Consider the following 64,906-nt stretch of genomic DNA (forward strand, 5'->3'; position numbering starts at 1 on the left):
CCCTTTGTAAGCCCACTGGTGCCCCCATGGTGTGATTGCTGAGCCAAGAGCATGGGGTGCTATAGCAGTTTGGGGCTCAACAGTCTACCATTGATGTAAGCCTAGTAGGGCCTGATAAATCAAGGGGGATGCAATTGCAATTCCACCATTCTTATAGATTATACCCACTGCTGATGGTGGGGGCTCAGATCCTGAGTGATGTACATGTACTGCACGGTGGTTCACTTTAACATTGCCCTTGCCACAACGTCTGGGGCTGGTAGACGTTAAAAGAGTTTACTGCTTTGAAGAGCCTCTTTTTGGTCCAGCGACTAGCTGACCACCGAGTGTTTTGAAGCTGTGATGCTGGAACCACCAAACACACAAAATTTGGCCAGCAGTAAAACCCATTCAATTGAATTGGTGTATGCAAACAGGCTTTTTTTTATTCGGACTGATAGTGTGAGTAAAAAAATTATAGCATGTCCTATTGTCCGATTTTTGGACGTGTTCAACACATCCTATAGAGCATGGACAGAATGTTCGAGCGCTGCCCAATGCAGGTTAGGCCCGAGAATTTCGGCTGCAACTTAAGGGCTCCTTCACATGAGTGTCTTTTTAACACTCAGATAGATGCACTAAAACAGCGCGGCTTTCTGAGCATTAAATTGGGTGAACGAATAGCAGCCGTGACATGCTCCATTTGCGAGTATGCCACTCCCCCTCCCACCCTATCCCTTTGCCAGATGACTCCTATAGGAGTCTATGGGAGCCGCCAGTATTGTGCCACCAAAAGATAAGATGTATCCTATCTTTTGATGGAGAGAAATCTTGACCTCAAATAAATGAGCCTATTGCACTTTTTTCAGCACGTCAAAAAATCATTCATCTGAAAGAGCCCATAGGAAACCATGGATTCTGTTAGACACAATTTTTGATGTGCCTATTCAGCATCAAAATGACGCTCATGTGAAGGAGCCCTTAACAGCTGTGTGCATGTGTCCTTAATCTGTTGAGGAACCTAGTAGCAAGTGCTTAATTCCCTTCTAGCTCCTCCAAAGGGGAAATTAGATATTAGCTAATTTCCATTTAAACCAAGGTGCTGTATATCTTACGGAGGTCTTAGGGCCCATTTACACTGGATGATTATCGCTAAAAATTTGCTAATCGGCGGTCGTTTTAGTGATAATCGGTGCATGTAAATGGGCGTGGGGCACCTGCATTTCGGGCACTTTTTGCTGATCATTAAAATCAAGCTCACTTGATTTTAACGATCACTTTTATCATTCATCTCCAAGTGGGAGTGCTGATAGCATTGTTTCCCCTGTGGAGAACAAAGGATCTAAGCACAGATAATAGCCTAGAGCTATTAGCCTGCCTTCAGGGAAGGCTTTATTTACATACATAATTGGTATTTAAGTAGCTGAGTAGCTACTTGAATACCAATTATTTTTTATGCAAAATAATCGCTTAAAGCTGTCGCTCAAACTGTCGTCTGAGCGGTCTTTGAGTGGTTATCTGCTCGTGTAAATGGGCCTTTACAGAGGTAAGCGTGGCAGGAATGCTGCGGATTCTCCACAGCAAACATTCCATGCATTTTTGCATCAAACACCATGTCAAAAATCGACGACATTGGAGTGTTTTTTGACTTGGAATCAGCTGCACTTACGCAGTTGATTTCAGCCTTCAGAAAAGCGTCCTCTTACCTAGGAACATCCCACGCACTACAAGTCCCAAAGCCCAGTACGCACTTACGCAGCTGATTCTGAGTCAAAACCCGCACCAATTGTGTGGATTTTTAAGTGGTTTTTGATGCAAAAATCCTGTGGATTTTCCTGTGGAATTTTCTTCTGCTTCTGCCTTGTGTGAACTCGCCCTAAGGCCTCCTTCCCACGAACGGGTTTCCGCCGCGTAATTCGCGGCGAAAATCCGCTGCGTTGCCCGCAGCTATTAGGTTCTATTGAACCTAATAGCTCAGGGCACACGGTGCGGAATTCCACCGCGGAATTACGCACCGTGAAATCTCCCGTCCTCACCCACGGCATGCTCTATTTGCCGCGGGTGTACGCGCTGACGGCTTCCATTGCAGTCAATGGAAGCCGTCGGTTCACGCTATCTCCCGCTGTAACACAGCGGAAGATAGCGTGAAAACGTTTTCCCGTCTACCGCCGCCGCGTCATATGACGCGGCCGGCGCGTCACATGACACGGCCGGCCGCGTCATGTGATGCGGTGGGCGTGTCATGTGACGCGGCGGCGGTGGGCGAGGAAGCGTCATGCGGGCGCAAAGAAGCCGGATGCGCTGGTAAGTATAGGGGCTCTGGGGGTGCCATCACGCTCGTGGGCAGCCGGCCTTAGGGTGCGTTTTCACAGGATGACTGTCAGACACTTAAGCTCCCAACAGCAATTCTAACGATTATTGCTCCTATACTTTCTCAGGCTACACACTGGCTGATATCACGCTCGCCATTGTGTGTTTTCATAGCGTTTTTTTGGCTAAAACCACCTCCCATCACTTTGGTGAAGTAGCGATCCTCTGGCATGGCTTTCAGCTGCGTTAGAGGATCGGCAAGTGCTTCCCGTTGTTTTCAATGGGAAACCCTGCATCGCACAGGTTGAAAACAATGGAAGATGCAATCCAAGAAACGCGAAAATATAACTCCATTCAAAAGGATGGGGTTCATATTTGCATGAGACTTGTGTGTGTGTGTCACAACGCGCAAATCTCACACAACTTTCTTGGTTGTGTGAAACTGGCCTCAGAGAAGCAATAATGAGTTCATAAATTAGTGGCTACCTATTTAAATGGGCCAACAGTAGCTTGATTTTTAGGCAAGCTAAAAACCAAGCGACTTTGACAAGTGAGCGATTTTCACTCACTTGACCCATCGGATCCCGTATTCACATGGGACGACAGTCATCCATAATCACTTTTTTGAGTGATTATTCGAATGACTATCGGCCGATATAAGAGTACCTTAACCCCTTGAGTGGCGGGTTTCCTACCACCCTGTCGTGCCCACCAGGGCAGGTTTTTTAAAATGGTCTAATCATTGAATTTCAACTAATTTTGCAGTTGCGTCTCAAGAGCCATAACTTTTTCATTTTTCCATTGACATGGCCATATAAGGGCTTGTTTTTTGCGGGACAAGTTGTGATTTTTTTAAACAGGGGGGAGGAAAAAAAGAAATGGGGAAAAAAGAAAAAAAGGGGCCATGTCATTAAGGGGTTAAATAATGTATTAACTTCCTTCTCTGGGTCATTACGACGCATGGATACCACATGTGTGATTGTATTTTTGATTTTTTACAAAGTAAAGGGAGACAAGTGTTTTTATTATTTTTTTTATAATTTTTTACCTTTGTTTTAAAAAAAAAATTTTTTTTGTCCCTTTAGGGGACTTCCACAGGGACCCATCAGGACCCCTGGTCACATTCCAGGAGTCCGATGGTGACAGCCCTTTACATGCTGTAGTGACAGCCCTTTACATGCTGCAGTCACATAGACTGCAGCATGTAAAGGGTTAACACAGCAGAGATCGGAGGTTTTCTCTGATCTCTGCTGTAAGAGCTAGTACCTAGCTGTCCTCTCACAGCCAAGCACCAAGCTCTCCCTGCCACAGAGACCATCGGCTTGCTTCTGACAAGCCGATGGTCTCTATGGCAACCTGTAAACAAAGCAGGAGGTTGCCGACATGTCGGCAATATCTTCTGCTGGTTTTTCAAAGCCCTTGCTTTGTTCTCTGTGGGTCTGTGCAGGCAGAGCACACTGTCACAGCTTGTGGCATTGTGCTCTGCAGCTCCCATAGTGATACATAGCCCGGAAATCTTCCGGGCTGTATCGCTATGAGCAGTGGAGCTCCTCCCGGAAAATTTCCAGGCCTGCCACTCAAGGGGTTAAAGGTACTTTTACACAGAATGGCTGTCAGACACACAAGTGCCTGTCATTGCAATGACTTTTGCTCCTGTACTTACACACATAAGCGATAGTCGTTCAGTGAATGGAGGTGGAGTGTGAAATCGCTAGTTGCTTTGTTTCAGTGAGCTCAGCGCTAAGCTCAGTTTCTCTCTCAGTACTTCCCGGCTCCACTTTAACACAGGACGACTGTCACTGGAAATTGCTCATTTGAGTGATTTTTTTTGGCCAATAGTCAGTCCGTGTAAAAGTACCATAAGAGACACATTGCAGTATCTGTATGCTCTGGCTAATAAATTCACTAGGCAATGCGATTTTTGTGTGTAAGAAAAGTTTATTTGTTCCTTTTAGCTTATTGTAAAATATAATGGGAAATAACTTTTATTTTGAAAAAGTGTGCTTTTGTGGTCAGGGCATCCATAATCAAAAATATATGATTTGGAATTTCGAATGTTTCAAGGACATACAAGTGAGAAAAGAAATTACTTCCAACCATGAGCCAAAGTCATTAAACAATGCAGAGTATGTCCATGCAGTTCAAAATTAATGAAAATGTCTGGTTCTTTTTGATTAACGATTGTGTACTTGGTCACTTTCACGTACCAGCCCTCAGATGTAGTCACCCATTATATTCTCGTTGTATTGTCCTTGATAGCAACGCTCAAACTGCTGCATATCTTGATGGAACCTTTCTCCTTATTCCTTGGAGTATGCTCCCATGTTCTGCTTGAACTTATGTAGATGAGAATCTAGGATATGAACCTTGAGCGACATCCTGCAGCCCATAGCGTGGTATTTCTTCACCATAATTTCCACCATCTGCACATAGTTGTCTGCTTTGGGACTTCCCAAGAACCCCTGAACCACGGCAACAAAACTGTCCCAAGTTGCCTTCTGTACTTCTGTAAGCATGTCAGGAAATTTTGGACATTCTATGATCCTCTTGATTTGTGGTCCCACAAAGATGCCAGCTTTTACCTTGGCCTCAGTCAGTTTCAGAAAGAAGTTTAGTAGATGTTTCATGGCTGTAGATTCTTTATCTAGAGCTGTGACAAACTGTTTCATAAGCCTGTTTCATAAGCTTCATGTGAAGAGGTGGCATCAGAATCATCTTAGGGTCTACTGGGGTTTCCCACTTGACGTTGCTTCATCCGACAGTGAAGTCAATTCGTTCAGGCCAGTCTCATCGATGGCAGTGTTCAGTTTTGGCTCTGCTATCCCAAAGGCAAAGATAGCAAGGAAAAATTTTGTGAAACCACCTTGAAGACCCAGTAGGAAAGCAACCATCTTGAAGTCTTCAATTACCTCCTGTTACGATAATAGTAGTGGACACAGGAATGCACAGCGCGGGACTTACAATACTAGTAGTGTGCACAGGTACGCACGGCACGGGTATGTTACTATACTGATAGTGTGCAAAGGTACGCACGGCGCGGGACTCCCTGACTCTAACCCATGCCAATGTCCCTTCCTGGAGGTAGCCCCAAAGGTGGACAGGTCCAGGCAACTAACACTGACCCTACGCTGCCTAGTGACAAGACACAAAGGAACCGCCATACCTATGAAGAAAACAATTTACTGGTACCGACAGACTAGGCTGAAAGGATGGACCAATACGACAGGAAAAAATGGTAAACCCGCAGCAGCTACTATCAGCAGTAGCAGAACACCAGGCAAAGACTGGGAACAGGTCAAAGTACCAGAGCCAGAACTCAGTAGGTCTGAACAGCAGGACTGCTCAGAGATCACTGGAGAATAATCGGCCACTCCTGTGGCTGGATCTTATAGGGAGGCGGGAGAAGCTGGTTGGTTGCCAGACAAACAATCACCAGCCACACCTCTCAGACACTAGCAGGATAATTAACCTAGACTAGAGGGCACAGGAGCTGTTAGCCCTGGCAAATCTGGATAGAACCTACAGACACTAGGTGTGCTGGCAAATATTTAAAGGGGTTGTCCTGCGAAAGCAAGTGGGGTTAAGCACTTCTGTATGACCATATTAATGCACTTTGTAATATACATCGTGCATTAAATATTGGCCATACAGAAGTTATACACTTACCCCCTCCGGTGTTGGCGTCCCCGTCTCCATGGCGCCGACCGAAGCCTTCTTCTCCCTCGATTAGACGCGCTTGCGCAGTCTGCTCTTCTGTTCTGTTGAATGGGGCCGCTCCGGCGTGCTCACGCCACACAGGTCTTCTGTGCAAGCCTTCTTCGAGGGAGAAGAAGGCTTCGGTCGGCGCCATGGAGACAGGGACGCCAACACGGGAGGGGGTAAGTGTATAACTTCTGTATGGCCAATATTTAATGCACGATGTATATTACAAAGTGCATTAATCTGGCCATACAGAAGTGCTTAACCCCACTTGCTTTCGCAGAACAACCCCTTTAACCAAGTGCTGACACACGTAACACCTCCCAACCATACTGATCGTACTTCAGAACTTGCAGCAGGAATTTGACATTACTGTACTCCTCCTTGAAGGGATGGAAGTTGATTTCTATTGTGGAGCAGAACTACTTTCAGACTCTTGGAAGAACTGTCGATGAAAAGACGCCAATCCTGTGCATTACAAGGTATCCCAATTTTACAGAATAGACTTGTCACGTCATGGCAGTAACAAAGTCCATCTTGAACAGTCAAGAAGGTGGAAAACATTTGATGATGTTTTCTTTGACTTGTAACTTGCACGCTATCATTCAGCAAGTTCCACTGTTTCAGCCTGAATTTCTGCTTTAGCTTTTGTAAGACTAAGATCTCTTACCAAATCATTAACATCCCTCTGGTTTGGTTAGTATGGTCTTCTGCCATCTTCACCGGCATGGAAAGGATCAGTTGCATCTTCCCTGTCTGAGCTGATGTTTTCTGAACACGTCTGCATGCTATGCATGCTCTGTGGAGGCGTCGGAATGGGGAGATCAGAGCAATATGGTACCAGGACCATAAACGGACGAATGTTTGGATACGTCCTAGCAACTGCATTTTTTCCACTTCGACATTTGGAGGGGTCTACTGAGCAGAAATAGCAGTTGGTGGAATGATCAGTTGGCTCTTGCAAAATTCTTGGTATCGCAAACTTCATGTCTCTATTTTCGCCTCTGAACCAAGTTTTAAGAGTTTTCTTGCAATTATCGCAGCTGAAGTGGGGTGCTCATGACTTATCCTCATCACCCACAGCCATCCCAAAATATACTTTGTAGGCTGCAGTTATTTTTCCGTTGTTGCCAAAGAGTGCTTCTTTGGCCATGTTTTGATGAACTCTCCACATACATAACAGAAAGCATCTTGATGCCATACTTGATTTAAATAATCACCAATTTATCTACAGATGTAAAAAAAATAACAGCATTATATTAGCATACAAAATAATGACTGTACATGTATAATCACGAACCTGCCCTGTACATATATCTCAGTCAGCAATGTGACAATCAAAGTTTTGTCTCAATAACTGTTAATAACCATTTGTTTTTTTATCCAAATAATGGTAAAATACCATTGATTTCCCAGACACAATTTTTTTCGTTGCTTAGTGTAATAGATAAGGCTTTTGTACTGGAGACCCCCCTTTTACTTAAAAATCCTCCAATATTATATTTAACCCCTTAAGGACCAGGGTGTTTCGATCGTAAAGGACCAGACACTTTTTAGGGATTTTAACCATGTTGTGGTTTTCCTTGAGTTACAAAATTTATCTCTGCTGCGTTTTTTTCCTGTGACATATGAGGTTATTTTTTAAATATTTTTTTTCACTGACTTTTTTTCTGTTTTTTTTTTTTGTTTTATTGAAGGTAAAAAGCTAAAATAAGTTTTTAGCTAAAATGTATAGTTTTTTTTTAAAATTAGTATATGTATACTAAAATAAAATATGGGAATGGGTTCCTCATTTTGTTTTGGACATTTTGATATATAATTTGTATAGTATCGGATTACAGGGTGCATACGGTGACGGTTTTGGTTGGCATCAGCTTTAGGTCATTTTCTTTTTTTATGTATGTATTTTTATTTTATTCTGTAATTTTTTTAAACTAATTTTTGTAACTATTTTTTTACCATTTATGTCCCCCATGATGTCATATAAGACCTCTAGGGGTATTTCACATGGTCTTTATTTTTTTCTTTTCATTCTCCTGGCATCAGCACTCACATCCTGGGCGTCTTGATGCTAGGACTTCAGAATGGTGATGTTGCAGCCTCTGATTGGCTGCAGCCATCAAGTTACTTCTGATGACATCCCCATGAACAGCAAACACCAGGACCACTGCGGTACTACAGTTTTGGATCTCGACTGCAGAAAAGATTAAAGTACTGCTCTTTCTGTTATTTTAGGCAGTTGGAACTAGAAAGACAATGTTGTCTGATCACCAGACAACCCCTTTAGGTGCTTTTGCATGGGGATCACGCATGATATATGCCACTGTACTGCATAGAGAAGCATACCTCCACTTTGTACATTCAGCAGATACACCTGGTCATTTTACCGAATGTGCAGCCTAAACATGATGCGGATAAAGGCTTATCATCCCAATGAAGATTCAACTCCTCTCCATGTTCCCTCACCTATAACACTATAGCACGCTCTACGTGCGCATCTTGCGGTTCAGGGGTTTAAGGAACATCTCCTAAAAATTGATTAAAAATCTAATTTTCATTTCAGTAATTAATCAAGTGAAGATGCCGGAGAAGAAGGGTCATTACTGTTTAATTACTTTTAAAAAACAATCAGGCATTTAAGATTACTGGATAGAAAGTGATTTGTTTTTAGCTGTTTATGTGCATCTTAAAAAGGGAATGTTTTATTGTGAACATTTACTTCACAATGCCACTAATAAATACTAAAATGCCAGTATAAGACATTCACTATGTCCGCCATCCATGGCAGACATATAGGGGAGTCACTCCTATAGCAAATCCAGATGTGACCCATAATAGGGATTCACTGTACCCGATAAATGGCTGGCAGCTATGCCGCATGATTGTACGTGTATGTATACATTGCCTATCTTATATTGTTGCCTTATATGATTTACAACCTGTATTGCACTGAAGAGCTGCAATCATAATTCTACTTGTTAATATTGAAAACAGTTGAAAAGTTTGCTGACAGAGATATCCCTAAAGCAGATCTGTTATCTGAAATCTTGCTCTATGTAAGGGCAGCTTAGTATGGGGACAGATCTGCTCTCCTATTAGCTATCTGTTCATGTGATGCCGGTGCCTCTTCCGAGACATGAATTATCAGAGCCAAATAAAAGAGTACAAAGTCAAGTGATGCTTAAACTGGAGGCACACAGTTTTACTCAACTTTGAAAGCTATAACTTTTTTAATGTTTCCATTGACATGGCCGTATGAGGGCTTGTTTTTTCATGGCAAACTGTAGTTTTTGTTGGTATTTTTGGGTATATATAATGTATCATAAAACTTTTAAGAATTTTTTTCTGGAGGGCAGTTTAAGGAACATCAATTCTGTCATTGTTTTTTTTCCCACAGCATTAATCATTCAACATCAATGGCATGATACATTCTTTGTGTGGGCTGGTCCGATTACGATACCAATTTTTTTTTTTAGGTTTTTCCACTTTTGAACAAACCCCCCCTTTTTTGCAAATTTGTATTTTTTTGCATTGCTGCATTCAAAGTCCTATAATTTTTTTTATTGATGAAACTCTCTGAGGGCTTGCTTTTTGCATGACAAGCTGTAGTGTTTATTTGTACCATTTTGGGGTGGATACAACTTTTTAAATCACTTTTATTGCGTTTTTTAGAGTCAGAACAAGCAAAATAAGTATTTTGCCTCCGTTTTCTAGGTGTTTTTGTTTACATTTTTTGCTGCGCATGACAAATAGTTTGTTCAATATATTGAACAGGTTGTTACAGATACAATTATACCAAATATGTGGGATTTTAAATTTTTTTATACAAACTGGAAGGTGCGCAAAAAGTTTTTTAAAATTTGTTTTTCCATTTTTTTTACACTATTTTTATTTATTTTTTTACATTTTTTATGTCCCTGTTGGGAACTTAAAGCATAAAAGTTATGATCCCTATGATAATGCATTGCAGTACTTCTGTACTGCAATGCATTATCGCTTACAATAGCGATCATAGGCCATGGTATGCACTTGCTGGAGCACTGCGGCCTCTTTAATCAGCTAATTGGAGGGGATCACGAGTGACAAACCCCCATGATCAACTATTGATGACCCATCCTGAGGAAGGATCATCAATAGTTTAGTGCCAGAAACCCCCTCTAATGCACAATGAACAGATTATACTTTCCAAAATACCAAACAGACTCTGTGCAGTAGTCTGCAACATTGGTGTGCCACTAGTCAGTCTGAATCCAATTAATTTCAGTGGCAGGTACATGAAACTCTTTTGTTGTGTGACGAGCCCATGTTGCAGATTCTAATGTTTTTGACATGAAAGCTAATGGTCCGTGCTGGTCCTGCTGCAACGCCCGGGATCAGGCCTTTAGTTGGGGAGACAGCAGAGAACAAGATGGTAGGTCACGATGGCTCTACTGTCTCCTCGTGATACATTCAAGCGAGGTCTGGCCTGGCTGCATGCAGGGGTAAAACATTAGCAGATGTGCTAACAAGAATTACAACTTATCTTTTCATGTGATGCCGATGCCTCTTCCGAGATATCAATCATCAGAACCAAATAAAAAAGTCCGAAGTCAAGTGATGTTTGAACCGGAGGCACACGGTTTTACTCAACATTTTCAACTTTGATTTTCCAAGCATAAACTGTGACAGTTCTAGGTAACAATACGTTTCAGTTTCAAATTAACTTGCATTAGACAAACTTACAGGTCCCGAAGTTCAGTCACCATTATTCACAGGTATCTGATGGGGGATTCTTGGTAGAACGTTTCCAATATGGAGGGAAGAACACAGATAGTCCACTAGTCCTTAAACATTTTCCTCACTAAGCTAGTGGCATTTTGTTGGGTAGTCACTCATGCCAGACTTGTCCTCCGACTTGTGGCAGCGAAGTCGGTAATCTCCCACAACTCTATAGTTAAGCATGGGAGTCGGCACCATTCCCAGACCGAAGCGTAAGAGACACAACCTTCACTCGTGCATCCTCCTCCACCCACTACTTTTCTCTCCCCGGCCATGTCCCTAATTTATCTATTTACACATCACACCACACTAATCAGGTTAGGGAGACGGGCACACAGACACCACCAAGTTCGGTGAAACAATCTGTCTGTGAATGGTTATCTTCCCTGATGGAGAAGATTCTAGCTTTGGCTCATAATTCCCAGTCATTGTTATAAAACTTGTTAAAGGTAGCTAGATTGGAGCCCAGGTGTAGTAGCCGAGCTGGTCGCTGGAGAGTAGTTAGAATAGCCAGGAGTCGTTATCAGGAAGTAACGAAATGTGGTACAAATGTATGAGATGGAAGCATAGTCAATAGAAGCTAAAGGTCAGCAGCAGGAGGTACCGATATGCAGTACAAATAGGATGAGATGGAAGTGTAGTCAATGGAAGCCAAAGATCAGCAGCAGGAGGTATTGATATGCAGTAGAGGAGCAGGAGGAACAGGAGCTTGATCACAGTGGTGGAACATAATAATTACGCATTGAGGGAATGGCAAAGCCAGGTTTTTATAGGAAGTGCAATCAGGAACAGGGGTGCGGTCACGACCAGGAGACAGAAACTTGGTAGCTTGTGAAATATGCAACAAGGCTAGGTTTCAGAACTGTCCAAGTTGGCTTAGCTTAGCAGAGAGAGCTGCAGACTGGGACACAAGAGATTGTGGGTTTGAGCCCTGACAGGTATCTACCATTTGCATATTTCTCAGAAGATCGTGGATGGCCTTATTACACCTTCTAGGTGATCTCTCTAAGGAGAAACGATCGCCTGCTTGACCTGCTGCAAAACTCAGCATGCCATTACTACTCAGGCAGATATGCAGTTGTGGTTGAATGGTCTTGCCACCTGAGGCCCTAAAAGTGGCCTACTTGTGTATAGGGATATCTTTGTATGCTTGTGTAGGGCTTACTGACCACCAGATGCATTTATGATGCAGAGAAGAGATTACACCCAGTTAACAGAGTTTGAGAGCATGCGCATTATTGAAACGCGAGAAGCTGGCTGGTCATATTGACAAATTGCTCGCCATCTGGGCCGCTCTGACTAGACTATTTGGAGGTGTTGGGACCAGTGGATGTGTGAGAAAGGATAGCGTTTCTGACCCCCGTCCCAGGCCTCTCACTAGCAAAGCCAGACTCCTACTGTACACTGATGAAGGGCAAAAACCCTGAAACAGCTGTATGTACATGAAGTCTGGCTTTGCTTTTAATTCCCGGTAATTGTAACAAGGCTTGTATAAAAAGTCTGACTTTGGCTTGAAGGAATGCTGCCTTTCAATAGGTGGCACTGTGGAGGATTTATTCCATCTCCCTTATTTGCGTGAGGGCATACATGGCAACTAGACTCTAGTCTACAGACCACCAGTAGAGAGGATCATCTGAGAAGTACGAGCAGCTCCAACTGTTTTGTTGTTTGCCATCCAGAGGCAGGTGGCACCATCGTTACAGGCCACTGTGTCTGTCAGAACCATTTCCTAGGGCTTGGCTGAAGGACACGGTATCCATTACATGTATTGCCATTGACACCCATTAACCATCACCTCCATTTGCAGTGGTGTCATGAACTATGGAACTGGACTGCTATGGAGTGGAACTGAGTTGTTTTCAGCGATGAATCCAGGTTTAGTTTGTGCACTGACAAGGGCCGTGTTCATATCTGGAGACCTAAGGCTGAGCGCCTGAATTTTGTCTTTGCTGTGGAGCGGCACACTGTCCCTACTGCTGGTGTGATGTTCTGGGGGCACTGCATACGAAAATTGGTCACCCCTAGTGCTGTTACAGGGGACAATGACAGCTCAGTGATATGTGCAGGACATCCTACAGCCACATGTGTTCCTCTTATGGCAGCTTCCAAGAGAAAAACTTCTATCAGGATAATGCTCGGCCGCACACAGCAAGGGGTCACAGCACTGGCGTAACTATAGGGGATGTGGTTGCACCCGGGCCCGGGAGACTTAGTGGGCCCATTAGGCCTCTCTTCTCCATAAAGGGAGCCCAGTACTATGAATAAAGCATTATAGTTGGGGGCACTGTTACAGGTTTTGCATTGGGGCCCGAGAGCTTCACATTATGCCTCTGTGTTAAGGGGTTAAGAGAAGTTGGGGTTGCCAAGATAAACTTTTGCACCCGGGCCCATGAGCCTTTAGCTACGCCCCTGGGTCACAGGAATCCCTCCACACCATTGCCACACTTCCATGGACTGTCCGGCCACCATATTTATCAACAATAGAACATATATGGGACCATCTGGGATACCAACTTTGATAGCCTACAAGTGTGCACGATCTAGAGGATCAGTTACAGTAAATATGGACTGACATGCTGCAGGTTACTATGCAAATCTGTTTGCCTCCATGTCTGGCGTGTCACATCTTGTATACAAGCTAGAGGTGGAACAACAGGTTACTAGAGCCTCCAAGCCTGCCCACATTACATCTTGCATGCAAGCTAGAGGAGGCCCAACAGGGTACTAGAGCCTCCATGCCCGCCTGTATCACATCTTACATCCAAGCTAGGGGCTATACAGCAGGATACTAGAGCCTCCATGCCCGCCGTTATTACATCTTGTATCCAAGCTAGAGGCGGTACAATAGTATACTAGAGCCTCCATGCCCACCGTTATTACATCTTGTATCCAAGCTAGAGGCAGTACAACAGGGTACTAGAGCTTCATTTCAGGAGGTTAGTTTTCCGCAATAAAGTATCCTTTTGCTCGGATATTGTAATCACTTACTTATATCAACATTACAATCACACAGAGAAAGTTTCAGTTGATTCTAAAATCTCCTTCTAGGGGATAGATTTTTTTTTTTACAATGAGTTGTATAACCAACTTGCCTACTGCAGGTCACACAGAATGGCATCGCTGGGTACATGTGGCCCCTTGTCTGCACATACTGTATATAATCTATGATACATTATCTAAATAGGGGATACATTTGGCACTTGATTCCACTTGCTATTTCGGAAACATAGAAATGATATTACGATTTCTACTCAACACCCTTAGGAGTGTGCCTTTGTTCCTTCCATTAGGTCACATTGATCCAAGATGGTTTTATCCTTTCTGTTCAGATGCTATTTTTGATGTTCTTATTAGCCTGGCATGAAAGTCATACATATGAGCTGGACCTAAGCCACAGGTAAAAGATCTCCACTAAATCTAATTAGCTCTTCATTTGGAGCTTTTCAAGAGCTTGTGGTATCTGCCATTCTGTTAGAAAAGATTAAATCAGACTTTTAATAGGATTACTCAAAATGAGGAGGGTAGATGGAAAGTTTGTTCATTTACAGGTTATGTAGACATTTCCTACAAGGAGCGCAGGCCTTGGAGTGTTTCTATATGGTTAAGTGTGGCTGCGCCTAAGTACTCAGCAAGACGCTATCCCTTTACTGAAGAAGAATCCAAGTTGGATCCAGGAACTCTATTTCAATGGCTTATTTATCAGTAACAATGATCTTATTATCAGGTAAGGCTGATTCTGTATATATTTTGCCTATTACTCAATGATAGGATATCCTATTACTTACATTTTGCCTCCAGATGTGTAAGATTTTACTAATATCAATACCTCTGTGTAGCAGAACATATTGATCAGTTCTTACGAGAATTTATTTGCTCAGTTTGCATGTGATTCCAAAGTACTGTAAATCCTTTGGCTTACTAAATATTGTTGCGAATACTTGGGCTATTTTGGAGATTATGAAACGTACACATTAATTAATTTGGTCCATACAAGTAAACAATGAACTTTCCCATTAACGGACACATGTATATATTTTTCATTATACAATGATTAAGCTTTATTAGCTAAAAATCATAGAAGACAGCCATATTTACTGGTATACTAATCCAAAATACAAGGACAGGTGTAGAATCACATCCCTCAGCATGCAGACAGCCAAATTACAATATGGAGGAGCATTGCACAGGTGCAGCATACTGATGACCAACCACCCACACACCTTCCTTATATTGGAGGAATGTGACTGCTTAGTATTATACTTGCACATAGATAAGGCATACAAAGGGTGTCAGAACAAATGATACTTATGGTGAGCCATGCAGGCTTACAGCCCATTAATGACATCACATATAATTCAGCCCAGCGGGTTGCCCTGCACATCAGAAGTATACCACACTGGACCTACACCCCAGGCTCCCCCAGCATCTAAAGCCAGACTGCTTGCTGCAAAAAAACCCAAAAACAATAAATACTGATAAACGAGGGGCCAAAATATTCAAGCTCGCAACCCACGCCAAGTGTCCTTGACATAGTTTGTCAGCTTGCATATTTTGGCCAAAATGTTAACCAGTATTTCCCATTTATCATTATTTCAGCAGTCTGACTTTAAATGCTGGGGCAGCCTGGGGTGTCAGTGCCAGTGGGGTTCAATTTTGAGGTGCAGGGCAATCCTCTGTGCTGAATTGTATGTGGCATCATTAGTAGGCTATAAGCCTGCATGGTGCATCACACATGTCAATTGGTCTGGCACCCTTTGTATGCCTTTTCTATGTGTATAATGCTAAGCAGTGATTCCCCTCCAATATGTGATATGTGTGAGGTTGTTCATTAGTATGCTGCACCTGTACAACGCTCCTCCATATTACAATCGGCTGTCTGCATGATGAGGGATGTGATTCTACACCTGCCATTGTATTTTATATCAGTATACCAGTAAATTTGGCCGATGACAGTGATTTGTTTGAATGGGTATGTCCTTTTTCTGTGATTTATTTATTAGCTAAAACCAGAATATACCTTTAATTGCTAGTATATAGAAACATTTGACTTAAATCCCACTACAAAGTTTTGTGACCTACATTGTATTTAGTTGGCAAACCTCTACCCATAATAATATAAATAATGTTTATTTAACTCAAGTTAAAACTAATTCTAATAATATAACAATTACTATCAGAATGTTCAATATTGACGATACTAATATAATACACATTATTGAAAACCTCTAATTGACCTGTCTGTAAATAATATTTGTATAACAGCACATTCTTGTACAGAGATTTTTCAGTAGTTGCAATATGTACTATACAGTACCGTGCCTCAGCTGCTGCAGAACATAAAAATAAAGCTACTTCAGAGCTTCTTTTTAAAAAGGGGTTTCATATCAATCAGTAATCATTGGACAAAAAGCTTTAATTTTTTCCTAGCAAAAAAAGAGGTTCTGCAGCAGTTGAGGTGTGTATTTATTAACTAGTGATCAAAAAGTTAAATGAGCTTCAAAATAGCACTAATAAAATCTACAGAAACACCCTCAAAAAATGAGCCCTCACACAACTATATCAATAGAATAATAAAAAAAATATGGCTGTCTGAAAATTTTAGCAGAAAACAATTTTTTTCTCAAAGATTAGATTTTTTAAACAGTATAGCAAAAAAAAACAACAAAAAAAACGCTATAATTTTGGTATCATTGCACTGAACCATAGAGTAAAGTTATGTTATTTTTGCCGCTGTGTGTACGTCACAAAAACAAGACTCCCCAAACATGGGCGAATTGTATTTTATTTCCACTTCACCCCACTTAGAATTTTTTTCAGCACATTATATAGTAGACTAAATGGTACCATTGAAAAATACAACTTATGCCGCAAAAGCTAAGCCCTCAGATAGCTATGTCAGCAGAAAAATACAACAGTTAGGATTTTTTTTTAAAAGTGGGGAGGATGAAAACAAAAATGTGGAAAAAAAATTGCATCAACACCACTTAAGGAATATTTTACTTTCTTACTATAATTTCTTAAGAATATTAGAAGTGACTAGGGAGATCCTTGGATTTAAATGTATTCAACCTGTACTGGGTACTTATGTCATTATAGTATAAGTACAGTACTTACATATTATCATTTACACTAAGGGCTTTTTCACACCACCATATGCGTCTTTACGGTTGCCGTATGTGCAGTAAAATCGCATGAATGAAGAATTGTTGCAATCAAGTTCCAAACTTTAGTCGCATATTTTCGGACATTCACACGGGCGGCTGCTGCATATTGGCAAAAAGATACGCTGCAACGCGGAAATCCATCGATAGGAAGATATACTCGGAATGACTAATAATGCTTATACAGAGCCAGCTGTCTTTTTTTCCAAGCATTGTGCGCCAAGTAATTCCCTTCCATTCCCTTTTTTTCCCGCTTCCATAGACGTCTATAGGAGCTTCCTGTGTATCTCGTCAAAAGATAGGGCAAGACCTATCTTTTGATGTGGCGTATAAAATCAAAGACCGAAAATGGTCCAAAATTATTATCTGAATGAATATATTGGAATGCAACGCTTCAGATGGTCGCGCTTTTTAGGCAATTTTTTGAAGCTGCTTATATATGGTCATGTGAATAAGGCCTAAGGGTTACATTATCTTGTAGATAACTATCATCATGCTCACCATCCTCTAGAGCTGTGTACACCATCACTTGTCTGGTAATTCTAGGATCTGCTATAATCATTTAGTAGTACCAGATTGTCATTCCTTCTAGCAATGACGATAAGTTTATCCAGGCAGCCCAGTTTTGTGTCACTTAAGAACTATTATTGTTTTTCCAGCTGCCGCACTAGAGACATTTGCTGTTGAAGTTCCGACAATAAAGAATTCGAGTTTACTACATCTGACGGAGAACCTCTTGATCAACTACAGTAAAGGTGTCAGACCTGTGGAGAGCTGGAGCCAATCCACCACAGTGCATATAGACCTCTTTGTTCACGCTGTGTTGGATGTTGTAAGACAGTCTTTTTTTGTTATTTGATTATTACTAATGAGTTACACTAAAGAGTTAAATGACTATGAATACTTCCATTGATACAATGCATTCTTAAAAAAATGAAACAGGTGCATATCAAGGTATTTCATTTTTTTAAGAATGGCTACCAATTAGAGATGAGCGAGCGTACTCGGCCACGCCCCTTTTTCGCCCGAGTACCTCGATTTTCGAGTACTTCCGTACTTGGGCGAAAAGATTCGGTGGGCGCTGTGGGTGAGTGGGGGTTTGCAGCGGGGAGTGGGGGGGGGGAGAGGGAGAGAGAGAGGGCTCCCCCCTGTTCCCTGCTGCTACCCCCAGCGCCGCAACGCCTCCCCCCGCCCCCCGGCGCCCCCCGAATCTTTTCACCCGAGTACTGAAGTACTCGAAAATTGCGGTACTCGATCGAGTAATTACTCGAAACGAGTACGTTCGCTCATCTCTACTACCAATGTTTTTCGGGTGGTCCTAGTTTTCATTAAAGAGAACAGTTGCATATGGAGACTTATTGGCAATGCCTAATGGGAAAATAGTATGCAAATAAGTTCTCCCCCAAGAAGAAAGAAAACTATCTCCCTAGTGTCAGCTATTAGAAGTAGCTCCCCTGTAAGTCAAACTTTTAACAAGCCTTGCAATGTGACTGGCCAAATCTCCATTTGCAGACTGTTCCAGTGTAATTGCTTCTCATCGGTACAGAGCAAAGTTTTGGCTGGCTAAGTTAGATGCTTTGATTACTGTTGAGCAAACTTCGGAAAAGTTTTTGGTTTAGCCAATTCGCCAAACTTTTGGAAAAAGTTTAGTTTGGTCCAAATTATTTTCGAAGTAGAAACAGAAGTTCATCTAAACTCCTAAACCTGGTGTATAACAGTATGTAAGATATATGGCTCTTAGATGGTTTTATACACTGGTGTTTAGGTCTACTGTTGCGCAAACTGAACAATTAGAACCCTGTTTCATGTGGAACTTTGCTAAAAACTTGGTTTGAGTTCGTGCCAAACCAAACTTTTAACAAAGTTTAGCCAAAGCAGGGCTCTATTGATTCAGTTTGCTCAACACTAGCCTTGATGAAGTTTTAGGGGATACTGGTTTTCATTTCAGAGGCCAGTTGTGTATGGCATCTTATTGGCCATGCTCCATCTCACATCCATTTGAAGTCTGCTACCGTGTAAGTCAATGTTGGGCCATATAACAACTAAGGCTCTTTAAAGAGTTGGACATTGAGAGTGCCTAGTTAAAAAGTCAGGCATTGACAGCTGTCTACAGATGGGTGCCTGACTTTGCTAACATCAATAGTCATGCTGCAAGACTTTATAAAGGGTTGGATATTGTCTTACAGGGCAGCTATCTCCAATAGGTGGCACTAGCAAGACAGTTTTCTGCCTTCCTGGACACAGCTACTTTGTATTTTCCTAACAATACAATATAGCTAGGTTTTGTAGAGCAGAAGCTGCTGTTACTTTGCGTCTTTCCACTCTTGCTCGTAGAGGTGTATCACTTATGCTAACCTCCTCAATGACACCCATATGCCATAATAGAGACAACTGCTAAACAAAGCCACAGTTTGTGAATGTATTACTCCTATGCAGATCATATGTAATCTGATCTTGCAATCGTGTTCTTTTCTTAAATGCTCACTTTATCAGATTTGTTCACCCAAGGTCAGGGCAGCCATCAGAATTGTCTGGTCCCCATCTTGTACTCTATCGGGTACATTTGGTGGACATCTGAGAAAGCTTATTACATTTTCTCAAGCACACTGATTTCAGAATGAGAAAGGTTAATATGATCTTTATGCTGCTTCTCAGGGCTATACTATATATTTGGTGCATACATGGAGTGTGGGGGGGGGGGATATAATATGACTTTTATGCTTAAAAGGCTTCATATTTGAAGCAGGATGTATAAATTATTGCTTATACTTTCATTATAAAAGTAAAACTTTGTAACTCCCATGCTATGACTGGCTTGCATTATGTGTGTAGGAAGGTACAGAAGAGTTTGGCCACCTGTCAGCAGTACCACGCTTACTACCCTGATGGTAGCCAAACTCATGGTCATTCTATAGAACACCATCATAACATATGCATATTATGTCCAAAAGTCTTCTTCACCATGGTTGTTCTCAACGCTGTAGATACATACAGTATTTCATCATTATCTATTTGGCTTAGACCAAATTTACGCAGCTGATAATCTCGCTTGAGCTTTGTGCTTTGTGAGACGCATGAAACTCACTTGAAAATAGAAACAAAATAATCAATGGCTGTATGTACATAGGCAATTTTTCTCTCGTAGCGATGCTGTGAGATGGAAAAATTGCAGCATGAACTATTTTTATACAAGAATAGTACATGCATATGTATTGGACATCTCATGGGATATGGATGCAGTGTCCGTGTTCTGGGTGAAGTGAATCATGACCGAAAATCTGCAGCTCGACTTGCTATCAGCCATGTAAATACAGCCTTAGGCTTCATTTACACTAGTGTTTTTATGTGGCTAATTAAAATTAGCCGTGATAAACAATTGCGACCATCTGAAGCATTGGATTCCAATGTCTTCATTCAGATGAGCGATTTTTAGCCACGTAAAAACATTGCTCCAGCAAAAATAGGACATCGGCGAACAAAAATGGCAACTGATTTTATACGCTGCCGGAAAAGATAGGTCTTGCCCTATCTTTTGCCGCGATATGCTGGAGGCTCCCATAGGGCTGACAAAAGGGAGGGAGTTTAGCTGTGTCCAACGCTGCAAAATGATTACAGCTGGTTCTATGGACCTATTAAAAGTCATTTTTACGCTCTGCAGTGTATATTTTCGCTAGTACGCCACAGCCACTTGTGTGAATGGGCGAGAAAATCGCGGCTATTCTTTATTTATGCGATTTTTGCCCGTGATTCGGTGAGCGTAAAAATGCATGTGAAACATGCATGTGAACGGTCATGTGAAAGAGGCCTAAGGCCGGCTGCACACGGCCGTGACGGGCTCCGCCGCAGAATATTCCGCGGCGAAGCCCGTCACGGCGCCCCCCAGAGACCCCATACTTACCAGCGGATCCGGCGTTCTTGGTCCCGCATGACGCTTCGGCGTGATGCGCCGCAGCGTCATGTGACACGCCGGCCACGTCACAAGACACGCCCACAGCATTACATGACGCGGCCGGCAGTGTCATATGACGTGCCGGCCACGTCATATGACGCGGCGGCGGTGGGCGGAGAGGCGATTTCATGCTATCTTCCGCGGGTGAGGAGCGGGTGAGGGCGGGTGATTTCACAGTGCGGAATTCCGCGATGGAATTCCGCACTGTGACCATTAAGCTATTAGGTTCAGTCCGTCCGTGGGAAGGAGGCCTAACATTCATATTATAAAGACTTTTTATCTCAACTGAATCCTTCTAAATAGGACCAACATGAAAACCATGGCACTCTGATATCCTAGGGTACGACTATATAGTCACAGGTAGTAAGCTCCGGTATTTTCTCTTATGAAGAACCTATGTTTGAACCCCTGAATAACATTGTTCTCCTCAACATCCTGATTAATGACTCAGCAACTAATTAAAATAGCGAGAAAAGCCAGTGATTTGTTTAATGTGTCATGTGAAGGTGACGTTCCATTTAATCAAAGATAAACCAGAAACAACTACCTAGAAAACAAGTAATCAATTCAACACAATTATTCTAGAAACAAACTTTTTGATGAAGTTATTGAGTCAGTCGAATGTTTCTCCAGCACAACCTTATGGGTTGGTCAGTCCAAGAACCTTCTAATATCTCTGGTCAATTGCAAACATGAAAATAACCGTCGTGCAACAAGAGGAGTGGACATGCAGATATAGCGAATAGAGATGAGCGAGCGTACTCATTAAGGCAAATTACTCGAGCGAGCATCGCCATTTTCAAGTACATGCCCGCTCGTCCAAAAAGATTCAGGGGCCGTCGGGGGTGAGCGGTGAGTTGCGGGAGTGAGCGGGGGGGGGGGGGGGGGGGGAAGAGAGATTTCACCCCTGTTTCCCCTGCTCTTCCCTGCCGCCCCCCAAATTTTTTCGGGCAAGCAGGCATGTACTCAAAAATGTCTATACTCGCTCGAGTAATTTGCCTTAACGAGTACGCGCGCTCATCTCTAATAGCGAAGTTTAAGCCAACGCTGGTAACCTGCTGCATCTTAACACTCAAAAGCTATTAAAAAAGCAAAAAAAAGTTCTGTGCACAATTTATTTAACATGGAAATTGTCAAGTTAAACTTTGCTACATTAGTAAGTGGGGGGAGGAGCAATAGGCTTGTATACAGCGTCTTTGTATTTGATGTCAACTGTGACAACTTGGGGGTTGTTAGCTCATCGGATCGCCATCTTTCCTCCACCAGATGGATGGTCGCACACTAGTAAGCTATGTCCAGGCCAAAAGTTTAGTACAAACTTTGGAAATCCATCCTTTATCTATCAGGGTCGGCGGCTTGCGGGTCCCTCGTGCCCTCACTGCCGGTCCTGTCACATGGGTTGCTGCCATGCGGCGCAGGGGAGCTCAGGTCCTCGTCACCTTCCCTGGCTGCCGGGCTCCTCCTCACCGCTGGGTTGCTAGGGACGCGGTGGGTGTTGCCCTGTGCCGCATCCTCGGTACCATGGCTACCCAGCATGTGTATCCTTCTCTGGGGAGCGAATTCCCGAGTGCTGCTGGGTGCACTCAGCTGCTGTCTGACTCCCCGCCCCAATCAGCTGCTGGGGCGGGAGCTCTGACAGCATTTAAACTTGCTTGTGTCTGCAGACCAGTGCCAGTGTTAGTTTGGTCTTCCTGCTTCACCAGCGTACTTCTTGTTGTGACTCCTGTTTTTGGACCTGACGTTGCCTTTGCCTGACCCTCTTGTACCGCGTACCCTCTCGTTGCCGACCCGCATTGTCTGACTCTCTTTGCTGTTGTTTGTTCCAGTGTCTATCTGCTTGTTAGTCCCGGTGTTCCTCTTCCCTAGTAAGTGTAGGGACCGTCGCCCTGGGGCTTAGCCCAGGGGGGCAAGTAGGTAGGGACAGGGGTTGCGGGTATTTTCAGGGACCTCCAGTTTCCCGGATCCCGAGTCCTGACATTATCATGGTAAATCAACAGAACTCATAACACAATCTTTACACTGTTGTCTATTCATCACAGTGTACAGGAACAGATGCAAATCTCTGATCGTCTGGCCGCTAAATAAGGGCTCCTGCACACTTGCGTTTTTCTTGCGCGCTTTTTTCACGCAAAATCGCGGCGTCTTTTTACGCGATTCTCAATGGGACTTTCTAATGTTGAAAACGCATCGCAGAAAAATTGCACAGCACCAACTTGCGATACGTTTTTAACATTAGAAAGTCCCATTGACAATCACGTTATAAAAAATGCAGCGATATTGCAGCGTTAAAAAAAACGCAAGTGGGTGTGAGCCCTAACATAGGTTTTACTCTGTCTACCATACAGGCCTAGCGCCTCAAACTCATAACGTAAGGTCCATCACCTTGTGCCCATCCAGGTTACTAGTCTAAGGACCGTCCACCCTTGTCAGACTCCTGGTTTTCCCAAGTATCAAAGGGAGTTTCAGGCTAGACCAACACTATGTCTCCAGTGGACTAGAATGGACCTAGAGCATAGCAAGTCCGGAGGCTTTTTCTTTAGTCTCTTAAAGACCCATTGTGGTGCTGCCTACACAATTAACAACAAAAATCCAGGTTACTGTGTCAGGAATGGCAGCTCCCGGGGCCTCCGTGCCCGCACCGCCTGTCCTATCAGCTGGGGGGCTGGGGTGCCCCGGTTTTGGTGACCTCACCTGGCCGCCGGGTTCTGTACGCTGCCTGGTTGTCAGGGACGCAGTGGGCGCCACCTCGTGCCACGCCCGAATTGCTATGACAGCCAGGCATGCTTCCTTTGTCTCCTTCAACCCAGCAAGTGCTGGGGGCGGGTTTTCCAGCACTCCATGACTGGCTCCTGTGGCTGTCAGGCTCCCTGCCCCAATCTGCTGCTGGGGCGGGAGTTCTGACAGCATTTAAACCTTTTAGTTCCTGTCCAGCACTGCCAGTGTTAGTTTAGTCTTTTAACTACACCCTCATTTTCCTGATTGCTATTTTGTTTTGGACTTGCTTGCTTGGACTCTGACTTCGCCTTCGCCTGACCCCTTTTGTACTGCGTTCCCTCCAGTTGCTGACCCGGATTGCCTGACCTGTCTCTGTGTTTGTTTGTTCCTGTATTTGTTTGTAGTCTACTCCCTGCCCCGCTTCCCTTGTTAGCCTAGGGACTGTCGCCCAGTTGTCGCCTTGGGGTCTAGCCCAGGGGAGTAAGTAGGTAGGGACAGGGGTTGTGGGAAGTTTTCAGGGACTTCCCATACCTGGACTCCAGTCTTTGACATACTGATTATATTGCCTTTATAAAAATTACATCAAGTCAAAGAATGGTTCAGTTTCAATGGGAATCCACATTATAATGGAAAATAAAGAGATCTGAGTTATTGCCAAACAGGCCTAGTCATCGTTGATAGACTAACCGGGGACAATATTTCATACTCTGCCAACCTTGTGAGGTTTACTCCTGCAACAGTATGGGCAGTATACTGATAATGGTGTATTCAAGGAAAAACATCCAACTATGGATGTCTTATGTCCTATGGATGTCAAGTACCATTCTGACAAACAAGTAGTGTCCAGTCAAGCAACACAACAGCGGTGCGCTAACATGTTTGAACCCAAAACTCGTTATTCCTTAGCTATAACAGCAGATGGCAGTGAAAGACAAAACTCCAGTGGGCAAAAGAGCACAGAAATTTGATCACTGAGCAGAGGAAAAGAATTACTCAGTCCGATGAATAGATTTCTGTTGCGCCATGCTGATGGGAGGTCAGAATTTGGCGCAAGTAACAAGAATCAAAGAACCCTTCTTGTCAACTGTCAACAGTTCAGCTTAGTGGAGTAAGGGTTCATTCACACAGACTGGCGAAATATTGAGAAACTTGGACCGGTAACAAGCTTGTAAACCTGCGATTTTCCCTGAGCTTGCGATGTGTTTTGCAAAAAAAAAAAAAATGCATTGCATCGCCAAACATGCTATTTTCACTCACATTTTTCACATGCGTGAAAATCACATTATATATTACCCAAAAAATAGAACTTGCTGTTATTTTTCACTATATCACAGTGAGGCCTTAGTCACACGGGCGATTTTTCGCGCGATTTGCGGATCGCATGACGGATGCGCATCCGCAAATCGCGTGACCGGTGCGCGCAAGTCGCCCGCAAATCGCCCGAAAATCTGCTCCTAGCCGCGTTTCATTAGAAACGGGCCGGAGCTGTCCAGCGCATTGCATTCAATGGAGACGGCAATACAGCCGTCTCCATTGAAAGCAATGCGCTGCGGGCGAGCCCGGGATGAATTGTCGGTAAGGGCTTAAATATATAAGCCCTTCCCTGCAATCCATCCTAAAATGTGTTAAAATAAAAAAAAATTGTGTACTCACCTTCTGCCGGCAGCCGGAGCTCCGCGTGGCCGTCCTGCAGTGGGTGTGAAGGGGGTGTGAGTCAGACCTGCCCCCTGATTGGCTCAGCGCTGAGCCAATCAGAGGCATGCCTCACTCACACCCATTCATTAATTCATGAATGGATGTGAGTCAGACCTGCCCCTGATTGGCTCAGCGCTGAGAGGCAGCAGTCACTCACCCATTCATGAATTCATGAATGGGTGTGTGAGTGTTTTCAGCCTCTGATTGGTCAGGGCTGTGACCAATCAGAGGCAGATCATTCAGCAGGCGGGGATTTTAAAGCCCCGCCGGCTGAATAGTGCCAAGAAGCAGTTCAGGAGAACTGACAGCGGCCGCGGCTGGACTCTGGCTGCAGCGGAAAGGTGAGTATACAATTTTTTTTAATTTTAACACATTTTAGGATGAATTGCAGGGAAGGGCTTATATATTTAACCCCTTCCCGACAATTCACCCCGCGCACGCTGGCAGCCCATTGCTTTCAATGGAGCAGCTGTATTGCCGCTCCATTGAATTCAATGGGCAAACATCGTTCTTCTCTGCCACAGCTGTTACAGCTGTGGCAGAGAAGAATGATTTGTCTTCTATATGTTCTCAATGGGGTCGGCGCTGCTGCCGCCGGCCCCATTGAGCGCATATACAGAAGAGAACAGGAATCGCAGATCGCAGATAGGTGCGATCTGCGATTTTTTGTTCTATAATTTATCGGACGAGCGCATAATAAGCGCTCATGTGTCCGATACCATTGCAAAGCAATGGTTTAAAAAAATCGCCGGACGCATGCGCATGCGCAAATCGCGGCTAAAAACGCCAGTCTGACTAAGGCCTGATGCTGCAAGAGAAAAATGCAAATACACCCATTGAAAATAATGGATTGTATTTCCAAGCCACTTTTGTGTGTCTCGTGATGTATAAAATGTGTGTGAAACTATCGGAAGTGTAAATATGGCCTAATGGTGTGGGGATGGCTTGTTTTACATATTCTTTGTCCTCTGGTACTTTTGGATGAATGCTATGATGAATTGTTGCAGTTCTGAAAGCCTAAGGAGGCTCAACGCGCTGAGTATGTCTAGTAGTGGCCATTCAGCGAACTGTAGTTTTTCATTATGGACTCTAGCTTCTATCTTTGGTTACTATTCTAAAATGTACGAGAGATTGAGATATTTTTTATCTTCCAGGACGGGCAGAATCAGAAGTTGACGACCAGCATTTGGTACAGACAGGTATATGTAGTAGAGTTTTATAACAATATATCACGTAAAGAAGTTGTTTCATGAAAACAAAAACTTTTTATCAGACATCTGACATCTCGATCAACTGATGGGCGTGCTTTATCTAACCTTCATTGATTAGCTGTGCCTACCGATCAGTTTTCCCTTTTCCCCTGCGGCTCTATGGGCATTGGAGTGGGAGCAGCTCTTACAGCATGGCTCCATACCGGCTCAAAGAATGTCCTAAGTGAGGAACTCTCTCAATGATGTCCACATGCCTAGAAGTAATCTGACAAATGGACAGATAATGTCTTCACAAGACTACTATTATCAGATCATCAACACCATGATCTACTGTATACTTTACAGAATGACTCTTCTTTATTCTAGATGTGGAAAGATGAATTTCTGGCCTGGAATTCAAGTCAGTTTGATGGAATCGAAGAAATTTCCCTCCCACTTAGTGCTATTTGGGTTCCAGACATTGTTATCAATGAAATGTACGTAGCAGTCAATATCGTGTCCGAGTACATTTTCAGTCTAGTGTTTTCAGACCATTACATATACTGTATTAGGCTACCTTTACACTTGGCTTGGCACCTACATAATGTATGCTTCCAAAGGACCTTAAAAAACACAGAATGAAAGTAATCTTACACCCAATATATGAATAACTGGGTAATACAATGAGGTTAGAGACATGGTGGATTCATTAGAAATGGGGTCACATATTGTGGAAAGGTTTTAGAGTTCTGTAGTCTCCAAATACAAAATACCACTAAGGCCTCATGTCCACGGGGAAAATCAGGCCCGCCGCGGATTCTTCATACAGATTCCGGCAGCGGGTCCTTCCTTTCCCGCGGACATGAGGCCTAAAAATAAGAATTACTTACCTGTCCGGAAGCTGCAGATCTGCCCTCCTTCGCGGGCCGGATCTTCTTTCTTCGGCCCGGCGGATGTGCTCAGCACGCCGGCAGTGTGCCGCGTGAATGCGCCGTGCACTCTTTTTTTTTTTAAACTCCTGCGCTCCCGCCGGAGAGCAGGAATTCAGCTGCGGATGTGCCGTGGATCCGGACAGCTTCCATAGGCTTCAATAGAAGCCTGCAGGAGCAGTCCCTACGGGAGACCTGGACTAAAATAGAGCATGCTGTGGGTGATTTCCCGCACACGCAGTCTGTGCCTCAGAGGAAAATGACATCTGCAGGTATTTATTTACCTGCGGGTGTTCAATGCATCGCTATGGGGCGCTGATCACTCGTGCGGGTGATCCGCTGCGGGTCTGTCCCAGTGGACATGAGACCTAAATGAAGGCCAGCTGCACACGGACATATGTGTTATTGTGCGTGTATTAGCACAAAGTTTGTGAAATCAATGGGTTCTACTTGCTGCATAATGTGCGCATGCATATACACAAAACAAATATGTCAGTTTGAAAGTGGCCTAATAGGGAACATGTAATGCGCTAATACTGCACTATTGTCTCTTGGAAGATAGTGCTTCCCTTTGCAGAGTTTACGTTAACTGTAGAGAATCTTTAGGGGTCATGCACATGGCTGTATTACACCTGTGTTTTGTATGGAAGTATAACAGGGCTGTAGTAAAAACCTCTACCACTTAGAAGCAGTAATGAGCAAACATTTGAAAAGCTTGATTTGAGCGGTTTGATCAATTTCGGCAAAACGTTTAGTTCAGACTGAATTAGTTCGAACTGAACCAGAACTTTACTAATACCCCTAAAACTGGTGTGTAATACCGCCTAAGATCCATAAAAGTTGTTTTTCTGCTTCTCCTCCTTTTTAAATGTATCCTCTATATAAATGAAAGTGAATTATGAGGAATAAACCCACACAAGCAGAGGGAGAACATACAGACTCCATGCAGATGTTGTCCTTGGTCAGATATGAACCTAAGACCCCAGTACAGTAGGGCAACAGTGCTAACCACTGAGCCACCATGCTTCTTCTTCCTCCTCTTACTACTCCTCCTCCAGAGCAGGAGGACGAAAAAAAAGCATACCACCGAGAAAATTATCTCCTGGTAATATACACCCCCTACTTTAAGAGACGTAAGGCACTGAATCAATTATGCCCATCTCTGTCTGTGCACCACAAACTAAAATTTACTCCTGTTGGGAGCTGGTGTAAATTTTTACTATAACTAACGCCAATTTCTGGCATAAATTATAGTAAATCTGTTGGACCTCAGGAAGCCATGCCCCTTTTTAAGCTCCATCCCTATTTCTACTTTTTTTTTATGCCTTTCCGGCATGAAACTGCTGATGAATCCTCCAAGGCCTCCAGATTTTCGGACATCGTAAATGGGGGGACCAAGTCACATAAAATACTTCCAAGATTTATATGCCAAATGCAGAGTTTACTACTTGACAAGGTCGTAAAGACCGAAGATTTATGTAGATTTAGGGCTCATTCACATGGGCATATTTTCACTCTGTATGTCCTGTTTTGGCATGTTTTACATGTTGAAAATGCCCATACAAGTCTATGGGTGCGTAGTAAATATGTACGTTACATGCTTATTCGCTGGGCATTTTATACATGTTGTTAGGAGACAGTGTAAAAAAAGGTGTCATGAATTTGGTTTTGCATTTTTTTGCGCATGTAAAAATGCAGTGAATACAGATGCAACACGCATGCAGAAAAACATGTATGTATGTTGAATATTTGCATAATTAAATACCAGAAATGCATTTACACATGCAATATTTTATGGACCAAATACGCATACACATGTGTGAACAAGCCCTTACTGTATGTGATATGTTTCTGTATTACTATTTGCATAATCAGGTCAAAGTGATTAAAAAGTGATCCATATTTAAAGGGGTTGTCCCACTTCTGGCTATTTTGCTGCAGGAAGCAGACTGCTCCGTACAAGGCACGGTGGCATGGAATGGTACTGCAAGCTCAGTTTCATTCACTTCAACAGAACTCAGCCTGTAGTACCAACCCAGCTCACTGCACCATGTATGGCGCTGTCTGCTCCCTGCAGCAAAAGATCTATAAGTGGGACAGCCCTTTAAAGATGCTACATCAGTCAATGATGTTATTTTTTTGCCTGTTTTACTGTTATTGAGTACATAGGGTGACAAAGAAATGTTTGCCCTATAGTGTAGAAGACGGGAAGTCACCTGATTTGCCATATGTGTATGTGAACTCTTCAGGGATGATCAGGAATTACAAGCCCATGCAGGTGGTGTCAGCATGCAATCTGGAGACATACGCCTTTCCTTTCGATATACAGAACTGCAGCCTGACCTTCAGCAGCTGCTTACATACAGGTAATAGATAAAGTAGTACATTGTAATAACTGTGCAGGATCCATGGAGCTGGAATGACAGCATCAAGCCAAGATGAATGCTTAAAGAGGTTGTCCCGCGCCGAAACGTTTTTTTTTTCTTTTTTTGCATAGGCGGGGGGCGCAGGACAAACCCAAGGGATGTGTTGAAATTAAAAAAAAAAATTTTACTTACCCGAATCCCCTAGCTGTAAATTCTTCCTTCTTTTCCTCCAAGATGGCCGCCGGGATCTTCACCCACAATGCACCGCGGGTCTTCTCCCATGGTGCACCGTGGGCTCTGTGCGGTCCATTGCCGATTCCAGCCTCCTGATTGGCTGGAATCGGCACACGTGATGGGGCGGAGCTATGCGATGACGCATAGAAGGGGCGGAGCCAGGACGCCGCTCGTGCCCAGACCGACCAGAAGGGAGAAGACCCTCCTGCGCAAGCGCGACTAATCGGGCAGATTAGATGCTGAAATTCGACGGCACCATGGAGACGGGGACGCCAGCGCAGGAAAGGTGAGTATATAACTTCTGTATGGCACATATTTCATGCACGATGTATATTACAAAGTGCATGTATATGGCCATACAGAAGTGTTTAACTTAACTTGTCATCGCGGGACAACCCCTTTAAGTTGGGTATTAATTAAAGTAGTGGCCACACTGTTACATGATATTTATGGATGATATGTATAGCAAATAGTTATATAGTTGTTCGTACTATCTGTAAAATGAAAGCAAATGATGGAAAAGTCTACTGGGAAAAGCAACTACATATATGTAGACAGTAGCTTTATTTGATCTTGAGTGACAAAGCCCTGCCAATCACGTATTGATAACCTATCCTGTGGATAGGTCATCAATAGAAAAAATGCTCAAAGCTCTGCACAACCCCTTTAATAACTCTTAGATTAAGCAGAAATTACCTCCACCGAATGTTTCCTGTAGCCTCATGTAAGATTTGCAGAATCTTGAGAAGACATTTTGGGCCCTTCCTTCCTACAAATGTGTTTCAGATCACCAATATTTCTGGGATGCCTTGCGTGTATAGCTCTCTTCTGGTCATATCAAAGCATCTTAATAGGCTTAAAGTCAAGACTCATTTTAACACAAAAAAAACTTGTATACTCTGGGTCATTGTCTTGTTGCATCACACAACATCTCTTGAGCTTAAGGTCATGGACTGCTGCCCTTACATCCTCTTGTATAGTAGTTTGATATACACTTTGCTTCATTTTGCATCTGCAGTTTTCATATCTTCCAATACATTGTTAACTGCTTGAATTCACTAACTTTGATTTAATCCAAATCAGGAGAAGACAAGAGAGGATGGAAACCGAGCCGCCAGAAAGAGCGTCTTATTGAATTGACTGAATGCCATCGAGCAGCTTGCAGTGTGTTGGAGCACATGCAAGCTGTAGAATTGGAGAAAAGTCTATAAAAAATCATTTTAAATTATTTGGATCTCATATAAAGAATCAATGCAGTAAAAAAAATCTATACAAAGTTGTCAATAGCTTTTATGACTGCTCACATTCTGTTGGGTTTCTGATGCTTTTTGACAGCAAGAATACTGTACTCTAATGATGATTCTTGCTGTGAAAAAAAACCCATGAAACCCATTATAAGCCAATGGCATCTGTCAGGATTAATTAGAATCTGTTTCAGAATGGATTCATGGAAGCTGCCCTGGCTTCATAAATGTGAAAAAGTCTGAAATTATGTTTTTAGTCATAAAATTGTGTCCTCCCCAACTTTAGCTGTTGTCATTGCATCCAAGGTGGGACCTCATCTTCCTTCTCGTTGCCCCAGTCAGGACTGACCCTTTGTTGGAGCCATGAGCAGCACTGGGGCTCCTGCTGGTTACTTTTGTGTCTCGTAAAATACCCTAAGAGTTCCATAACCAGTTGATATTGTGATAGCAAAGTCCAGAACCGTTTCCATGCAGCTGTAATAATCATGCAGTTGCTCAAACCAAATCTGTTCTATAATTGACAAAGTGTAAATCATGATAAAATAAGAACCTATGGGCTATAACCACCAAATTATCTTTTATTGTAGTGAATGATCTTAATCTTTCCATCTGGAGGAGTTATGAAGAAATCAGCAATGATAAAAGTATATTTCTGAATGATTCAGAATGGGAACTTCTGTCGGTACCTTCCAGCTATGAGATTCTCCATACCCATGGTGGAAACTTCGCTCAGGTGCAGTTTAATGTATGTCAATTTTTTCATCTTTTACTGAACATTTTCAATCTACCTGGGAATGCATTTATTTACATATAGCATACAGATGTAACAAAATTTAACCCAACCCTGTTATCTTAACACAACAAAAGCCATTGAAAAGCTATTGAAAAGGCAACAAAATGTTTTGTGCCACAGTTTATTTAATCACTTTAAAACTGCAATACTTAAATTTATGTCTTGCGGTTGTGAAGGGTGTGTGGAGCGGGCTCGGGAGATGAGTCTGCTGCATACCCAGCAGCTATAAGCTGTTTTTCACAGCTGCTGGCAACTGTCACAGTCAGAATTAACACTGATCGTGGCAGTCCACGGACGTTGCGATATGGAGATCTGGTGCAGGAGCCGACACCCGGTAGCAGGACAGATAGGCTCACCGCGGAGAATCGCGGCAATTAGTAGCATGCTGCGATTTGCCGGCTGCGAACAGAGAATCGCAATGATTCTCCGCTCGTGGACAGGGGGGCTGTGCTTTTCATAGCAATGCAATGAAAGCGCGCATTGCGTTCCCAGCGGCCAGATTATCGCCGCAGGGAACGCAATGCAAAAACGCCTGTGGACAGGCAGCCTTACTGTTTAGATGCCGCTGGCAAGGTTGACCATGCATTTAAACAGTGAGTATGAGGGAGGGGAATACTCCTTCCTGCATCACATTGGCATCCTTTGCAACGCGATTTTGGAGTGTTAATGGGCTAGCATGTTAGCCTGCAACCTAGTGAAGACTCCCAGGGCTGCCGTGCATGGATGTCTATTAGAGATGAGCGAGTATACTCGCTAAAGGCAATTGCTCGAGTGAGCATTGCCTTTAGCGAGTATCTCCCCGCTCGAGACGGAAGGTTCGGGTGCCGACAGCGGGCACGGAGCTGCGGGGGAGAGCGGGGCGGAACGGAGGGGAGATCTCTCTCCCCCCGCTCCCTCCTGCTGACTGCCGCTACTCACCGCTCCCCCGCGCCGGCACCCGAACCTTCTGTCTCGAGCGGGGAGATACTCGCTAAAGGCAATGCTAGCTTGAGCAATTGCCTTTAGTGAGTATACTTGCTCATCTCTAATGTCTATGATGCACTACCTCTGGCAGGGCTTCTTAGGCAACATTAAAATCACTGTATCCTGCAATATTGCAGTATTGCATTATATAGTATAAGTAGTCAAATGATTGGAAGTTTCAGTCGCCACAAATATAAGTGTACAAAAAGGTTTAAGAAAAGTTTTTAAAATTTTTTTTAAAATAGTTAAACAATAAAACTATATGGATTTGGTACCACCGTAATCACACTGACCCACAGAACAAAATTTATATGTCATTTTTACTGCACTATGAATGCCTTAAAGGGGTTGTCCCGCGGCCAAAACGAAAACATTTTCACACCCCAGTCCCACATGTTAAGCAAGCATTACAAACTACCCATGTAAATCGTTTTTTTTAGAGCGTTTCTACTCACCATGAAGCTGTTTCACGAAGTTATAAAAATCTTCTTCCAAGATGGCCACCGTCATTTCCCAAGGTGCACCGCTGGTCTTCTCCCATGGTGCACTGCGGGTCTTCTCCCATGGTGCACCGTGGATGTTCTTCTCCAGTCTGAGCTCCACTGCCGATTACAGCCACCTCATTGGCTGATCGGCACCACGTGACGGGGCGGAGCTACGCAATGACGCTGGGAAGGGGGAGGAGCCAGGATGCAGCTCGTGAGCCCGGAGCGTCCAGTAGATGATTTTTCTCTGCGCAAGCGCGAATGTTGCGGCGACCAGAGAAGAAGGCTTCAGTCGTCGCCATGGAGACGGGGACGCCAGCACCGGAGGGGTAAGTGTATAACTTCTGTATGGCCAATATTTAATGCACGATGTACACTACCGTTCAAAAGTTTGGGGTCACATTGAAATGTCCTTATTTTTGAAGGAAAAGCACTGTACTTTTCAATGAAGATAACTTTAAACTAGTCCTAACTTTAAACAAATGCACTCTATACATTGCTAATGTGGTAAATGACTATTCTAGCTGCAAATGCCTGGTTTTTTGTGCAATATCTACAAAGGTGAATAGAGGCCCATTTCCAGCAACTATCACTCCAGTGTTCTAATGGTACAATGTGTTTGCTCATTGGCTCAGAAGGCTAATTGATGATTAGAAAACCCTTGTGCAATCATGTTCACACATCTGAAAACAGTCTAGCTCATTACAGAAGCTACAAAACTGACCTTCCTGTGAGCAGATTGAGTTTCTGGAGCATCACATTTGTGGGGTCAATTAAACGCTCAAAATGGCCAGAAAAAGAGAACTTTCATTTGAAACTCGACAGTCTATTCTTGTTCTTAGAAATGAAGGCTATTCCATGCGAGAAATTGCTAAGAAATTGAAGATTTCCTACAACAGTGTGTACTACTCCCTTCAGAGGACAGCACAAACAGGCTCTAACCAGAGTAGAAAAAGAAGTGGGAGGCCGCGTTGCACAACTAAGCAAAAAGATAAGCACATTAGAGTCTCTAGTTTGAGAAACAGACGCCTCACAGGTACCCAACTGGCATCTTCATTAAATAGTACCCGCAAAACACCAGTGTCAACATCTACAGTGAAGAGGCGGCTGCGGGATTTTGGGCTTCAGGGCAGAGTGGCAAAGAAAAAGCCATATCTGAGACTGGCCAATAAAAGAAAAAGATTAAGAAGGGCAAAAGAACACAGACATTGGACAGAGGAAGACTGGAAAAAAGTGTTGTGGACGGATGAATCCAAGTTTGAGGTGTTTGGATCACAAAGAAGAACGTTTGTGAGACGCAGAACAAATGAAAAGATGCTGGAAGAATGCCTGACGCCATCTGTTAAGCATGGTGGAGGTAATGTGATGGTCTGGGGTTGCTTTGGTGCTGGTAAGGTGGGAGATTTGTACAGGGTAAAAGGGATTCTGAATAAGGAAGGCTATCACTCCATTTTGCAACGCCATGCCATACCCAGTGGACAGCGCTTGATTGGAACCAATTTCATCCTACAACAGGACAATGACCCTAAACACACCTCCAAATTGTGCAAGAACTATTTACAGCAGAAGCAGGCAGCTGGTATTCTATCGGTAATGGAGTGTCCAGCGCAGTCACCAGATCTGAACCCCATTGAGCTGTTGTGGGAGCAGCTTGACCGTATGGTACGCCAGAAGTGCCCATCCAACCAATCCAACTTGTGGGAGATGCTTCTAGAAGCGTGGGGTGCAATTTCTCAAGCTTACCTCAACAAATTAACAGCTAGAATGTCAAAGGTGTGCAATGCTGTAATTGCTGCAAAAGGAGGATTCTTTGACGAAAGCAAAGTTTGATGTAAAAACAATGTTATTTCAAATACAAATCATTATTTCTAACCTTGTCAATGTCTTGGCTCTATTTTCTATTCATTTCACAACGCATGGTGGTGAATAAGTGTGACTTTTCATGGAAAACACAAAATTGTTTGGGTGACCCCAAACTTTTGAACGGTAGTGTATATTACAAAGTGCATTAATATGGCCATACAGAAGTGCATAACTGCACTTGCTTCTGAGGGACAACCCCTTTAATAACTAAACCCCGCAGAAATGGCTCAATTGCATTTTTTATTCTACCCCACTTAAAAATTTGTAAAAGTTTTGCAATACATTATGTGGTACATCAAAGGTTGTCCAGTCATGGGACTTGCATATGTTAATCATCCTGCTGTTTCTGTACTGCCTGAGGGCGGATAATTTCATGCAGTTTGTATCAGGCGAACTCCCTCTGGGATTCTAACAGTGAGGATAGTAAAAACTATGTTTTATAATAGAATGGAATATAAGGTAATCAATGGTGTGATAGCAGTAGCTTTTTCGCCGTTGTGATGATTAGGTTACCATATACCTTATGACAGAGGGAATGAGGCAGTGTATATACAAATCTCTACCATAGACACAGCCATATATAGTATACTAGATACCCTTGTCACTATTGTATGTACAGATTATGACTTTTTATAAGTGGAATGTATTTTGCAGCCCTTGACAAACTTGTGCAAACATTCTGGTCAACTCCCTCAATAGCGTTAAGGTCCAATGGGCGGGCCTATCAGTGATTGACAGCTACCCCTGTATGTACAGTGACACACAGATAGCTGTCAATCAATGTGCAGAGATACACATGAATAAAATACAAGTTATACTCTGTCCCTATAAAATTATATACTTATCTGCTCAGCTCCTCCTGCTGTATACCATGATGCCTGCAATTTGAATACTATTTTCAAGCCGACAGTTTTCCTTTAACTTAGAGATGACTGTAGTTCTATATGGAACACATAGCAAGGTGCATCCATGCAGACACATTTTAATTATCCCACTTTGATCGTATGAATAGATAATTTACATACGCTTAGGAAAATGTATCTAGATGACATAGAAAGGTAAGCTTTGTACTAGACGGGGGAACTCCTAGTCTAGACTATTCAAGCATTTCATGATCCATAGATTGTATTAACCATGAAAACAAATGTATAAGATTATTATCTAGTTTCTGTAAGACCAGAATTGGTGGTTTAGCTCTGAATTACAAATAGATGTCGTCTTTCTCTAAGCTGAAATTCTACAGCTCGTTAATTTGCATATGAGCCATATAGCCTCATTACCACAAAACAGGATAGCTAGCGTTGTATGGAATACACAGCTGCACATCAAGTAATGCAAGAAAACAGCTATTAGACCACACACCATTACCTGTTAGAGGGATTGCATCGGAATACATGGATGTGTACACATTCATAGAGGAGAGGGAGGCATGGGATGTAGAAACTCAAGACGGTACTGTACGTTTTTCTCTGAGAGCGAAATTTTTTAGTCTATTTTCTGCTTCTCTGAAAGAGAATATTATTCCTATTGTATCAGAGCACTTATTAACAGTAGCCGGACTGGTTCATGTTGTAGAAGAGTTAAACTACCTGGAACTTTTTTGTCATCATGCTGCTTCTGTAGGCATTAGTAATATTGCCCTAACTTTTAGCCAAAAGCCAATACATTGGAGTGAGTTCTGTCCATCCAACTCCATCGCCTGTGTTGTATCATGAAGCTAGAGCAGCGCAACTGCAGAGGCCATGTTTCTTAGAAGGCATATGCATTAGATACAGTACTTGCAGCTAGAGAAACATAGTGGGGTCTGTCCTTCACATACTTAAAAAATTATTTTTCACATATTTTTGAAATAGGGGATCTAAAGGTGTGTTTTTGATGGCAGGAATTCAAATCTGCTATAATTTTTTTCAGTTGCCCAACATTTAATGCGGTAAATCAGCACTTGAACAAAAGGAATATTTACTACTCTCGCAAAACAGTGTATAATGCCAAGAAACATTTATTTTCTGTTGTATAAAACATACAGTTACCATGAAATAAATCTTTCTAAACAAAGAACAACAGAATGTAATAACACCGTTTTACAAAGTAAGCGATAAGTTTCATTAAGTCTTGTTCTGATTTATTCTTGGACATCAACCGCCGACTTGCTTCTTGGCCTCTTATATATCTCTCACGTTTCATGGCTCTACATACTTTGCCTGCTGCCTCTGTGACTTGCTTGACAATTCTTTCTACAGACTGACCATGTCAGGGCTGCGTTGGAACTTGCATATGTTGGAGTAATAACTTAATTTAGGTGATATTCAAAGGGTATTGAAGACTTATCAATCAGGTATACCTAATTGCATATAGGATGCATCGGAGAAGAAAACACGTGAAAGATATGTGGTGTCCATGAGATGGTGGGTCCGTAAAGGAGGGTTCAGGTGTCAGTTTCTGCTGAGGCGATGGCTCCGATATCATCCCTCTCACATAACCTACCCAATTTCGTAGGTGCTACCTACAAAATTGGGCAGGAAAAGATGGTGGTTAGTAAAATTTGAGATGCCAGTCCATATGTAGGCCAAAACCTACTCCGGACAAAATAATAATAAAAATGGAAAACACAAAATAAAAGGTGAATTGTCCATTTCTTCCTGGAGTGTAGTGTGGTACCTCAGTGCAGATGTTGTAGGTGGTGAAAAGGGACTCCATGAGACAGGATTAAACAGTAAAACAATTGGACGTTTTATTGGCAGAGAGATCCTTACTTTGAGGTAGTTATGAATGTTGAATTACATTTACTTTGGACAGATGATTACAATTGAATACAGGGATCTCTTTTTCCTTCATTTGGGAGTCATGGGTTGAAATAACCCTTCGCCCACTTTAGTTTTCACTCCAGCTTTACTTTCTGGTGTTGACTATAAAGATTCCCTTTACTCTTTCTTTCTTACTTTCTCTAGGTTCTTCCTGGCGATTTCTTCTTTTCAACTTCTCTCCTTCACAATCTCTTCTGCTGACTTTTGGTCCATTACGCATAAACTGGCTTTAGTACTCACAGTTTTCCCACTTCCCACCGCACTGGCTCCTCTCTTCTCCTTCCTTCTTCTTACTCTCACTCCACTCTAAGCTCAACCGACTCTCACCTTTTATCTCCATCCTTTCACCAAACCTGTGCAGAGGGCTTATCCTCCTAACACGGGGCCTCCCACTTCCTACCACCTGACTAGCTACTCCTCAGACTGTTGCTAGGTAATGGAAACCCAATGAGAATAGGGGAGCTGTCAATCATTAGAACAGTGGTGAAGTAGAATATGAATAGAAAAACACAACCTTTAACACTTATTTAACTCTTACAGCAATAAGCACAGTTAACCATGAAGTGGCCATAAAAGTGCTGTAGTGACTCTAATCCAGGTCACTCTACAGACAAGGTGGCGTTTCAAGCTTCTCTTCTACTGAAGCACATTAATTAAGTAGATCTTGTATAGTAAACTTAGTACTGCCAGGAGCTGATCCCGAGCTTGCCTTGCCCCATCAGCATCCAATCGTAATATGATAAACATTTCATAGAGAATTTCTTATCAGTGATGTAACATAAAATAATAAAAATGAGAAAAATGAAGTCTTGAAAGAGTACAGCTATTACACAAGCTAGAAATTATTCAGTTACATCTAGAGGCATGATTACAAATACAAGGACTTTTGTTAAAAATAACCATTCATTATAGGCTGTATTTTTTTTTCAATGCTGACCATCGCTTTGTGAACTGTAAAAATTGGCTCAAGGATTGATGTCCTTAAAACATTATTCTAGGTTACTTTCACAATATGTTCATAAATGAACTTCTTGACATCTGATATCGTCAGTTTGCATGTCAAAGGAGGTTCATGTACATTTTCAGACCAGTCTATGAGCTCTTAGAAGGAAGTAGCACCATGATTGATAGAAGGAGTCTTTCTGGAACTCAAATTATTTCTACTCCTTAAGTCAACAATCTTCTGCACATCAGCTTTTCTCATTATTGTCCTTGGTGCATAAGAGTGTCTGAATGATCATTTTGTTGAATTCATGCCATGCTGAACATGGGATGGTTGACAAAAAAGCATGGCATAAGCCTTCCACCCAACAGTGTTTTATTTTGATCTAGAACCAGCAGTGAGAGTACACACCAACAATGTGCTCTACTATCTGCCTTTAGTTCTGGAGAGTTTGACCTTAAAACCATGTTTCAAAACCCAAATCCGGTCTGCAGTTGTTAACCATCTTGAGTGACTCAATAGGCTAATTTCAAGTACAGTGAGATCTATGGGAAGTTCTCCTCTCCTTATGGGCCTGTGTAATTCTGCTGACAAATTATTCATGACACTGTCACTAAGAGAAATGAGAGGCTCTCCAGCTGAGACTTTAGTGAATGAAGAATCAATTTCCACTTCTTTGGCACAGTCTAGCATCTTGCCAATTTCATCAGTCCATTTGTTGTTTGATAAATATTTATATATTTGGATCATTTACATTTTTTACAACACATATCATAACTGCTGGGTCGGATTCACACAAGCGAAGTTGTGTGAAGTGCAAGTTGTGCATAAGTGAACACACAAAAAAAACCCACTGATATTCTCAGCTATTGAAATGGTCAGTAGTTCTTGACTTCAAAATGTTCTTTTAAAGAATGCTGCAGATTATTTTGTGCAACCAATTAGAGCATGCCAAATATGCACATGTGGATGAACCCATCAAAATCAATGGGATCTATTTTATGCGGATTTATCTCTAAATTGTTTACAACTATAAAACCCCAGAATTAGAGATGAGCGAACGTACTCGGATAGGCACTACTCGTCCGAGTAATGTGCCTTATCCGAGTACCTCCCCGCTCGTGCTGAAAGGTTCGGGAGCTGCCGCTGCTGACAGGTGAGTCGCAGCGGGGAGCGGGGCAGAGCGGGCGGGAGAGAAGGAGAGAAAGATCTCCCCTCCGTTCCTCCCCGCTCTCCCCTGCAGCTCCCCGCTCCGTGCCGGCACCCAAACCTTTCAGCACGAGCGGGGAGGTACTCAGATAAGGCACATTACTCGGACGAGTAGTGCCTATCCGAGTACGTTCGCTCATCTCTACCCAGAATGTACCTGTTTCTAAAAGATTGTCCCTGTCTTCTCCCATGTTGAAAATCCTTCTAACCTAAAATACTAAGGGAATTTAGGGTTACTCCAGAGGGGGGTGAATATAGTAAATCTATCTAGATGCAAAATCTGCTTACATTTATCCATAATTTATTTATTGAAATAATTGTTGGCTATAGTCTGCTTTTTCCTCCTTTCATCCCTCTCTCACATATTATAGTGGAACTACAACCTGTCATTTTAGAAACCAATCTACCATTCCTCTGGATCAACATTGGAGAGTAATAGGCTGAACTGAATGGACAGATGTCTTTTATTCGCCTTACATACTATGTTACTATTCAACCTCACCCCTTCAACTGTTGCAATTCAGATGTCAAAAATATATCCAAACATTTGGAATAGCCAATCCTGCAAATCATTTATCGCTTCGAAGGGTCTCCAATTTAATTCTAGCAGATTTCTTATTCCATAATCAACTCCTAAATACCACGATGGAATCTAAACTGGAAAATTTCGAAGTATATAAAGTAGTTGTTCCATCAAAACCATTTTGGTAAGATTTCCTCTGCCCACTATCAACAATAAGAGTTGATTCCAGACCATGACCTTGTCCTCAAACCTTCACACCAATGGAAGCAAATTGGGAGAAAAATAGTCTTGAGGCTTAGAAGATACCACAACTCCCAAATATTTGAATTCTTTTACTATTTGTAATTGCATATGTTCCAATGAATAGTCTACTGGCAAGGAAGAATTACAGATATCTTTCAGTTAATAGTAAAACCTGACATCTTACGTAATATGTCAAAAATGGAACATTATGACTCATTAATCTACTCCCATCCCTCTATACAACAACAGATCATCTGCATATAGTGAGATACATTCCTCAATTTTTCCACACTGCATTTCAACTATAACAGGTGATTGCCTTATCAAACCTGCTCGATTGCTAAGGCAAAAAGAAGGGACAGGGAACAACCCTGCCTTGCTCCCCTCTGTAATATCATCCATCCTGAAATATGACCATTTACCCTAACTCTTGCCCATGGCTTTGAAAAGAGCAGTTTAACCCATGCCAAATATTTCTCACCGAGAACCATTTTATGAAGAACAGTCCACAACTAATTCTACTCGACGCTGCTACCACTAACTCAATAATATAACCTTCTTAAATTAAAAGCAGTTGATTTTGTTTGGCATGAAGGCAGATGACACATCCTAGCAATCTGCAATCGTTTTCTGTGATGGGAAAATGCTTTTAAAATGATTACATGGGATTAGTAAACAATATCTGTTTTCTTTCAGAAACAGCGCCTCACATATTGATAGGTTGTGTCTGGTATTGCAGTTCATTTCCACTGAAGTCAATGGACCTCAGCTGCAATACCACACACAAACCGTGGACAGGTATGACACTGTTTTTGGAAAAAAGCAGTAATGCTTTCTTAAAGGAAATGTACAAAGTTATAAAATTTTTCCCTGCACACAGGATAGGGGATAGTTTTATGATTGGTGGGGATCTGACCAATGGGACCCCCATTAATCCTGAGATCATGGGCTTGGCCAATCCCTAAGTGAATAGAGCAAAGATATACTGCTGCTCCATTCACTTTAATTACAGCACCAGAGATTGTAGAAGTGCTTGAACTCAGCAATCTCCAGCACTGTCCAGTGCTTGAAGTAATGGAGTGTTAGCACACTAGCGCTACCTCCACTCTATTTACTCGTAGACCGGCCAGGCCACCGTTCTTGGGATTGGTGGGTGTACCAGTGTATGGCGCCCCACTGATCATAAAGGTGTCCCCTATCCTGTGGTTAGGAGATAACTTTATAACTTGTCACAACCCCTTTAAGAAAACATTACCGCTTTTTTCCCCCAAAGCAGTTCCACACCTTTCATCCTGGACAAACCATTTAAAGGTGTTTTCTGATATATTTAAGCATTGATGGCGGTAACCCAGATATAAAATAATGAATGCTTACCTCTCCACAGCTGCGCAGCTCCCCTGCTTGCTGCACTCTTGTCTTGTTTACAAGCACTGCAGTAGTCACGTGGGCTGTTAAGTACTGTACTGCAGCCAATAGGAGGCAAGATAAGAACGTCATCAGTGATGTCCCATAAACGTGCCTTGGAACTTCTACATTAGAAGCCCACATGACAGGTTTATGGGCTATCACCAAGTCTTTTCGCCTGGTGATGTCACCTATCAGATGCCATGGCGCTGGACCACCTGGTGAGTATATTGCTTTTATATAATTTCGGGCAAAAAACTATCTGGAAAAAATAATTTATAGAACCCCTTTAAGGAGTCTAGGAAAGCTGAAACAGAAGTGGCTGAAAGATGTAATAACTTTACAGAAGCGGTCGACTCATGACCTTGCTCATTACCTATCTCAATCATTTCAGCATCACGAAGCTGATATTCTCATCTTCATTTTATATGCACCAGTAATATCAATGGCAGCACATATGTGCCGAGAGTGACTGCAGCTGGTCACTACACTAACAATGAATTAAACATGGGCTTAGTAACTTTCATTGAAGCTTAAATGCCTTTTTTTCTGGAACATCATTTTACATCACACACAGAATAGATGAGCAGTACACAAAATGGCATGTAGGACAGTGGATCTTGCCACGACTATGATCATACTTTGTCTCCAAAACTTGCAGAATAGACTTTCTTTAGTAGAGCCAAGGGCATTACTGGGCGCCGGATAATACATTTTCTCCATTACATTATAATTAACCTGTGTGCCCCAGTCTTTCATGATAACTGATCTCCGAGCTGACACTCTTTTTCCTCCGCTTTGGCATGTCCAGAACTAACTACGACCCTGGCAAGACAAGATAACCACACAAAACACGGGGAGATGAATGGCCGGCATGGGACATAGCTCTCTCATGCAGCAGTGATTTCAGCTTTAATGGCAAAATCATTATCATTGCGACAATAGCTCACAAATGAGCAGAGGGTGAAATAAAGAGGAGGGGGGAGAATTATGTGCGGAATAAATGAGCGCTTCCGAAATTCATAGCATCATAAAGAGAACCTTATCAAATGAACCAGCAGAAGGTTAGACGAGCAGCAGAGCAATTAGGCTAACACCGTAGGGCCTCTATTTCATCTTCTGTGTGCTCATCATGTACAAATTCCCAATTAGATTTATTCCTTTCATTATCATCAATGGGAATTCAAAACAATAGTGTATACAGCAAATCCCCCCTTTAAAGGTACAGTTTTTCCATCGTGTATTGTTACTAGTAGGGGGAAAAAAATAAAACGGCGTAAATTAAAAACGAATCGTTTTTTTTTCTTTTATTCTTTTCCCTATTCACTTGTTAATGCGGACAGCTATTTGTAGTATGGTTTCATTTCCAGCCACATTCATATAAGAATGTGAAACGGAAAATAAATATGTTGCAGAATGTTACATTGACAACTTGTTGAATGTTTCCGGCAGACCGTGATGTGATGGGGCTGGTGCATTGGATGTGGCGCTTTAAAAGCAGATGCAGGATTAAGGGATTTGTGGTGGGATTGAGATTTCGGTGGAGGGTGTTTAGCAACTGGATGAAGGTGGAATTATTAAAACTAAAATCTATTTTATCTACCTTTATTGTGCTGATGGTTTCGTTGTCATCTATTATCAGGCATTTCAGGCTGGGGAGAGATTGGCTGTTCATGACTGGAAGGGTAGAGAAAACGCCGGTAAAGAACTGTCTTATTATAGACACTATTAGGAAAACTGCCCCAAAATATTAAAGGGGTTTTCCAGGAAAATACTATTGATAACCTATCATCTGGATAGGTCATCAATAGTTGATGATCGGCTGGGGTCCGTCGCTCGGGACCCCGACGATCAGCTGAGGTCAGCCGTGAGACATCCACCTCAAATTCACAGAGGTCAGAGTGGAAGCCTCTGCGCTGACCTACTTATAGTGGCCGGTGCTTGTAACTGCAGGCACCGCTCCCATTGATTTCAATAAGAGCTGTGCCTGCAGTTACAAGAGCCAGTCGCTACAAGGTGGTCGGCACGGAGGCTTCTGCTCCAACCTCTGTGTTATTGTGGTGCTGACAGCATGCGCCCACATAGCTGATTGGCTGGGGCCCTGAGCAATGGACCCCGGCCAATCAACTATTGATGACCTTTCCTGATGATAGGCCATCAATTGTATTTCCATGGAAAACCCCTTTAACATTTGGGGCAGGTTTCCTAATAGTGTCTAATATTAGACCGTGCAAATCTTGACCTAGCAGTCTTGAAATGCACCAGTCTATCTCAGTGACTTTGCTGAATGATAAATCTGTCAAAATTTAAGACTGTCTGGTCTAACTTTATGCCACCTATTGGTTAGCTTAGTTTACAACACAATTTGCCACAATTTTTGGTGCATGTTGTTAAATTTAAGCTACTTCTCTTTTTACACAAAGGGATGACTGATTATTAGATGAGTTGTAAAAAGTGTTTGAAAATGTCTAAAAACACCTAGTAGAGGTGTACACAAAGCATGTTTGATAGTTTTCTGGTGTGATTTGAGTAAATTTCAGTAAATCTGCCCTTGTGTATTTACACAGTGTAGACAGAGAATCAGTTACCACCATGCAACAAAGTTCTGGAGCCAGCAGAGTACACAATCTAAGGGCTCATGCCCACGGCCGGGTCGGATTCTGACTGTGAAATCTCCCAGCGGAATTGGACTTGGCGCCCCCCCAGAGACCCCATACTCACCTCTCCGGATCCGCTGCGTGCGTCTCGGCTGGCGAGCCGGCGCGCATACACAGTGAAGGGCATGACGCGCTGGTGCTCACTGTGACGCGGATTCTTGCGGTACTCCTGCTGTGCCCACTGCACGGAATATCGCACGATGGACGGCTTCTATTGACTCTAATAGAAGCCGTCCATGCTATTTTTCACACAGAATAGAACATGCTGCGATTCTCCCCCGCAAACGGAAAATCGCAGTTGATTTCCACTCGTGGGCAGGGAAGAATCTTTTAAGCTGGCATGTCTATGGACGGCCATTGCTGCAGATTTTGCGGCAGGCGTCGTGCCGCGAATTCCGCAATGATAATCTGTCCGTGTGCATTAGCTCTAAGGGTTACGTTACGCTGGATGACTGTCAGGCACAGAAGCGTCCGGCAGTCATTCTTACCACTAGGTATCACTTCTGTGCTATCACACAGGAGGGATATTCCATTAATGAATGGAGGCAAAGCGCTGGAGAGCTCTTTTAGCCACCCACCTCTATTCACTGCGAACAGGCAGTCACTCAAAAATGAATGACTGCCCATTTACAGTAAACGAGAACAGTGAGCTAAAATGAAGTGTCGGTATTGTGTTTACCGGGGCAAACTAGTGCTCAAAATCGCTCATTTGAGCAGTTTTTCAGCCAATAGTAAAACCACTCTACCATGCTATGGTAAAAAGAGGTCCTATAGATGGTTTCTGTTACATAAGCTGCCCATTAATATTAGATTAATGTTGGCCAAACCCACTGACTTCCTGAGACCAGGTGATCATATAATCTGTGTGAGGGTACTTCAACATTCCCACAATGGCAGATGTCAAGGAAAATATGGATCGGGCTGCTGATATTTAACATGCCTGATCCTTTTTTTTCTCAAGGGAGAAAAGCCAGAGCTGTTTGTCAATGACTTTCTCCTGTCTGCCTGTTCAGTACTTATGCACACTTGGCCGGTTCAGGAGCAATAGCTGTTGGTCCTATGAGCATTTGGCCGGCAGCTATCTGATGTGTATGTCCAAGGTTAGACATGGAGTCTGGCTTTTTTTTCACTGCTCACATGATCACTACTTTATCGCAATTCTCCATATTTAGACATTTAAAACTGTGTTGTACTAATACATATTTAGTATCTAGGAATGGAAACTATACTTTTGTTAGTGCTGTCCGATAGAGCAGGGCTGTTGGCATACATTAATATGCACCACCAGCACTCCCAGACCCCGGCAGACAAGAAAAGAAGATGGAAGACAGATGTTTTATTTTTAAATTATCTGATTTAAAAGAGAAAGGGAAGTGGGCCGGCGGGGGACTTCATGGCTCACTGTTGGAGTTCTATTTTTTAATGCCAATGATAATAACCAACATTTAATTTTCCTCTTGTAATAAGATAAATTGCTTTTGGGTTTTGTTGTGTTTCTTTATCTTTAATGAAGTATTAAACAAAAAGGTCTTCAGTGTAATCTTCTTTTTCAGAGTTCCATGTGTTGCCTTTATACGGTGGCAAATACAACACAATCGGTTCTGTCACTTTCATGTACTTTAAATCATACTTGCCAACTTTTGAGAAAGTGCATAAGGGAAATTCTGATGTGTGACTTTCTAAGCAGCGAGAAAAATTGTTTTCCTTATGCCCGACCCATTTATATAGGACACAGCCCAAACCTATAGCATTTGAATCACAAGTAGTGCAAATCATGACCAAAATGAATACAGATGTCAGATTACATCCCAACTACAGATCCAAGATTTCCTAAACCAATACAGACTACCTAGTTAAAAAAAAAAGTCGGAAAGTCAGGTGACATTTGCTGCCAATCAGGGACTGCAGTGTTCCGAACTCCTGGTGCCCAAGCTGTGAGTACTGATGCCAGGATAACTGGGAGGTGGTGTTGCAGCCTCTGATTGACTGCAGTGGTCATCTGACTTCTGGCCGATGCTAACAACGGGATCTTCACTGGAGGATTTCTCAGGAGGATTACGGCTTTTTTTTTTTGCATGCCTGGATATTTAGAAAAAAAATTATATTTGGACAACCCCTTTAAGTCAAAGAAATTAATCGGAACTAGGAACTCACTTTCGAAAGGCACCAGGTTGCCTATGTGCCATGTACAACCTTGTATTAATCTATTAACATCTAATTTTATTTTGCAGCTTGTTATCCGCCGCCGTCCGCTACTGTATATTGTAGGCATTCTTGTTCCCAGTATTCTACTTATGGTTGTGGACCTTATGAGCTTCTACCTGCCCCCCGACAGCGGAACTCGAATCATGTTTAAAACCAGCATTCTCGTTGGATACACAGTCTTCAGGGTTAACATGGCAGATGAACTACCAGCTACCGCCTTAAGTGTACCATTAATTGGTGAGTCCATCAAACCAGAACTAATAAAGTGGTAAACATCTCTACTTTCCAGTGATTATGCCAGGGTTTGACCCTTTTGTTGCCATTAGGATGCTGATCATTTTGCATCTCTGTTAGACAGGATAATTTTCATACTTTCAATATGCAGAAATAAAGCCTGAATTAAAAAATAAATAATGCTAAACCCCATCCATAAATATTTTATATTCAGAGAATAGATACTTGGAATATTGTTGAAATGCTGCTCAGCACTTTATATAAATAAGCACCTTCATGCAATTTTGAGTCAAAGTGGAATTTTCATAGAAAATACCTGAAATTCGTATTTTTGGCTAAAAGTGTGACCCATGTAGAACACCTCCTAAAAGTAAAAGTTCAAGTGTGCAGAGTTCAGGCATGCTACTTATGCCCATATCTTCACAAAAGTACCAGAATGCTAGAGGCCAGAAATCTGGTTTAAGTTGAATTTTTTAAAATATTAACAATAGACATGAGCGAACCTACTCGTTTCGAGTAATTACTCGATCGAGCACTGCGATTTTCGAGTACTTCTGTATTCGGGTGAAAAGATTCGGGGGGCACCGGGGGCGGGGGGAGGCGTGGTGAAGCGGGGGGGGGGGTAGCAGCGGGGAACAGGGGGGAACCCTCTCTCTCTCCCTCTCCCCCCCACTACCCGCTGCAACCCCCCACTCACCTACGGCGCCCCCCGAATCTTTTCGCCCGAGTACGGAAGTACTCGAAAATCGCGGCGCTCGGGCAAAAAAGGGGCGTGGCCGAGTAGGTTCGCTCATCTCTAATTAACAACCCACAAAACACAGGGATTACACGCCTTAAGAAGTAAGTGCACCCCTAAACCCTATATACTTCCTCAAGTGGACAACCTGATGATTACAGTTTTCTTGATGTGCTGTTAACAGCTATATCCTCCTGTGACAAGCAGGAATAAAAAAAAATGCAACTTACATTTCCACTCACTTCCAAGCAGAGGTTCACACATAAAACAATGTAAAAATAATAAATCAAGGTGTGCAAAATTCACATCTCCCACCAATTTTTACAAAAACAGCTTGGGCATCTAAAAATGACACCATGCAATATTTGACAATCACCGGCAAATGTGTTAAACATATATAGTGCACACCCCAGCTAGTATCCTTCAAAATGTACTTTTTTGAGAAAGTATTCAGCATGCTGTATATAAAAATACAACTTAATCATTTATAGCCACATCCACCTTCATACAACTTTGCATGAAACAGTTAGTTTTTAAGTCAAAATGGCACAAAAGATCCACTTTGCTAGTGCAATGCTTACTCAGCCGACCCCTTATGTACTCTGCAAAAACTGTAAGATGTAAGGAATTCATAATACCACGGATGTCTACATTCACTGGTACATGTATTAATGAAATGTTACAAGTGCAGGAAGGCGCAATCATTTCTAGCATGAAAATTAAATTGGTAATTGTCATGTACTGTGTATGTTTAGAAAATGCCATGCCCCTATACAGTCATAAATCCCTAAACCTAATCTGATAACTAATACTATTCTACCCCATCTGTTAGAAATGTATTAGACATTCCTCTCCAGTGATAACAGTCATTGCTGTGACTATACCCCTAAAGAACCAGTTGATGAGTTTTACGCTAGGGAGAATAGGGACAATGCAAAATGTGTAAACGTTTTTGATGTTTGTGCGTATGGTGTGAGAGTTTGATGCACTTTATTTGATGCTGCAATCTTGATGCTACTAGAAATGTAGGTTGTGGAGTTAATAAGAGGCCTAATGAGACTCTGATGAGTGTTTTGATGTGCAACTGCTCATCATCTCATGCCTGCTCTAGTCAGTGCTGACAATGTCATACCGCTTAGGGAAACGGTCTATGCACAAGGGCAGTGGAAGTGCCCAATCCTTAATGCATTCATGTATTTCCACGAACTGCATAATGCAGAGTTCTAAGAAAAGATGCTCCAGAATTCTTTTTTGATTGGGAATTCAAGTATTTACTAAAATACATTTCAAAAAAGGTATAATGAAGAAAGTTTGGTACCGTGTTAGCCAACAGAGCAAAATGTGATTGTTCCTAGTAAGAGAAACCAAGTAATTTTATAGATTAATGGCTAACAAAAATACATGATGTTAATGCAAGCTTTCGGACTTTTATTCTCAGTCCTTCATCAAGGCATTATGAAATCGATCCGAAGAGACATGCATATTTATACACACGTACTTATGACGAGGCATATACATGGATATGAATAATTTGGACTTAAAAAAATAGTCACTGGTAAGGGAGTGAAGTTTTTATGGTCCCTGAGTTAGTGAATCCAGAAATACAAACATCTTTTAGAAGTCACTGATAAGGGAGTGAAGGTTTTATGGTCACTGAGTAAAGGCCTATTTACACGGCCCGATGATCGCTCAAAGATTGCTCAAACAACAGTTTGAGTGACAGCTTTGAACGATCATTTTGCATAAACTATTAAGTAGCTACTCAGCTACTTAAGAGCAATTAAGTGTGAAAATGAAGCCTTAGCTGAAAGCAGTTAATAGCTGGAGGGCTCTTATCTACATTCAGATCCTTTGTTCTCCAGTGGGAAACAATGCTATCAGCACTACCCGTGGAGAACTGCTGATAAAGCTGAATGACGATTTTTAGGTTGGACTAAATTTAACGATCAGCTAGTAGTGCACGAAAAGCGCATGATGGCTGCGCGTTTAGACCCAATGATTATCACTAAAACTATTGCCTTTTAGCGATTTTTTAGCGATTATCGCTCCGTATAAATGGGCCTTTAGTGACTCCCAACACAGAAATGCAAACATCTGAAAGAAGTCACTGATAAGGGAGTGAAAGTTTTATGGTCCCTGTCAAAGAAGGTGACATTTTCTCTTTAAAGGGATTGTCTACTCTGTACATTTAACCTTTGTTTGAATGTCCCCCGATGAAAAGCTAGCCTTAAGTTGTCCTGCTGCTAGAACACTAGTGACTAGCTGTAATTTATGGATTTCATAGTTCTCATTGAAATTGATGGCTTATCCCTATAACACATAGCTTTAACAGATCCTCTAGAGTAAGAGACACTCTTACTCTGTAGCCCTTCTGGCTAATGAATGAGGGTCCTGAACCACTAAGCAATTGGGACAAGAAAAACCATATATAAAGTATGTTTATGTCAGAGAATTACTAGCTGGACATGTATGTACAAAAACATCTGTTTTGTTCTATAGGTGTGTTCTTTGTGGTATGCATGGCTCTCATGGTTCTCAGCCTTGGCAAATCTATTGTGGTGATAAGGTTTTTTTACATTGGCAAAGAAGTATCCGGAGATCTTCTAATATCTCGATGTCCAATGCTAACTAAGGGAAGACATTGTGATGAAAATAACTCAATGAGTTCAACCAATGATACAGCAGGTACAGTTATATATATTAGGGCATATGTGTGAGTGTTTCTACACTAGTTCTCTGGTCTAAAAAAGCTTAATAGGTATGCCCCATTGTGTTTTGGGGAATTACCAAATTGCTCTTCTGATGTCATAAGACTATATGATGGCATATAGTAACCTCCAGTACTTTTGAAACAGCAGATCACTAGAAACTACTCTGGGAGCATTTCCCAAATGAAAAACTTAAAGGTTGGGCCACTGCATTGCGATAGTATGCAAGGCTATCATACATTCAAAGGGTAGATATTTGGAGGGGTCTAAAATCTAAAGTTATTTCCTAATTTCAAGAGTCAGAAGGAAGACTGAGCTGTTTTTGTTTTGTTTTTTAGTTCAATACATTATACATCCCAAAGTATAAAGATTTTTGATAATTTCTTCTCAATTTTAGATTTTTAAAGGGTGTTTCCTTCTGGAGGGTACTGTAGAAAACATTGGTGATACTTTATCAGCAGTACTAAAAATAATAAGGCGAAGCATTTGAGGCAACCTCTGAAAATTGCAATAAAAATTAATCCAGAGGGATGATCCTCTCCAAGAAGATTGCCAGTATACATAGTATGTGATGGAATTAAAAATAGGTCACAGAAAATTAGGTCTGGATAAAGATTGGTCTTGTCAAAGCGGTAGTGTATTGGAGAGGTGTAGCTGTATATTATATTTGTATTAGTAATCACTTTCTAGAAGATATTCTTGGCAAATCATTCTTGGTGGATTCTTGGCAAATCTTAATATTGTACAGTTTTAAATCACTTCCTCTCAGCAAGTCATCATACCAAGAGAAGTTTAAAAGTTCCACCATCACAACCCTTCCTCAAAAGATGGTTGCTTTGGCGTTCGGCTGATCACTGTGACTCCGACTACGACTCTGAGCCAATGAGCTGATATCAGTAAGGAAATCTATGGGTAGCCATATCTTTTCTCTACAGAAATGTACAGGGTGGGTCCAAGGTATGGAGACACCAGAATAAATGGAAAACGGTGGCTGGGAATGCCATCCTGTGTGTGGCATGTTGTTAAGGGGAAGACGACAAATCTGTAAGGGGTGGTATCCAATGTAGCAGCCATTTTAAAAAAGCTCCATCTTGTAACCAAGTCTGTTAACCATATTTTTAATGGGAAGGGGCGCATATGACATGTGTGTGATAGAGAATTTGATGAGGAATCCAAATCTGTACCTTTATTCCTGCCAAAGTTATTATCAATTTTGTCCTTGCTACAAACATGGCTGTGAAATTAACACTTGAGGAGAAGACAGAGCTTGTGCTGATCTCTGGGAAGTGCAGTACCCAAATAATTGCAGCAGATTTGAATGGTTGGCAACCTAATAGACCACCCATCCGCCATGGCACAGCTAGCATATTGCTTGCCAAATTTGCCAAACAGGATTTTTATTGGACTTGCCAAAATGTGTACGTAGCAAAACTACCACAGATGAACAATAGCTGTCCTGGCATTCTTCTGCAAGAGCCCACATGATAGCACTCAGTGTCTGTCACAGGACAGCGGGGTGAGTTGAACCAACATCCTGCAGATACTGGCACCTGTACATGATCCGGTTGCTGCGTCATTTCATTGAAGATGATCCCGATTTCTGTGTTGAATTTGCAGAATAGGTGTCCTAGCAATTGCAAAGGGACTAGATGATACTATTCAGTGATAAAGCAAACTTCTATGTGAATGGGAAGGTGAACAAACAAAAGCTTTACTACTAGTCTGACACATGCCCACATTGGACAGATCCGTCTAAGATGGTTGGTACACAGAAAGTCTTGGTATGGTGTGGCATGTGGGCTACCAAGATAGTGGTCCCATTCTTCACCCTCCTATTGCCAAGTATCTGCAATTGTTATGGGACAAGGTATTCCTGTTACTGTGCAACGAAGATGGCACATTCCCAGTGTTCTTTCAGCAGGGTGATGCCCTGCCCTATTATAGACATGGCATCTGAAAGTTTCTGGATCAGCAGTTTCCGTGGAGGTGGATTGGTTGGCAGATTGGGCTGCATGACGCAGTGGAGTGGCCCCTGCTCTCACTGGACCTCATCCCCTTGGACTTCTACCTGTGGGGAGATGTCAAGTCGAGGGTTTATACAGTGAAAATTCAGAGTGTGTTGCACATGTGACATGTAACAGTGATCCTGGACACCTGTACAAGCATTTCTGTTGAGGTGATGCTCTCAGTGCATCATAAATGGGAGAAGATGATAGCCTTGATGATTCAAAACAACAGGGAGCACATCGAGCCTGTAGTGGATCATCATTGTGTTTCATGTCACACAAAAAATGTTAAGAACTTTGGAAGGAATAAAGGTACATGAGATTTAAACACAGATTTGGATTCCTCATCAAATTATCTATCAGTCACATAATACATGCACATCTTCCCATTTGAAGATATTGACTTGGTTTTAAGAAGGCAGATTTTAAAATGGCCACCATGTTGGACACCACCCCTATCAAATTTTCCCCCTTCCCCTTACCAACATGCCACACACAGGATGGCCTTCTGAACCACCATTTACCATTTATTTAGGTTTCTCCATGCTGTGGACCACCCTGCATTATTATGCAGCACTTGATCATATCAATGTGCCACCATGTAGTAAATGGTTACAAATAGTCCTCCAAAGTTGGACTCTCTTGTATGATGTCCATATGTCCTAATATTTACTTATAGGACAATTCTTTTAAGCAACATTTCTTTTGCATTCTAGAAAGCCTCTGTGGTATAGATGACGTGTTCCAGAGCACAGCACCTTCAGATGATCCATTGATGGAGCAGATTCTGCATGAGGTGACTTCAATCCGTTCCTATGTACAGGAGATGGAGTCAGAAGAAACATGGCATAACCAATGGCTTAGCCTGTGCTATAAATTAGACAGTCTTATGTTCAAAGCCTATCTGTTGATTTTTGCTACCTACGCAGCTACTCTTACATTTTTATGGTGGGCATGGAGCTCATACACTGTACCTTCATGAATAAAGTAATATTGTGTGCGCTGACATCATAATTAGACGTGCTACCTAAGAACACCTTCCTACAATTTACATACAGAACTGAACCCCATAAAAAGTTAAGTTACTTTGTAAATATAGTGAATTATTTATTATGGACTGATTACATGGAATGATTATCGTTCAAAAAAGATGCAGACATGGACAACAGGTGTCCAGACCATCCTCTGGGAAGGATAGAGAAACACTTCAGGCCAACATGCATAATCCCCAGTTCTGGGAGAAGGGATTCCAGCTTCCTTATGGAGAAGAACTGGTATCTACACTATAAGGACAAACGTATTTGGAAACTGCATGTTGTTCCGCAAATATGCAAATACTGAGTTCTTGAACAGTATGCTGGAAAGGACATGAGTAAAATAAAAAGCTGCTCATTTTGTAATACCAATTATTCATCCGATCGAGTGCTTGTGGGACGAACTGGAGCGACGGGTACAACACTGCCACCCACGCCCTTCCTCACAACAATCTCTTCTTACAGCCTTGCATGAGAAATGGCGAGCTATTCCTACCCAGATTTACAGAGAACATGTAGAAAGTATGCCAACGTGTTACCTCTGTAATACAAGCAAAATGAGGGTTGACATGTTACTAAATAGAATAATAAAGCACTTTTTTCTGAAAAACATGCAGTGTCCAAATACTTTTGTCCATTTAGTATATATGCAGCAGACCAGTAGAGATTGGCTGGCTGGCTGGATATCTAAGCAAGCCCCTGAAAATAAGCCCTACCTGCACTACATGAAAAAAGAAAAATTACTCACCCCGCAGGCAGCATCCCCGTCCCTCTCACTGCTCTCCAGGCGCTCCGGCAAGCTTCTGTGTTGGCTTCAGCGCTGAAACACCATTCTCTTCCTGACATCTGTTGAATACCCGGCCTCCAGGAAGAGAATGCTGTTATTGGCTCAGGACCGCAGCCTGAGCCAATCACAGCCAGCGCTTGATGAGCCAATCTCAGCCATTCAATGAATGACATAATTGAATGGCTGTTATTGGCTCATCAAGTGCCGGCTGTGATTGGCTGGGCCACAGTGCTCCTGAGCTAATCACTGCATTCTCTTCCTGGAGGCGAGGTATTCCACTCACGTTTACAGAAAGGGAATGGTGTTTCAACGCTGAAGCCAATGCGGAAGCCTACCGGAGCACCTGGAGAGCCAGGAGAGGGACAGGGACACCATCTGCGAGGTCAAGTGGGCCGGCTGCCACCTGCAAAACTAGAAGCAGCCAGCGAAACTGGAGGCGAAAGCCTGACTAGAAAAATTGGCGAAACTGGAAACCGGTGAAAGAAGAAGACAACAAAAGTAGTGGTTTGACTGTACTTAAGGCAGAGGACCCAGCTACTACAGCTAGATCACAGGAGAGTCCTGAGGAGAAATCTGCATCGTACGTTAGTGAAAGTGTGAAATTTGAGAGAGAACAGTACTTAGCCTGCCACATTGGTTTGCTTCAGTTCATCTATATAACCATGTTATGTTACTGTTGAATAAAGTTAATATGGCATATGGAAACAGGCGTGATGTGTTCCAGCGTGTGTCCATTTTACCAGCATGGTCAAAAGGCCCACAATATTCCAATCTTATGGAGTACCTGCAATGGAGAATTCTTCAAAAGAGTGAGAGTTGCATGAAGTGGCCAGTAATTGGTTGACTGAGGCTCTGACCACTCCCTTAGGTCTATTCCTACCTCCGAGGACCAAGGAGGGTTTTTCAGATGTCAGGAGAAGGAGGGATCAAATAAATTGAATTTCAATGCCTGATTCTTCTATTTTCCTGAACATAAGCTACCACTAGAGGTATCTGAGTGTTTATGAGTATGGGGAAGTTTGGAGAAATAGCTGTTAGCTTAACAAGCGTCCATGTGTAGGAGTCAGGAGAAATGACTGTCAGCTAATGACATTTATTGAAGGTATATGGACTTCTTAAATCTCTGTTCACATCTATATTGAAGGCTTTGTTACTAACATCCAACACAGATTTTGTAAATTTTGATAGCAGAAGTAGATGGATTCTAAGTCAGTGGAGTCCATCAAGAGCTTCTGGTCTTTGTCATCATAAAGATCCGTCACAGCATTGTGGCTTCTATTATAAATGGAAACCTAAACAAGATGTGAGCAGGGCCTAAAATCCAGGAAAGATCATTGCATGCTAAAAAACATTTTTGAATCATAAAATCTATTAATGCTTCACTTGGTGCAGTATAATCGTGGTTGTGACTGCGACATGGAACATTGTCTCATCTGTGTAGATTATAACCCTATTTTATATCGAAGAGCTGAAGCAGATCTGACTATTTTCCCTTGTCACATCCTATTGCTGTGAGTCTGGAATAAAACAGGAGACATGAGATTCGCTCTACAGATAAAATAAGACTCCACATTCATTGTCAAAATAAAGTACGGGAGGTCTCAGATCACTTAGATATTGTTCTTCAGAAAGGCTTCCTCTGATGCTGATGGTCTCACATACATAATTTAAATTATCCATGACGCTTATTAGATCAGTGAGCCGAATAAAATAAAGTTTAATGTTCAACACTGCATGGAGTGAGCACACTTCTTGATCTAATCACAAAGCTAACAAGGTACCAGAGCTTGGCTGAAAACTTGATACCTCTCTAGGGTCTGATTCAGTACAATTATCAACCCCAGGGAAAGGCAATCAATGGGGAGCAATTGTCTGCAGATTCATATTGTATTCTACATCACAATGTGTACATCTAATGTGTCCGTAACTTTGCTATGCATGGTGTCATTTACAGATGAAACAGTTTTTACACATTATCTTCATTTATTCTCCAAGTTGCAAATCTGCCCAGTTAGCGGTGAATTGTGAACCATGAAAGTCAGCTTGACTATGTCTAATGTAGGTGGTCAGGTGCTTGTATAGCTATAGTGAATGCAGAGTGGATGCCTGAATCCAGGTGCTTGAAGGAAAAAAAGGCCCTTTTGCCACGTAAATGGCACATGGTAGGTGGGGGGCCTCTTGCTGATTTCTAAACCAGGAATAGGTCTATACAGGAAAAAGGTATGTGGCGAGGTGAGTAGTAGCTATACTCTCTTGATAAGGAATTTAGGAAGCGCAAGGTATCGCATAGTGCTTCTTTATGGAGCCAAGGGGCTATGACGGGCGGTGTTCTAGTTGAGTGTGATGCGGAGTAAAGGCCGGGGTCAGGTATTATATTAAGGTCTCCACACATAATAAGCCCGCCACCTTGGACTTTGCATATTTCTTTATAGTTTTGATCAAGAAAGTAATTTGGGAGGAGTTGGGAGCAATAATATTGGCTTGGGTCAGTTGAGTATCATCTATTGAACCCGAAAGAATAATAAATCTCTCACCAGGGTCAACAAACATTTCAGAGAGGCTGAACTGAACTCTGTCTCTGAACACGATCAAAACCGTGGCATGTTTTTTATCTGCACATGCCAAGTATGTTGTCCAAAATTTTTTGTGGGTAAGTTCTGGATGAGAAGTTGCTTGAAAGTGTGTCTCCTGGAGGCATACTACTTCAGCATTGTTATGCAGTGCATCCCTCCATACCATGGATCTTTTAAAGGGGGAATTGAGTCTCAGGGAAAGAATCTTAAGTGCCATAACAATGAGTTATATGAGGATCGACCAAGTGGAATCTTGGAAAACTGCCTTTTAAGAGAAATAAATAAAATGAAAACATATAAACAGTAAAGAATAATGTAGGTCTATTGCGACTAATGGGCTGCCCATTTAAATATAGTCCCATCTGGTTGAAGACCTGCATAAACAGGAACATAGCAGTTTTAGCATGACTGAAAATCTACAAGTTATTGGGGGAAAAAGTTTGCCTGGTATTTGGAAGTTCTCCATTTCACATGTATGAAGGATCTCAACGGGCTGAAGATGAAGTGATCCACTCTTCAGGTATTATGTTAGATTTTCCCATTGGGTTTCCTGGCAGGCCATCAGGCACCACTTCATCAAAAGTTCAGTTACGTCTTTGGGAGTGTTGAGAATGTGGGTTCGGCCCTCTTTGTGGATTAGCAGCTTTGTAAGGATTATTTTTATTTATAAGGAATTTTTGCATGTCTTAAGGGGGACGTAACAGTGGCAAAGGCCTTCCAAGCCTGCATTGTAGAAAGAAGGAGGTCGCAAAGAGGTGGATGTTAGCGTATGGGCTTGGTAAGTTAGATATTTTACGTGCTGCATACAGCAGAGCTTCTTCAGTATGAAAGAAATGGATTCTTGCTACAAAATCCCCTGGGATGTTGTCTGCTAGGAATTTTGATTTTGAGAGTCTATGTGCTCTGTCAATGACAAGTTTCTGGGAAAAAGTTGCTAATAGTAGTGCTGTCATTATCTGGAGAGTTAATATTCTTGGGAATTCCACAAATTGTTATATTGTTCTGTCAGCTCCTGTCCTTCAGGTTCGGCATTTTGGTTTTTATGCTCGCCACCTCTTCTACCAAGGCATAATGGGCTTCAATTAGATTATTATGGGATTGCGTAATTTCACTCATTTTATTTTTAAAGTGATTGGTCCTATCACCCATTTCAGTTATTGAGGAATTGGGGTTGTCAGATAAGGAGTTAAAATCATTCTGTTTAGATCCTTTCAAAGCCACTATCATCTCTTTAATAAACCTCTCAGATGCTGGCTGGTCAGAAGAAGGAAGGCATTTTATAGGGTCTTTTAATTGTACAGGATCCTACGATATAGTAGAAACCTCTAGCCTGGGTTTTTGTTTCACAGGGCTTGTGGTGGGAGATATTTCAGTGTGCGGACCTACACATCCTGTGATCCCAGCATGGCTGGGCGCCATCTTGGAAATTCTGCAAGGGCTTAGTAATCAGAACTTCTTGCCTGCTCTTACCTGTTGGGGGTCTGAAGGGCTTTCAGGGTTGTATATGCAAAGCAGAGCAGACGAGCAGCTCAGTGGCGCTCTGCTGAGTGCTTATTCTTCACTTCCTCTGCTGGTGGAGTAAGAGGGAGAAGTGCTGCTGTGCCTGCTGTGGCTGGAGTCACACGCCAGGAAGAATTTAGTTAAGTGTGTGGGGAGCGCATTCACTGCTTTTCGCCTGGTCATGGAGACTTCTCCTGTGGATCAGTGGTACTCCGGTATGGTGAGTGACCCGCAGGTCTGCTTTATTTTGTCACTCGGAAAACTGCAGCTAGTGGAGCTCAAAGAGATGCATCCGTCTCGGCTGCTATCCAGGTCATGCCCCCGCCTCTTGTTGATTTCTCATTTGGGCCGAAGAGTTTCAGGTTTTGGCAGTCCTTGTCTACAAGCTAGTACTGAAGTACTTATGAAGGAAAATAAATTTTCAGTGTACCTGCAGAGGAATGGAAGCATGGGAGCCAAAGAAGAAGGAGGATCAGGAGTAAGTCAGCACCCATACTGCTTCGGAACCAGGACCAGTCTCTCACACAGGAAACAACGAAGAGATACAGCAAGAAATAACTTTGCCCACAAAGAACTGTATAGTAAGCACTAAGAATACTCTTGGATAGAAAAAGAAGAAGAAAAGGAGAGTGATGGTTGCGGGGGATTCTCTATTAGGAGGAACAGAGGCAGCTATCTGCAGACCTGACATTACCTCACGAGAGGTGTGCTGTCTTCCTGGTGCACAAATCAAAGATGTGTCTGATAGTCTATCAAAACCCTTCATTTTTAGAGACCACTTCTTATTCCTACTAATACATGTAGGGACAAATGAGAATGCAAAAAAGGACTTTGTAACCATCTGCAGAGACCTTGAAGAACTCGGCAAGAAAGTGAAGGAACAATACCGTAAAAGTTGGTTTGCGCACTTGTCATCACATTATAATTCTTTTGCATTTATTTGTTTATAAATAAATATTTCCTATTTGTGTAACTCCGTCTTCTGCACCATATCTGAACCTGCATTGTGATTCCACCACTCGCTACAAGCAACGCAGTAGAGAATGAAGTCCAGTACCCGACAGTACTCCTGCTGACAAGTTAAGCTTGCTTTGGCTATATGCACTCACAGGCACAGCAGCACAGCAACATAGACTACCACATGGCACTGTAAGGGTGCATTCACACGAACGTATATCGGCTCGGTTTTCACGCCGAGCCGATATACGTTGTCCTCGTGTGCAGAGGGGGATGGATGGAAGAGCCAGGGCCAGGAACTGAGCTCCCACCCCCTCTCTGCCTCCTCTCCGCCCCTCTGCAGTATTTGCAATGGGGAGAGGCGGGACGGGGGCGGGGCTAATTCCCAGACCTTAGCCCCGCCCCCGTCCTGCCTCCTCTCATTGCAAATAGTGCAGAGGGGTGGAGAGGAGGCAGAGAGGGGGCGGGAGCCTCAGTTACTGCTTCTGGCTCTTAGTGGTTATACCCCAGCAATCCCACTTTGCCTCTAGTTTTATTGGTTTCAAGTTTGGCCAATTGCTTTCAGATGGATTAACAATTAAACTAGAGTTTTGACTGTATTCCTCAATCCACAACACTGCCGACATCTGGTCTTTTCCCACCAGAGGCATCAGCCTTGCCTGGTACACTTTTAAAGTAACATGAACCTAATATAAAAAAATATGCAATCCCCCTTTCACATCCCCCATTCCCACTGCAGACGCCAGACTTGGTATTACAGGCAATGTTCTCATTGAAGTGAATGGATGCATTGCCTGTAATACCAAACATGGCCACTGCAGTGTGAATGGAGCTGTCTGCTTCTTGCAGAAATCGGGTCAGTGCTCGAGTGCAATGGCCAAGCAAACAGCTGATTGGTGGGGATGCTGAGCAACAGACCCCTTCTGATTTACAATTGATGACCTATTCTAAGGACATACCATCAATAGTTTACAACTGGATAACTTCTTCATTTTCTCTGAATGTTGCTATTACAAAGAAGATCTGTATGAGTAAGGGTCCTTTTACACAGACTAATTTTTGGTCCAATGTAAGGAGCATTGATTGACAAAACATGTTGATTGACACTCATTTACATTCATTTTGCATGGGTCAAGAATAGCTGATATGGGGAAAACAATCATTATAATGATTGTTTGACCTCATGCTGCTGTATTTGTGAGCTATACATCTACCTATCAAATTTTCAAGCAATTTTCTATAATCTGTGGCATGCTATAAAAGCCAGATCAAAAGCAAGTTTTACATAAAGTCTTACTGTGTGATGCCTCTGGTTCATTGACTTGCCAGTTATCAACACTTGTTGCAAACTGAGAAGGAAAGAATTTTTGAACTGAGAAACTTTGGTTTATCACTCAGCACATCGCTATGTGTGTAGACTGATGTCGGCACCATTCAAGGACACGGACAGATCCCCAGATTAGAAGAAAGGCATGCAATGATCCATTGTGTACTGTGAGTGAAATTGGACATCTTAACCCAAGCCTAGGGCATCGAACAGTCATACACAAACCATCAGAAGGTGATTGCATAACATTGGGTTATAAGCTGTTCTATTGATTTCACGTGACCGCTCTCAAAGGCTAGCATAAAGTAGAACAAGACGGCCAGCAATGAAGGCTGGAATAGAAGTCTGCCTTGACACCCACACGGCTCCCTGCAATCTCTTCATTGGGGGCCGTATGGGACCCCCGAACAACATTCGGGGGATTTAAATGCCGCTGTCAGAATTGGCAGCGGCATTTAACAGGTTCACAGCTCCTGTCAGCCGCGCGGCTGATCGGAGCTGTTGCCGCCAAGTGTTAGCTGTAAGAAACAGCCGCGTCGGTGCTGTTGGAGGAGAGATTGCCCCGCAATCTGTCTTCATACTTAGACCACCGATACAGGCCATTAAAAGGCGTATTGGTGGTTACTAAGAGGTTAACATATCTATCGAACCTGCAAATTCTCAAATTTCACTACTTTTCCTTCTTGGTGTTGCAATTTCAATGTTGAGAACGTTTATTTTTAGTCATAATTTATGTCCATCCATTACGGCTTTATCCTGGAATTAGCAAGTAAGAAGGAGCGGTATATTAATATTTGTTTGCCTCTATAGCCCGTGACTGCGCACACAGATATATGGGAATACTTCCTCCCTCCCTTCTTCATCTTCTAAAACGAATCAGGAGCATATATTGCATTTATGCACATGGACAGCTTGTATTCAAATAAATCTCCCATCTGAATAGAATGCAGACCTAGTGGTGGACATCAGGTGTATGGCGTTAAATTATAAATGACGGGTAATTCTGTAAACACTATCATCTGCTGCAGCGGGCACCTACAGGCATAGCAAGGGGACCGACATCTTGGCACTTTATAACTATTTATTATTGATCTTGACAGCTGCAGCTGACTCCTAGATGGAATTCTTCACAACTGGCAAAAATAATCTCATGAATTCTATTTTTTTCATAGATTGCTTTAAATAGTTTAACATTTGGTCTCTCAGGGACATTCTTTTATCTCATGTTACATGTGTTCATTCTTGAGAGTAGCTCTCAGTATTTGCAGTCTAAAATATAATAATATAGCAGGGAATTATTATAATACAATGTTGGATATCAATGGTACATAATTCTGCTTCTCAAAGTGAATATACTCATATTATCATATCTGAAAGGGGTTGTCTGTTTTGTACATTATCATTTGGGGACACATCTAGCAAAAAGAGAAACTAATCCTTGGGTATGCCACTGATGAGAGCTTTATCCATCAGCTGTTTTCATTGGGAAACATAGAAGCAAGCATCCCATTTCTCAGCAGCTCCCCCACAGGTGAGACAAAGCATTACACAGTTCCCACTGCAATTAATGGACTGTTCATTTAAAAATAAACTTTTTAAAGCAGGGAATGGTGTAAAAATAAAAAATAAGCACCACTGACTAAGGTCCCCTTCACATGGGAGTATTTGCACACGTAAAAATTTGCATACATAATCCGAATACACATTGATTTCAATGAGTTTGTATACATGAACATATTTTTCCTGCGCATTTTGATCTTGTATTTTCTATTTTCCTGCACATTTGCACACCCAAAGTCCCCATAGAAGTCAATGGGGATGCGCAAATATGCAAGCAGTACACTAGGAGAAACATTGCATTAGTGTGCAGAAAAAAGAACACATCTAGAACTCATTAGACTAATTAGTAGAGATGAGCGAGTATAGTCGCTAAAGGCAATTGCTCAAGTGAGCACTGCCTTTAGCGAGTATCTCCCCCGCTCGAGACTGCAGGTTCGGGTGCCGGCGCGGGGGAGCGGTGAGTAGCGGCTGTCAGCAGGAGGGAGCGGGGGGAGAGAGGGAGAGAGAGATCTCCCCTCCGTTCCGCCCCGCTCTCCCCCGCAGCTCCGTGCCCGCTGCCGGCACCCGAACCTGTAGTCTCGAGCGGGGGAGATACTCGCTAAAGGCAATTGCCTTTAGCGAGTATACTCGCTCATCTATACTAATTAGACATTTTAATCAGTGTGTCTTTGTTTGCCACTGGCAGATGTCTTGTAGGTGCAATGAGTACAGTCAAATATGCTGATGCCCATGCAAAAAACATTGTGCAGTCCGCAAATACGTTCAGCTAAAGTAGAAATACGCATACACTCGTGTGAAAGGGGCCTCGGGGTGCTTTTGCATGGATCGTTCGCCCGAGGGTACAAGCAAATGATACACAACAGAGTAAATTGTGCATTTTTTTCAACGTCATCATTCAGTCGTTTCGCTTTCTGTAGTTCACTGTACCGCTGCATGATATGACTGAATGATCGGTGTTTAAACTGAACAATTAGCGAACAAGCCAACAATAATTTTTATACTTGCATAAAATGAACGATGAACAATGAGCAAATTAATTATTATTCATCGCTCAATCATTGGCCTGCTTACACTGACCAATTTAGTCAATTTAGAATGAACCAGCAATTTTTGGAACAATAATTGTACCATGTAAAAGCACCTTTAGTATATGGCTCCCTGTCCCAGCATAGTGGACCCATTCCAAGCCCCTAAAGTCCTAGAAGGTCCTGCAGCTGTCACTGCTGTTACTTGTTCACATGGCTCAGGAAGCGAATCATTGGCTTTTGTGGGGATACTGAAATGAACTGCACATGACTGCTTAAGTCATTTGTACAATGGACTGCACAAGACCTCTGCAGTGGCTTCTGATGGAAAGCAGGGCTTCTGTGCTGGATCAACAGGGATGGGGCATTTCTGGATGAGCGATACTTTTTATTTTGAGTCGTTTTTTTTTTTTTATAACTTCCTGCCCATAAAAGTTTCTAGTCTTGGAAAACCTCTTTAAGGCCACCTGCACACGGGCAAATTTTTGTTACGGAATCCGGGTCAGGCGTCTGCCTCTAGGTTCCGCAGCAAATGCCTTCCATAGCATGCTATGGAAAAGTGATTCTTCCTGCACCAATTGTGGTTTCCACTTGCGGAGGAAAAATCCCATCATGCTTCATTTTCCTGCGTTGTCCGCACGGACCGCTTTCATTGAAGTCAATGAAACCCATCCGACCAGCAGGCCGTTTGCAATTGAGATTGCGGATGGGCCGCGGATTTTGTGGGAAAAGCAGGAGTTTAAAAAAAAAAAAAAAAATCTGTACTGTGCATCTCACTCGCCACGACCATCTGTAGTACAGAAAAGAAGAAAGAAGACAGGTTTGCAGGGGCGCTGACTGCAGTCAGAGCTGGAAATTGCTGCGGGATCCCGCATGTGGAATCTGGCTCTGCCATGTGCAGACGGTCCAATGCACCTACAGATCAGGTCCTTCAGGGTGAGGAACACTTTAGGTAACCTTTCTCCAATATTGCTATTAGTTGAAGGTCATGAATGGAGGACTCTGCTCAATTATTTCAGAATAACTCAATGTGTTTTATAAACACGTCAGTCCCTGGAAGGACGTTGCACACTCCTGCTGATGACTTTCACTGTTTTTACTGATTATTTTGTGTTATGTTTTATTGTATCTATTTTAT

General features: G+C 42.5%; 1 protein-coding gene across 1 annotated transcript; it reads left to right on the forward strand.

Moving 5' to 3' along the window:
- The first annotated feature begins 14,454 nt into the window (after nt 1-14,454).
- On the forward strand, nt 14,455-53,987 carry HTR3B (5-hydroxytryptamine receptor 3B). The gene is made up of 9 exons (XM_066609352.1): nt 14,455-14,470; nt 17,567-17,739; nt 26,421-26,465; nt 26,844-26,953; nt 29,582-29,751; nt 31,817-31,974; nt 47,348-47,558; nt 50,791-50,976; nt 53,722-53,987. The coding sequence occupies exons 1-9, from the start codon at nt 14,455-14,457 to the stop codon at nt 53,985-53,987; spliced, it is 1,335 nt and encodes a 444-aa protein (XP_066465449.1).
- Nucleotides 53,988-64,906: the final 10,919 nt, after the last annotated feature.

Source organism: Eleutherodactylus coqui, chromosome 6 (genome assembly GCF_035609145.1).
Source record: "Eleutherodactylus coqui strain aEleCoq1 chromosome 6, aEleCoq1.hap1, whole genome shotgun sequence".
In the NCBI taxonomy this organism is placed as follows: domain Eukaryota; kingdom Metazoa; phylum Chordata; class Amphibia; order Anura; family Eleutherodactylidae; genus Eleutherodactylus; species Eleutherodactylus coqui.

Bases quoted from the DNA above. Each gene is read 5' to 3' on its own strand.
- HTR3B (XM_066609352.1), top strand. The intron at 26,954-29,581 runs GTACGTAGCAGT...TTTGCCCTATAG, and splicing joins GACATTGTTATCAATGAAAT to TGTAGAAGACGGGAAGTCAC. The intron at 31,975-47,347 runs GTATGTCAATTT...TTTATTTTGCAG, and splicing joins TCGCTCAGGTGCAGTTTAAT to CTTGTTATCCGCCGCCGTCC.